The 70,262-nt window shown below is 53.1% G+C and overlaps 1 protein-coding gene across 1 annotated transcript; it reads right to left on the bottom strand.

Annotated features, from left to right (window-relative positions):
• Nucleotides 1-37,959: 37,959 nt before the first annotated feature.
• On the bottom strand, nt 37,960-69,232 carry CYTH4 (cytohesin 4). Its single transcript, XM_043440820.1, has 13 exons — nt 69,087-69,232; nt 59,776-59,858; nt 57,807-57,871; nt 56,464-56,530; nt 54,886-55,004; nt 52,847-52,927; nt 51,140-51,252; nt 48,949-49,097; nt 43,793-43,904; nt 42,320-42,396; nt 41,784-41,855; nt 41,106-41,260; nt 37,960-39,894 (listed from the first exon to the last, which is right to left on the bottom strand). The coding sequence occupies exons 1-13, from the start codon at nt 69,103-69,105 to the stop codon at nt 39,822-39,824; spliced, it is 1,185 nt and encodes a 394-aa protein (XP_043296755.1). The 5' UTR covers nt 69,106-69,232; the 3' UTR covers nt 37,960-39,821.
• Nucleotides 69,233-70,262: the final 1,030 nt, after the last annotated feature.

The following is a 70,262-nucleotide window of genomic DNA, read 5'->3' as shown; positions in this document are numbered from 1 at the left end:
TGCCTTCTCCATGTGTATTGTGGGAAATAAATTCTTAGAAAAGGCACTAATGTGCCTGCCCTTAAAATTGCTACTTTATCACATCTGCTGTTGACTGGGGCAGAGGCGGTGTGAAATATAGAGAGCCATTCCAGAAGGTTCTTGGTTGCATCTATTAAAACTTTGCTCTAATGGAGCAATTCTGCCTCTAGGAAGTGGAAATCCTTGGGGCCAGATATGTTCCAGATTTTAAAAAAGTAATTTAGTGCTTATGCCACATTCCTCATCACTCTCCCACAGGGTCTGGAGGTGTCCCACACTGGGGTCTTCAGTTCCACTTCTGATTTCAGCCTTGTGCACACAGGTCCCACCTCAAGTGTGGCTGGGAAGTTCCGGAGAGTGGAAGTTCCTTGGGGCAACCTTTGGCTAGGGCCCAGGAGCAGGTGGGTAAGTGCCTAGTAGACTCCATCTTTCAGGCGAATACTCCAGGCTACCCATGAAGTCCCAGAGGACTGACCGCCCCTCTGCAGCTACCTCGGCAATGACCCTTGTTTTGGCTTCTCCCTGTCCCTATCTTTCTCTCCCCAGTCCCTAGTTCCTGCTTCCTGGCATCACCTTCCAAATAAACCACCAGCACCCAAGTCTTGTCTCTGGCTCTGCTTTTGGGAGCCCAGCCCAGAATAATCCCTTAATGAAACACTTTTTAATATTTCTTCAGGAAGCTGTATACATATTCACAGTAAGTGAGATACACAAAGATGAAATAGCCTCACATTGATTTGGGTCAGGTTTGCTGCCATCTAGATAAAGAGAAGGTCTTCTGAGCACCAGAATTTTATGGCTGCGGATAAGGGCCCGGTCTGTACTTGCCTGGGACACAGAGGTGCACCCTCTCAGGCTTGGTTAAGTCAGTGTGAGTGGGGAATGTCTTGGTGCCATGGATGCTCCCAGAAGTGCCCCAAGACACAACAGTGACCAGGACTTTGAGGGCCTGCCCTCAAGGAGCGGACATCTAAGCAGGAGGAGACAATCGACAAATACAGGTAGGTAAACAAGGTAATTTGACCTCTGGTACCACTGGGGAAGGAGATCCCAGGGTGATTATAGGTGATGGGGTGCTCAGGGGAGGCCCATCTCTGGAGATTTCTGAGCAGGGAGGGGACAAGGAGAAGGAGCCCCGGACACACAATTTGTCTAAGGGGAAGAGCAGATTTAATTTCCTGAGACAGGGTGGGGTTTGCCCTGTTTGAGGAAGAGCAAGGATGCCAAATGGGTAGGCACAAGATCCTGCCAGCAGGGCGAAGGGAAGAGCCCTAGTGAAAGCTTTCTAGCTTCCAATAGCAGAGGGAGGTACTGAGGGGCTTCGAGCAGGGAGCACCATGATCTGATTTGGAAGAGCCCTCTGCATGTTGCTCAGGGAGCGGATGGGGGTTAGTGGCAACAGTGCAGACTCAGAATCAGCAGAGTGGTATCTGCTGCCCAGCGGCACCCATGCCCCTCTTGTCTTAACAATAACAGCACCTGTCCTGGGCCCTCTGGCTTCTAGCAACTGCTTCAGGGAACACAAGCCCCCCTGCCGCCACCATCACCACCACCATGGGTGCTCTTGATTGGCCTAAGGATGACACATCCTCTGTCAGTGATAGGTCAAGAGTATGCATGTGGCCAACCCCACCCAATGAAACATCAAGGAAAGCAGCCAGGACTCTGCTGCGGAGTCTACCGACACAGCCAGCTTGGCGGTGATGTCTGCTACACCACTGAGATGGGGGTGAGCACAACGAGGGAAGAGGCTGCTTCCTGCACCCTGGAACCCAAAGCTCACTCCAGGCTTCCTGTTGTGCAGAAATGGGGATATGCTCGTGGTCGACGTGAGATTGAGCAGGGGTTTCTGTTACTTGCAGCAGGAAACCTTTGATGGACAAGCAAAATGCCTATCAGAAGGGAAGTCTTAGCAAATCAGGGCACGTCGGTATTGTGGAACATGGCAGAGCCATTGTAAAGAAGAGTGGGATCCTTGTGTCTAGGAAGGGAACCAGCCACAGGAGATAATTCTGGTTCTCAACCAGGAATTATTTTCTCCCCAGGTAGGTTGCCAGATTGAGTAAATAAAAATACAGAATAAATACGAATCTCAAATAAGCAACGGATAATTTTTTAAAGTAAAAAAAGTCCCAGGGAGTACATTATCAACTGAATATCCTGTATTTTATCTGGTGACCCTTTGGCAATGTCTGGAGACCTTTCTGGTTATCGTGACTGACAGGAGGGCACTAGTAAGTAGAGGCCAAGGATGCTTGCAGACATCCCACAATGCACAGGGTGGCCCTCCCAACAAAGCATGTTCCAGCCTAAAATGTCAATAGTGAGGATCCCTGTTATAAAATGAGAAACAACTCAGTAAGCTACAGTGGAATCCCACTGTTGTTAAAATTTGAACTAAGCTACATGATTGCATAGAAAATTTATGGAGGTCACACTCCATGGGCTTCCCTGAGAGCTCAGTTGGTAAAGAATCCGCCTGCAATGCAGGAGACCCCTGGTTTGATTCCTGGGTCAGGAAGATCCCCTAGAGAAGGGATAGGCTACCCATTTCTCCAGTATTTTTGAGCTTCCCTTGTAGCTCAGTTGGTAAAGAATCCACATGCAAAGCAAGAGACCTAGGTTCGATCCCTCTGTTGGGGAGATCTCCTGGAGAAGGGAAAGGCTACCCACTCCAGTATTCTGGCTTGGAGAATTCCATGGACTGTATAGTCCACAGGGTCTCAAAGAGTTGGAGATGACTAAGCAACTTTCACTTTCTTTCACACTCCAAAGTCATGTGGGATAGGGCATGAATATACTCCTTACTCTAAATCCTTCTGCAGTGTTTTATTTTTTAAAAGTTAATAAATTTGAAGTTTATATATATATATATATATATATATGTACCCACAAAGTACACAGATGAAAATGATGGATTTTTCACAAAGTGAGCACACCCATGACACAGGGACCCCAGACGAAGACAAAATGACCAGCATTCCTTGAGGCTGCTTCTGTCACCTTCTAGTCCTCACTGCCCTACAAGGATAATGACTCTCCTGGATGCTAACCTGTTTTGAACTTCATATAAATGGAATCACGCAGTATGTACATATGCATTTAGGGCTTCCCAGGTGGCGCTAGTGATAAAGAATCCATCTATCAATGCAGGAGATGCAAGAGACTCAGGTTCAATCCCTGGGTCCGGAAGATCCCCTAGAGGAGGAAATGGCAACCCACTCAGGTATTCTTGCCTGGAAGGTTCCGTGGACAGAGGAGCCTGGTGGGCTACAGTCCATGGGGTTGCAAAGAAACAGACACGACTAACACGAGTGTAACAGTAGTTTGTTCCTCTTCTTCTGAAATAGGCTACCGTTTATTCCTTCCACTGTTGACAGACACTTGGGTGGCCTCTAGTCTGGCACTGTGATGAACGAAGCTGGTATGAACATTCATTTACCCTTCTTCTGGTGGCGTCTGTACTCCCTCTTGGTGGGTGTGTACCTGGGTCTGGATCATTCCACCGGGGGCTTCCCCAGTGGCTCAGTGGTAAAGAAACTGCCTGCAATGCAGGAGATGCAGGAGACTCTGGTTTGATCCCTGTGTCAGGAAGATCCCCTGGAGGAGGAAATGGCAACCCACTCCAATATTCTTGCCTGAGAAATCCCATGGACAGAGGTGGGCTATACAGTCCATGGGGTTGAAAAAGCGTCTGACATTACTGAGCACACACACACCCATGCTCAGTTTTACTAGATATGAGCAAAGAGCTGCCAAAATGCTTGCACCGATTTACACATTCCCCAATTATACACGAAGGTTCTGAATGTGCCATCCATATCCTTACCAACCCTTGATACAGTCTATTAATTTCATTTCAGTCCCTCTCGTGGGTGTGCGAATTGTTAATCACTGCGAGTTTAAGTTGCATTTCCCTGAGTAAATAAAGTTGAGTGCTTTTTAAGTATCTTTATTGACCTTCTGGATATCCTCTGTTCTGAAATGCCTACTCAAGTCATTTGTCCATTGTTCTGTTAGGTTATCTCCTTTTCTCCCGCTGATTTGTAATGGAGTCTTATTGGTAAGTATCTTTTCCCAAGGAGTGTCTTGTCTTTTCTTTCACAGTGCTGCATCCTTTTCTGGACAACACCCAGGCTCAGGTCATAGAAGGGAGACTGCTGTAAACTGGCTCAAGGCTGAGAAGGTAATGGACACTCTTTGCATTATATAATACAGTACAGGATAAAGAACACCCTTAGCCAGAGGTTGATCTTTGCAGTGTAAAAGGTCTGGTTGCTTTTTAAAGAAGTGCTGCTATTGGACTGGACCCATGAGGGCTCTGCTCTTCCCCGCTCTCCTTGAGGACCTGATTGCCTGCACCTCCTCCCCTGCCCCATTCCCCGCCAGAGCAGTTGCAGGACTGGATAAAGCTGAGAAGGACGGGAAAGCCCATGTGGAAGGCTGGAGGCAAGAGGAGGCAGGATTTTGGTGAGACGGAATGAAAAAGAACAGAGGTATGGGAATGGAGTGGAAGGTGAGGAATGTGAAGAGGGGGAGGGTCCTGGGAAAGCACTTCCTGCTGCCATAGGTGGAACAAGTTCAGTGGACCTCACCCAGTGGACCTCCCTCTGTTCTCCAGAGCCACTTCTCTCCTGCTGCCACTGTGCCTGTGCCACCAGCATCTCTTGCCTGCATCTCTGCAACATCCCTTGCCAACATCCCTTTAACTGGCCTCCTAGCTTCTATTCTTCCCACCCCACCCTCAACAACCCATTCTGTGCCAGCCACCAGAATATGTAGATCTTTTACAGGAACAATAGAACACATTTCTCTTGTGCTTAAAAGCTCTATTGGGTGTTTGTTGCGCTTAGAATGCATTGCCAGCAACTTCCAGGATCTACCAGGCAAGATGCAATCCAGCGGGGACAGTGTCTCTGACCCCTTCTGCTCCAACCTCACTGGCTGCTGGTCCTCAGACAACCACAAGTTCTAGCCTCAGGGCATCTGTATTTTCAGTCCCTCCATCCAGAATGATGCGCCCCAAACCCTGTCATATCGGCTTCTTGTCATTCCAGCCCCATCTCCGTGTCACCTCCCCCGAGGTGTCTTCCCAGAGTCCTCGAATCTGGCCTTGTCCCTAAGCATTATCCTGTCCCTCTGTTTTCTTTCTTTCCTAATGCTGGCCTCTCTGAAATGATCTACCGTAGCACTTCCCCGTTTGTAGACTGTGAGACAAGAGGACTTGTCTGTCAGGTCCCTTGCTGTGCCCAGAGTCCCAGCATGCTCCTGGCACGCAGTAGGAACTTGACACTGACTCCCCCCCAAAGATTCCTGGAGTCTGGACTGATGGGAGAGCCCCTGGGATCCTGTGTGTCCTCCACCAGCTGACGGAATGTGCATTGTGTGGAGAAGAGTCTTCTTGTTGGGGATTCTTGTTACCTGGGTAGCTAAAAAATAATTTTAAAAGTAATAGCAGTTATAAAAGAAAACTATTGATCTGGGTGAACCATCAGTGTCCTTAGCCCTGGCCAACTTCTGACACTTACAGGGTTTGAGGAACTGGAACAGAGCTAGACCCTTGAGCCAAGGGTTGGCTTTGGATGGGAGTAGGTGGGGGCCAGGGAGAGTGAGTCTTCTGTTCCACTCAGAGGCACTCTCTTGGACTGTCTGGGAGGAGGCGGAGGTGGGACTTCGGTTCCCTAAATGCCTGCTGGCCCTGGGTGACTGCCAGCTCAGAGTTGGGAAGCCCAAGGAATCCAGGAGGAGCAAAAACACTGTACTCAGGGGCCAGGCAGGAGCAAAGACGAGTGAGGTGACCCCAGAGACAGAAGGAGTGAGAGGGTTTGTGAGGATCAGGAACTCTGTGCCCAGTCCCAGACCATTCACGTGCTGTGTGCTCAGTCGCTCAGTCAGCTAAGTCGACCATGGGGTCAACTCTTTGTGACCCCACGGACTGTATCCCGCCAGGCTCCTCTGTCCATGGAGATTGTCCAGGCAAGAATATTGGAGTGAGTTGCTGTGCGCTTTTCCAGGGGATCTTCCCAACCCAGGATTCGAACCCAGGGTCTCCCGCATTGCAGGCGGATTCTTTACCATCTGAATCACCAGGGAAGCTCAAACCATTCATAAGAAAAACAAAAGCATAAAATGAGGTCAGCCATGAGAGCAGGTATGGAGCCTGTTGCTTCGGAGGAAAAACCGAAAGACCTGGAAGCCACATAGCCTGAGCCGGAAGGGCTCTGAGGCGGAACATCATTTTACAGATGGGCAAACTGAGGCCCAGAGAGGGGGACTGGCCAGGATGGGGTCTCTGGACTGTCAGCCCAGGACTCTTTCCTCCAAGCTGTGAATTCCACTGGCAGCCAGAGATGGGGGAGGGGATGGCCGAGCAAGGGGAGGGGGTGGTTTGCTCCCATTTGGGGAAGTGAGAGGAGCCAGTCATCTGGGAGGAGGGGGAGCAGCAGAGGGGGAGAGGCGAGGGTCGGGGGAGGGCAGGGCTGGGGGCATTGCGATTCCAGACAGCTCCCGACACCCAATTTTCCAGCTGGGTGCCCTGGTCTGCTCTCGGAGCATCCTGCCAGAGCCAGTCTAATTGACAGGAAGAGAAGAGGCTGCTGAGGGTTGGGGGTGGGAGAGGATGGTGCGTGGAGGGGGGGGTGGGGGCTGGGGAAGAGAGGGACAGAGTCAGGGGAGAGAGAGAGGGGAGGTGGGAAAGAAGAAAAGGGGGTGTGGAGGTGAGTGGGAGACGGGGGCGGGGAGACATGTAGGAAGGAGGGGGCAGAGGAAGCAGCTGACCCCTCAGGACAGGCAGGTGGACATAGACACTGGTGACTGCCAGGGAGGAGAGTTTGGCAGGATGGTGCAGCTGGAGGGGAGGCAAGAAATGCCACCTCCTGGTTTAAGGGAGGAGGAAACAGGCCCAGAGAGGAGAAGTGACTGACCTGGGGTCACATGGCCACTGGAGCGGGAGCGCAGAAGGCAGGATGAGAAGAGTCCTGGTTTCTTGGTTTCCTGCCTCTCAGGCTACAGGAGGGAGAGAGAATCGTAAGGGGAGGGAAGGGGGCTTCTGGGGCCGTTGGAGGTGAGAGGGGACTGTCTCGGGGGTCAAGTGGCCCCTGGCTCATGGGAAATTTGCTGGGCACTGGCGCCTACCCCCTGCATAGAGCAGGATGATTGGCATTTCTGACTCTGTGGGCTGATGACTGGGGTGGGCGCCAGAGCTGCGCCCTCTGTCCCCCACGATGCTGATTGGGGTAATTAGAGCTAATGACAGGACTTCAGGCTCTGTTACCACACATGCTCAGCCCTGCTGGGGTGCCATCCGAGGAAAGGAAGGCAGATGGGCCCAGAGAGAGACCTGAGGTGGGGAGCGGGAGGGCAACAAGGAGGGGAGGAGCGGCGCAGTAGGGGACCTGGGTCTGCTTCAAAATGCTCCTCAGTGTGGGCAGAGCTGGGGGCTCTCTTTCAGCTCCTTGAATCCCGGGACCCACAGGGGCTTCTTCCTACAGAGGGAGGAGTGGGTGCCGGGGGAGTCAGGGTGTGGGTCTAAGATGGAGTAGAGGCTGGAGCTGGGGGGAGGGGGGAAGCCCTCCACACACTGCCCCCCACCCCGACCCCGCATGCTTCTCAGGAACCTCCAAACATCCTTGAGCAGAAATAGGCCGGTCCGTCAAACTGGGGCAGGTGCAGGGAATCTGGGCCAGCGGCCTGGCTGGTCCCTAGGGCCACGCCTTGTGCGCTGACACCTCTCTGCTGCCCGCACCGCTGGGGGAGTCCAGGGCAGGACTCCCTGTCCATCCACTGGTCAGGGCCTGCGCCTCACAAACCACAGCTCCTGGCTCCACCCACCACGAGGCCCAAAGAGACCAAGTAACTCATCTCTGATCCCACAAGCTCGGAGTGGTGAGGCTGGGGGCCTGTACCCAGACATTCTTAATGGTCAGGGCTTGGCCTTTTCAAGGCCATCACACAGCTGTGGGGGAGCCAGAGACCCAGGGCTGCCCGCCAGAGTCACCCACCCAGCCCAGGCCAATGCCTAGCACACAGGCACACAGTAGGTGCTCAACAGACATCTGGGCGACTTCTCTGGCAGCGAAGTGGATAAGAATCCGCCTGCCAGTTCAGGGGACACAGGTTGGATCCCTGGTCCAGCAAGATTCCACATGCCGTGGAACAGCTAAGCCCGTGCATCACAACTGCTGAGTCTGCGCACTAGAGCCCAGCATCTGCAACTAATGAAGTCTGTGCACCTAGAGCCCGTGCTCTGCAACAAGAGAAGCCACTGCAACAAGAAGCCTGTGCACCACGACATAGAGTAGTCCCAGCCTGCTGCAACTAGAGAAAGCCTAGCAGCATCAAAGACCCGGTGCAACTAAAAATAAGAAAAAAACAGATACTTAGGGACATACTAATGGTGTAAAGCCCTCAGCATGTAGGAAATGCACCACAAAAGGGAGATAAGCCAGTGGGTAAGTATATAACAGGTGTGGACACCGTGAGTCCCAGGAACAGGGCAGATCACCCCCAATCACTTCACATCCCACTAAGTGGCTGGGATCCTCCCCTTCCCCAGCGTGGCCTCACCTCCTGAAGGGTCTGACTTTGCATCCCCTCCCTGTCCCCGTCCCAGGCACCCTTGGCTGATGCGTGAACCTGGGAGCCTGAGGCAGAGGGAGGGCTTAGGGAAGGTCCCTGAGTGTCGCTCCCTGTGGCAACCTGTCCTTAATGAGAGATGCCCAGACCATGGGCGGAGACTCTCCAGGAAGGCTCCTGCCTCTTCAGTCAGGGCCCTTGTGCTCATCTGTGCCCCGCTCTTGTTTCCTGAAGCCCTCATCCCCTTCCACCCTCAAAGCAGGGCCCTATGTCTATCACCCCCAGGACCCCCCTCTCTCTGCACAGTGCCCCAGGAGCTGTCCACCTCAAGGGATAGCCCCTGCTTCACACGTGTGAGTGTGTACGAGTTTGTGTGTGTGGGGGGGGTGATCTGGGAAACCTCTATAGATCCTCTGAACCTGTCAGCAGCCAGAGAAGGAGAGGGTTTAGAGTCCCACGGAAGAGACCCAGGACCCAAGGTGGCAGAGACCCTGATGGCCAGCATTCAGCCTAAGAGAGGGTCCTCAACCTTCATAGGAGCTGGGAGGGAGCCAGTAGGAGTGAGCCCCCCAGGCCTGGAGGGGTGCTAGTACAGGCCCAATGGCCCTAGGCAAGGATATTCTGAAGGGAGTTTGAATATCAGAGGAGTTGGACTAGATGAAATTTAGGGTTTCTCCTGGTCCCAGGTTTAAGGAATTTGGGAGTCCCTGGCCTTAGAGTATCAGATATTACACCTTTCCAGGTACAATGCATCTTCAGAGAGAAACCTTTGAAATCTTCCAGATGCAAAAGAATGGGATGATAATGCAGGTTGGAGGCCCAGTGACGTGTGTGTGTGTGTGTATGTGTGTGTGTGTGTGTGTGTGTGGCCACCTACCAGCTGAGCAACTTTGAGTGAACCCCTCAGCCTCTCTGAGCTCCGTGTTCATCACAACTTGGAGGCCACAGTCCCAGACACAGAAACTGCCTGATCGGTCAGGGGCTGCTGGGGGAGGTGTGATATCCAGAGCATGTGTGATGTCGAGAGCACGTGTGCTTCAGTGCCAGGAGGAGAGGGTTTTTATGCCCATGGATATGGCTGTGATCTTTGTTCAGTCAGATGATAGGGAGCCCATGAATGTTAATGAATGAGGTGGTGATGTCCAATTTTGCATACCTGCAGCTTCAGATCTGGAATGGACCTCCGGGAAGAGGTAAGGAAGCCAGTCCATCCCAGAAATAACAACAGTGAGGTTGGTCCCAGAGCAGGATGCTCTGAAGTGCTGCGGGATGGAGGTGGTCCAACCACGGGCCCTCCCTGCCCTGCTGAGGGGTTTGCAGGGAGGTGGCTGGGGGTCCCTGTGGGTGGGTGCAAGCAGTTCACTAGGCGTGGATTGTGTGTATGTGTGCATGTGCAAGCATGTTTGTGTGTTGTGTGTGTGTGTGTGGTTTGTATGTGTGCTGATGTGCACATGTGCGTGTCCAGTACCCATGCCCTCCCGTGCACACCTGTTTTCTGCTGTCTCAGAGAGCTGGGCACACAGGCCCCACTGTCGCTGGCCAAGTGAGGGGAATTCTTTATTTCCATGGCCTTCCACAGTGATTAAGGGTTGGAACTTCTCCTTAACCATCTTTTCTTCAAAATGAAAAACCCAATTGCATCTCCAAGCAGCCTGGAAATCGATTTGTCTCAAAATGAACTTTTGGAGAAGTGATTCCAAAGAGAAATAAGAGGAGGAAGGTGGGGAGGCCACAGCGTGGGGTCAGAGCCATCGCCAGGGCCTCCGCAGGCAGGGGGTGGTGCGGGGGCTTTGGCCCCAGGTTATCTGGGTTCTCTCCCTGCCCGTGAGACCTCAGGCAAGTTGCTCTGCCTCTGGGAGCCTGAGTTCCTTGTGTGTAAAATGGATGCCTGAATGCCAAGGGCACACAGTAGGTACTCAGAAAACCCTGAGGCACACACCCGTCCCCCATGAAAGGCGGTCCCTGGACGTGGCTGTGGCTCTCCGAGACGCAAAGGCCCCAGGACACTCTGGACCCTGGGCTGGGTTGCTTGGTCCTCCCCAGCCTCAGCCAGGACAACCTCAGCTCCTCCAGCCCCTCCGTTCCGACCCTTTGCAAGTGGCCTGGTTGGAAGGGTCCACCTCATGCTCAGGTCTGAGGTCTTCTGGGGGTGGAAATGGGTTTCAACAACAAACCCAGAAATAACCGTGGCTGCCCTGTTTTCATTTCACCCTCATATAAATTCTGGTCCATATTATCATTCTGTTTTAATGACAAAGAAACTGTGGCTTGTGGAGTTTTGTGAGAGGGTAGTGGAGAGGATTCAGGTGAGAACAGTGAGAACAGGTGAGAAGTGCTTAGCACTGCATCTAGGCTCAGTATGAGGGTCAAAGGCGTGGGGGGCGGGGGGCGCTCGTACCATGGACAGTCACAGAAGAGTCCAGGGGTGACACCTCATGGGGACAGGTGTGTGCCTCAGGGTTTGCTGAGTACCTCTGTGTGCCGTTGGCATTTATGAATCCATTTTACACACAAGGAACTCAGACTTGGAGAGAAGGAGCAACTTGCCTGAGGTCTCATAGACAGGGAGAGAACCCAGATCATCCCAGGTCTAAAGCCTGTACACCACCCAGGGTCACCATGGAGAGCACAGGGAGGGCTTCCTGGGGGAGGTGGCTTATAAGGATGCTGGGGAGGGAAGAGCAGAGAGGGTGTTCCTGGCAGAGGACACTTCACGGTGACAGGCAAAGAGGGTGGGGAAAGTGGGGATGACTAGGAAGAGGCTCACAGTCTGGAGGGGGCACAGGCAGGGAACAGGCCCACTGAACCCCTGTGGATGATGGTGGGGGGCGTTAGTGCTGAGGTGGAGGAGGTCCAGGGCCCTGGGGAGATGCACCTGGGCCAGGTCCTGATGGGAGAGTGGTGCTCAGTGGGCAGAGAAGGGAAACCTGGGAGGGTGGGCGTCTGGCGGAGCACATGGAGGTGGGGGCGGAGTGGTGATGACGGCTTGCTGATTGAACATTTACTCGGTACTAGGTGTCCAATAACCTGATGAGGTGGGTACCATGACTGCCCGCTTTACAGGTGAGGAAACTGAGGCCCAGAGAAGTTAAGGCAGAGCTAAGAAGTGGCCAAGCTGGGCACTGCACACAAATTTGCCCCTCACTGCCCGCTGTTGTGCTGCTGGAGAGAGTGGCAGGGTAGGGAGGGCAGGGTGCCCACTGGCCGAGGGGACCAGTGTGGGCAGGGAGAGGAGAAAGAGACCAGTGTGTGAGGACCCGTGAAGGCCATGCTAAGGAGTCTGGGCTTCCCCTAGAGGCTGGGTGCATGCGAGTCTTCAGGAAAGGAGCCGGGGTGGCAAGATGGCCAGGGCCACTGTCACATTATCCCCTCCCCTGTCACCAGCAGAGGCAGTGCAGGGCGGACCAGGAGACAAAGGCAGCCTGGTAGGTGGCCGCAGAGGTGGGCTCTGAGGCAGAATTTTCTAGTGTGTGACCAGGCCGTGTCTCTCCCAGTGCGCTGTCTGCCTGGCCCCTGAGAGTGGTGAGCGCCAGGGGCTTCTGTGGGGGACTTAGAGCTCCCCGGTGTGTGTGCGTGTGTGTGCACCGCTGGTGGTGGCAAAGGTAGGTGTGGGCACGGTACAGGGGGCCCAGGGCAGGATGAGTCTGTCTCTCAGAGTCGGGAGAGGGTGGTGGGCCTGAGGCAGGAGACAGATGGACCCCAGCTTGTGCAGAGCTCGTCCCCTGTGGACAGATTCTCCAAAATAGCAGAAGGGAGGAGAAGCTGAACCTTGCCCTGATAAGAGATGAAAGACCACATTTTCCTCACTCTTGAAGTCAATGAGACCTTTCCAGCTACACATGTGCAGAAAGGCTCCTTGGAGGTCAAAAGGGAAGGGGCGTCACCTCATAGCAAGTGGTGCCAATCTACCCAAAAACCTCTTCAGTAGAATCCATCTTGGCTAAGAGATGTCCACACACCCATGGGAGGACCCTGAGATGTACTGATACAGACTCAGAGAGGCCAAGCAAGATGACTGGCCAAAGGAAACAAGAAATGCCCCATGTAAACAATTCAAACCACCACGAGGGCGTGTGACTCTCTCTCTGAGCCCACCCAGGTGTCTATGCACATGTACCCGTTCTCCTCCTAATAAACACTTGACTTGCTTCACTACTTTCCATCTCTATGTGAAAATTCATTTCTACACAGGCCAAGGCCTAATGGCTAGGATTGAGCATGCTCAGTGTCATGGCCTGACTTCAGTCTCTGGTGGGAACCTAAATCCTGCTTCAGGCCAAGATCACTAAGGTCAGGCCCTGAGGGCTGGGCAGCAGGGGGCGGCTTTTAACACTTCAGCTTAGGAGCCCAGTGTGGCTCTCAGAGCCTCCAGGTTCTGTTGGTCTACCAGATAGGTGGGCGACCAGCGCTCAGCCTCTCCACCCTTTAGACCCCTCCCCACTACTATGCCCACCCCTCTGTTTGGGGGAGCCTGGGGATCAGAGGCCTGAGGCGGGGGGACTAGAGGAGAATGGGATGGCTAGGGGGCAGAGGGTCGGGGACATCTGGAAGGGTCTTGAGAGGGCTGAGGGGCTGGAAAGGTCTGAGGATGGGGATCTAGAAAGGGTGGGGGGCTGCAGAGCTGGAGGGGTCTTGGAGTTTGGGAAGGGGCTAGGGGCTGGCTGGAGGAGACTGGGAACTGACAGAGTCAGGGGCCTGGAGGGGTCTGGGGACTTGTAAGGGGGATGGTGAGAGCAGAAGGCTGGAGATGGGAGGCTGAGTGGGTGGGGACCACAGAGATTTCTGAGCCTAGATCCTAAGTGCCAGCTAGGCTGCTCTCCACCGCGCTTCCACCCTCCCTGCCTGGCAGCTGGGGTTTTGATCATCTTCACAGCGCTGAGCGGCGGGAGCACTGGGAGGGGGCAAGGCGGGTGAGCAGCCAGGAGGGCAACCCGCCAAGGTGGAGGTGGAGGAGGCAGGAGGCACACACAGCGGGGGCCGAGAGAGAGACAGACAGGCTTCTCAGACTGCGGGCAGCCTGGGGGGAGGAGGCGGGCACCTCTCTGTGCCAGGCCCACACCGCAGGCCAAGAAATGGGCTGGTGTGGTGCCCAGTTTCCCTGGGGGAACTGAGGCTTGGAGAAGATGGCTGGTCTGGCAACCCTCCGGTTGGAGCTGGGATCTCAGAGCCCAGGGTTTCATGGGAGGAGGGAGCGTGATTGGAGGGGGCGGGTATGTGTGGTCCAGACCTTTGGGTTGCGGACACCATGGCCTCCCCACTGGGGATCCCTGGATGGAGGAAGGAGGCTGGCCCGAGGGCAGGAGCCCTTAGTCCTAGTCTCCCCTGCCAGGGCCTCACTGTGTGCTCTTGGCAGGTCCCTGCCCCTCTGCGGGACTCGATTTCCACATCTGTGAAATGGAGGAGGCCTTGGACCAGACTGTCTGCCATGTTTCTTTCAGCTTTTGTGACATGAACCCCATGAGATCCATCTTGCCAGCATTAATGGGGCGCTGAGTGGGCACAGCTAGGCTCTCTAACCAAGACTGTCCCTTAGCTGCTGTGGGACCTTGGGCAATTCTCTCAAGCTTTCCATTTCTCAGTTTCCCCTTGCTCCAACGGAGGAGGGACTTAAAACGGACCAGGATGGGGCTCGCTTTTGCTTTCCTTCCCCTCCCCCCACACCTCTCACTCCAGCTCTTAAAGCCCCTGCAGGGGCTCAAGGCTGGCTCTGATGAAAGGTTCATTTTCCTTTCATTGTGCAGGTGACAAGTTCTGCCGCCAATAATCATTTGTGAAAAATCAACAGTGAAGCCCAGAGGCTCCCAGGCCCCCAGAGAAATGTCAATGGATTTTCAGAGGAGCAGGGTGGAAAAAAATCAGGGGCGACTGTGGGATGGAGGAGTAGGGGGCTGGCCACAGTGAACAGTGTGCTGAGCGCAGGTCTCATCGCCACCGGAAGCCTTTACACTGGCTGGTCCCTTCCAGCTGGAATGGCCGAAATAAACCAGGGTGACATGGTGGGTGTGCTCTGAGGATGGGGAGGGGGAAGGCAGGCCTGACTGGAAGGGAGGGTAGAACCAGGGAAGTGATGGTGGGTGATCAAGACAGAAAGGAGGTGGGCTCCTGTTCTGAAGGGCCTGAAAACCCAGAGAAGAAAAGCTCATTTGGAGGACAGTGAGGGGCCATAGATGGTTTTGGAGCAGGGGAGAGAAACAGGTGTGAAGAAAGCTGTATTTCACCTGACTGCTCTGCACCTTTTCAGATTTGGGACCTTCCTGGGAAGGCCTCTGAGGACCCAGGTCCAAATCCTCTGGGGATGGGGAGTTCATGGAGCAAGTGGGTTGGGGAAGGGAGGTTGGGGGGAGGCACCCACTCAACGCATATCAGACTGGATTATCTCGGGGATCCCCAAAGGGTGACACAAGTGGTAAGTGACCCAGCCTGACTCTGAGCGGAGGTCTGAGGGAAATAGAGCCCAAGCAGGAAGAGGATCACAGCAGAGGTCTGTCTAGGGGCAAGTCCCATAAATGTTCTCACTTGTGCCTCTTTCTTGTTCTGCTGGAGGAGCTCTCCATCACTGGTCTATTTTATAGATGACGAAGCCGAGGTTCAGAATTGCTCTCCTGATAGCTCAATTGGTAAAGAATCTGCCTGCAATTCAGGGGACCCTGGTTCGATTCCTGGGTTGAGAAGATCCCCTGGAGAAGAGAAAGGCTACCCACTCCAGTATTCTGGCCTGGAGAAATCCACGGGGCCACAAAGAGTCGGACACGACTGATCGACTTTCACTTTCACTTTCAGAGGTCGAGAAAGAAAGCAATATTTCAGTATTTCCAGTTTTTCTGAACCAGTCCTTGGCACATAGTATGTGCTTAAAGTATGGATGAGAGGCAGGATTTGAAACTTCTCCTCTGGACTCCAGAATCACTGCTCTTCTGATGGCACCAAAGAGCTTTCTCTGAGCTGGCAATGTTGTCAGCTAGCATGAAAACCCCAGAAACAGAACCAGCTGGGAAACGTTCAACCATCTTGGAAACATGGCCCAGAGAGGGAGAGTGACTTGCTTGAGGCTGCACAGTAGCAGAGGAGGGACCAAGATTCAGGTCTTCGGACTCCTCTGCTCCCTGACTCTGAGCTGGGCGGGAAAGGCGGGCACTGCCCTGCTGCGATGACAGCTCCCTGGCTCTGTGGCTGGATGGGTGGGCCCGGGAGGAGCAGCGAGGGAGGGTGAGTGCCACGGTAACCAGCCAAGGGATGGGTAGCGGGTTACAAAGTCGACAGTAGTGGTGGGGGAGGCACTGAGCCCCTGTCAGCTCCTGGGCCCCCAGGTCAGAGCCCTCAGAAGCAGGCTTGGCCAACTCAAGCCTGCCATTTCCATTTATGTGGCTGCTCCCAGGGATGCCTGTGAGAACAGTGGACTGCTCTCCTCACGACACTTCTTGCTTGATCTTTCCCCCATCTCCCCATTTCTTTCTGTCCCTTCCTCCTCCCTCTCTTCCTCTCTCCTTCTCTCTATCCATCTGCCCTTGTCTCTCTCAGATTTCAGCTTCAGAGGGATGTGCTTTTCCCAGCCCCAGCCCAAGCTCAGGTGTTTTTCATCTGTATGACCTTTGTGGAAGCAGGCCCATCTGTCAATGACCTTGCCTGGGCCTCACTTTTCTCATCTGTACAATGGGGTTAATACCCCTGGTGCCGGCCTCTCCAGGCTCACCGTTCCTACAGAAGCCCCTTGAGCATTCAGCAGGTGCTCGCTCTGCAGTAGCCGCCAGACGGTGATGGGATCTGTGGTAGAATTCACTGGACTCCAAGCACCTCGCCGCCTACCCGCCACCTGACTCTGACACCCGCCTCTCTCCGTCTCTCCACCATAGCGGGGGAGGCTGGACAAGTGCCCTACTCCTGCTGTTTCTCCCCTGGAGCCTCCCAGGAGGTTAATAGCAGTTTCTCACGGGGCTGTTTGGCTTTTTTCAGAGCCTCCTTTGCCTATTTCTACACTGTGAGGATATTCCCAGGGTGGGCTGCAGTGGAAGGGAAGGAGGGGAGACTCTGGAGGTATTTGCTGACTAAGGCAGGCACTTTGGGATGGGAGGGGGGCCTGGTCTGGGCAGGATATATATCAGGCAGTGCCTGTTTCAGAAAAGCATAGGCTCTGGAGTCAGGTTGCAGTTTCCACCAACCCTAGCCCAGGTTGTTGGACTGTGGGAGGGTCTCTGAGTCTGCTGAGGCCTCAGTCTTCTCTCCTGGAAAATGGGCCTGATGACCCATGCCCTGCCTCCTTGGGAAAGGGATAGGGTTTTGCCGAGTTGCAAATGGAGGTGCAGACAACAAGGACTTGGCTGGTAGAGCACCCAGGATCTCCCTGGCTCATCCCTGGGTCCCCAGGCTCCTGCTCTCCACCCGCCCTGGGCTCAGGGCCTGCCTGCCTCAGGCCTGAGGAAGAAGGCAGAGGAGAGGTCCCGGCAGCTCTTCCACTGCCCTGGGCTCAACGCAGCCCCTCACAACTCAGATCCCACGCCCTTTCCCAGCAGGGGCCCAGCCAGCCCTTCGGGATAAGGGCTGATCGCTTTCTTTGTTTTGTATTTTTTAAAAAATGTGATAGAAAGATGTAACATAAAACTTAACCGTCTTTAATCATAATACTTAATAAATTGTTAAATTAAAAAAAAAAAAACTTAGCCGTCTTAACCTTGTTAAAATGCACAGTTCCATGGTACTGAGCACATTCACAATGCTACACAGCCATCACCAGCATCCATCCTCAAAACTTCCTCACTTTCCAAACAGAAATTCTACCCATTAGACATACCTCCCCATTTGTCTCTCCTCCAGGCCCTGGTAACCACCATCTACTTTCTTTCTGTATGAATCCACCTATTTGAGATACTTCATGTAAGTGGAATTAGGCAATATTTATCCTTTGGGGTCTGGCTTATTTCACTTAACGTAATCAGATGGCCTCTTTTAACAAAAGAGAAAACCGAAGCACAGGGAGACCATGGGCCTTCCGAGGCTGGGCTCTATCCCGTGCCCTCTCTGCCACCTCTTTTCTTTTCCCTTACAGCCCTGGCAGTGGCCCAGTTCACCTGGCATGCCCCCATTTCACCTGGCATGCCCCCATTTCACGGAGGAAGAGACACTATGAGGTCTGAGGCCCCGAGGGGCTAAGAATCCCTGGGTTGAGTGACTCCAAGTACAGTGTTCACACAGTTCGGGAAGCCACCCAGCTCTCCTCAGGAGGGGCCAGGGGCTGGATCACTCCCAGGGCTTGATGGGGATCATGCCGTGTCTCTTTCAGGTCTCAACGGCTCTTTTCCCTGAGACTGACCCGCTGATCAGACCCTGTGGGTTGCCTTGGGCTGTGCTGACATCACCCCTCCCTGGGGCTCTCAGCGTAAAGAAGGGGACAAGCTAGCAGAGCAACATGGCCTGAGGGGCCGCTCTAAGCAGAGAAGAGAGTGATCAGGGCTCTGGGCTCTGGGTGACCCACGCTGCCTGACGCAGTCCCCCATGCCTCCCTCTCAGGCCTCCCACGTTCAGTATGTATGTGCTTGGAAAGGGTCAGGGTGGCTGGAGAGTTTTTAAGAACTGGCAAACCCATTTACTGTGCTCTTAATGTGAGCTTGGGGACATCAGCCAAGTCAGGCATCTGATGAGAAAAAGAGGAGGTGGAAAGATTTTCCTCAGGTCCCACTCACTTTCTTAGTGTAGTCTAACACTTAAAGCATTTGGTGATCTGGCCTGGCCCCTGTGTCTATCTGCAAATCCTACTCGACACTGACCCTTTCATAGATTCATTCATTCATTCATTCAGCAGTTACTGACTGAGGATGGCTATGCCCAGGAGCAGTAACAGACACTGGGGCCATGGCCACAGCTGTGAGAAGGCAAACATGCCTTCACACTAGGCATTCCTGAGCCTGTGGTCCAGGGGCTAAACCCAACATTTAGGAAACAATCAGATGATGTGTAACCACAGGCAGCACCCAGGGCTTTGAAGGAGAAGATGGGGCCTTGTGAGGGAAAAAGAAGCAAGACTGGGAGGTGGAGGGGGCTTCCTTAAGCAAATGCTAAGCAGAGGGATGGATGGACCAGTAAGGCAAAGAGCTTCAGGAAGACTGTCCTAGGCAGAGGGGACAGCATGTGAAAGGGCCCAGAGGCACCTGGTGAGAGACTGGGGAACCTACATGAGGTGCTGGAGCAGCAACCACAGAGAGAGAGCGTGCGGGCAATGGGGTTGAGGTCTAGACACACAGGACCCATCATAGGGGCCTGCTTACACAGGATGACTAGAAGAATTAGAGCATGACAAGAAGAGATTCCCCTAGGCCAGGGGGGACACAGGAGGGGTAGAATTACTGCAGTTTAAGGGCTTGTATGGATGTGAAAGTTGCACCATAAAGAAGGCTGAGCATCCAAGAATTGACACTTTCCAATTGTGGTGTTGGAGAAGACTCTTGAGAGTCCCATGGACTGAAAGGAGATCAAATCAGTCAATCCTAAAGGAAATCAACCCTGAATATTCATTTGGAAGGACTGATGCTGAAGCTCCAATACTTTGGCCACCTGATGATAAGTCAACTCATTGGAAAAGACCTTGATGTTGAAAAAGATTGAGGGCAGGAGAAGGGGGGCGACAGAGGGTAAGATGATTGGACGGCATCACTGATTCAATGTACATGAATTTGAGCAAACTCCAGGAGACAACGAAGGACAGGGAAGCCTGGTGTGCTGCAGTCCATGGAGTTGCAAAGAGTCAGACATGACTTAGCAACAATGACGACAAGGACCTTAGGATGAGGCTGAGCATTTCCAGCAGAGCTGCAGCCTTGGAGGAGACACAGCCATGCCCAAGGCAGACAAGGAGGCAGAAAGACCCAGACTTCTTCCTTCCTCCCATACTCCAGGCTCCCAGCCATTGGCCAAATCCAACTGGAAGCCAACTGCGATGGGAGCCCAGGAAACACAGTTTATGTGATCTTGAACAAGCCTCTTAACCTCTCTGAGCCTCAGTCTCTTCATCTATGAAAGGGGTAAGACCTGCATTGCAGGAGGTGGCCTGGAGAGAGTAAGGCTGGAGACAGGGAGACTAGGGAGGAAGGTCTTTCTAGGGATCCCCAGCCATCCCCATCCTGCCTTCCTGGGGCTGTGAGGGTGATTCCTTTTCCCTTGCCCCCAGCACCTGGGAGGTGCTGCTGCTGGGATTCTGGGAAGGTTCCCAGTTCCTGGACCAGCCTCACCCTGCTGTGGGTTGAGGCCACACTGGCACACCTCAGACTGGGCCCACCTGCTGATTACTTATTGCCATTTCTGGGTACAGTCTTGCCTGCATTGCCAAGAGGAGAGCTGGAGAAGGCTGGGGAGGGGAGGGGAGGAGAAGCCTAGGAGAAGAGGGAGTGCGAGGGGCCCCAGGCTCCGCAGTGTGCTGCCCAAGGGTCCCCACTGATGCCGCGACCGGCTGGTGGGATGGGCCTCTATCTCGCCCCCTGGCTCGACTGTGAAACGTCCCTGGCGCTTAGCTGAGATAAGCTGGGGTGTGCGGCAAGGTGCGGAAAGGCTTGGGGGGAGAAGAAGTGGAGGGGAGGGAGACGACAAGAGGCCAGGAGAAGGTGGGGGAGAAAAGAACAGAAATTGAAAGCAGGAGAGGGCTAGCGAGCCGGCAGTGACAACCAAAATAGAGACGGTTCATTGAAATTTCCGTGTGTCTGTCTGCTTCACACATACACACATCTCACAACACCCCCGGGTACCAGTATTATTTCTGAAGTTCAATTTTGTAAATGTTTGCCTTTTATTTAACCTAGTCATTGGAATTGCTAATGCATTTATATATCAAAATTTAAAAGACGCATGTGTGCAATGTCTCTGTGTTTCCGTCCCTTCCCTCAGAAGGCCAGGCTCCTGCCCCTGGAGGCAGACAGCCAGCTCCGCCCGCGACTTCGCTTTCCTCCCAGGGTGTCCGCCCAGAGATATGCAAACATGTACACTTTCCCCTTTTTAACCCATTAAAGGATGGCATTTCATCACTGGGGTCTTCCGATTTTTTTTCCCCACTTAAATCTATAACGGAGGATACTACTAAAGCTCAGAGGGGTTAAGACACTCATCTAGGGTCACACAGCAGGACGCAGAAGTGGGCCGAGACTGCGGTAAACCAGCCGGGTGGGGATGGGGGCGGGGAGAGGACTTGTTTCCGGCAAGAGAGTCTGGAGGAGGAGGGGAGCGCTCCAGGAAGGGGGAGGCTGACGGAGGCGAGCCGGGGCGGGAGAGGGAGCGGCGGCGGCGCTGCGGCCCGAGAGGTTTGGTTTCCTGCCGCTTCCGCTCTGGCGGGTGCGGGCGCCTTCCTGCATGTCCTCCCACGCCCCTTCCAAACCCTCTAATAAGTGCGGGTCAGGTCCTCGCCTCCTCCCCTCATCCCTAGGCTCTCGATCAGGTCTGGAGATGGGGCGGAGAGCAACTTCGTTCCCGCTCGCGACCTCGGGCGAACCACCTGTAAAATGGGTGTTTTGAGGGGGTGGGTGGGTGGCTGCCGGAACGAGTGAAAGGGGATGGGGAAAGTGGACGTTCCAGGGCTTCTCTCTGTGTTGGCATTGCCCCCCAGTTTGAAGGAACCCCCTCCTCTTCCCGCAGTGCACTTGCCCTCTTCCGGCCCCCTCCCCGGCTTGTTGGAGGGGCGGTCCCCGAGGATAGGGGACCCTGCTCCACCTCCCACCCCGCGCTCCCCTCCCAGCTGTTCTCCCGCCCTGGGTGCCGGGAGCGCCTGGGCGGGGCCGCAGCGGGCATCCTCCGCGTAGCTGAGCTTGAACGAAGGCCCGCGTGGCGCCCGGCTAATGAGCTCTGGGGCCCGGGGTGCGCGCCGTCCGGCCCGGTCTTCCTTGCGCCGCCTGAAGCGCTGACGCCACTGACTGGCACGGGGTTCGAATCCCGACAGGACCGATCCTCCCTTCTTGCTCTGCTGTAAAGGACCCCTCTCTGAGTCTCACTTTGCTGCTCTCTAAGGGCTGGCGGGGGCAGGGAGAGGCTGGAGAATAAGAGAACACCTCTTAGGATGGTGGGAAGGATAGACAACTCCATGCCATGCAGATGGTTTCGCTCAGTGCCTGGACTCAGGGAATGCTCAATACATGTCTGCCAGGTTGATGACCAGGATTGGTGGTGATGACCATGACGGTGGTGATGGTGACTCCAGCTGGCCCGACTGGAGGAGCCTGGAGCCAAAATGGACTTTGGAGAGACCTCATGTGAATCCCCAGCCCCCTCTACATTTAGGGATGGATGAGTGACTTGCTCAGGATCACAGCCAACACTGGGGAACAGATATGGTTCCAAGTGGAAATTCGAGGGTTCTCAGCCCTGGACCCCTCCTCAACCCTTCCTCTCCCTGGCATTGGTGCCACACCTGAGCCCCGTTCACTCTGTCTTTGCCACTTTATTTGAAGTGTTTAAACTGGAAGAGTTATTAGGTCACCTGGTCTAATCCTCTAGTTTGCTGTGTGACGATGAGCTAGACACTCCTCCTCTCTGAGCCCACATTTACATCTGTCAACTGATCGGGCTGGACTACCCTCAGTTGGCAGTACTCACATCCTCCAGCAGCATATTAGCATCTTTTGAAGAAATTTTTAAAAAAATGTCAGCTCCTGGACCCCTTTCCAGACCTGGTGTGCCAGTACCTCAGGATCCATGTGAGAGAATTTGCAGCAAGCTGAGTCCTGGTCCTGAGGAGGCACAGACCAAAGAGCCTTCTAGCTCTTGATTCAGCCCCTCCCCAGTCTCTCCAGGACAGATGAAGACCCTGAGACCCAGAGAAGGGAGGTCTTCTGCCCTCCTCCCAGTCTCTTCTTCTACTGGGCCCCCTGTCCAGCCTTCATTCCATTCTCTTGGGCTGAGCTGAAGCCTCTGAGGGGGAGTGAGAGCAGAGGGAGCAGCCACCACCCTGCCTGTGGCTGACCCTCCTTTGCCCCTGTCATCTGGTTCTGACCTCAGCGCTGGGGGCCCTGCCTTATTTTTTTGAACCCACAATTGTAGGAATCTCTTGGGTGGTACCTGGGTGATGCTAGTGGTAAAGAACACACCTGCTGATGGAAGAGACATAAGAGGTACAGGTTTGATCCTTGCATCAGGAAGACCCTCTAGAGGAGGGCATGGCAACCCATCCCAGTATTCTTGCCTGGAGAATCCCATGAACAGAGGAGCCTGGTAGGGTATAGTCCATGGGGTCACAAAAAGTCAGATCTGACTGAGGTGATTTAGCATGCACTCATGCTTGGGTGGTACCTGGGAAGGACAGATGTGGCTCTGGTGGGGGAAGGGGAAGACAGGCATATAGGAAGTAGGTTCATCTGTCTGTGGCCTTGAGGAGCCTGTGTTCTGGTCCTGGCTCCTCTTAGGAGGGATGGTTTGAGAGAGGAACTGATTGAAATGTACTTTTCGTTTCGGGAAATTAAAGTCCTCAGTTTGAGAGCATGGTGGCAATTAGTGTTTAATCATGGGAGGGTAGAGCGTGGGGAAACGTTCCCAGCACATGGATGGGTGGGCTGACAATCAGCCGTGCTTCCTCCTGGGGAGCCTGAGGCTCATTCCTCACCTTCCCCAGGACAGATTAAAGGTGTAATTTGATGAATCAATTCGTTTTCTGGAGGAGGAAAGAGGGAAGCAGAAATATGATAACTTGAATCAAGTTTCTGCATCCTGTCCTACAGGAGTCTTTAGGAAGGGGAGCAGGGAAAAGAGGCAGATCCAAAAGGTGGGGTCCTGGTGTCTTCTTTCAGCTATTTGCACTGATGTATAGACCTTTGAAGTCTCACAGACCTGAGTTCAAATCCTGGTTCAGGACTGTGTCAGCTGTGTGACCCTGAAAAGTGACCCACTTTACCTCTCTTTGCCTCCGTTTCCTCTTCTTCATGAGGGTGACAGCCCAGCAGGGTGGCTGGGCTAACATTTGTAAATATGCCCCTTGCAGTGTCTGCACATAGTAGGTGCTCAGGAAAGGGGATAAGAGACAACCTTGGGTTTGAAGTCCAATGGGCGAGGATGGAGAAGGAAGCTGGTGTCAGGTTGGGTGGGGCTGAGACAGCTGACCCTTGTGGCTGGGCTTGTGATGGTGGGCCAGATGGCTCTCTGGGCAGCACCTTTTGGGTTCTGGAAGACAAGCACGGTAATGGGAAACTTCTAGGCAGAGGGCAAAAACTCCAAACAGTGGGTAGCAGGAGCAACCTGTGTGGTGCTACTCCCAGAAGTCTTTCCCACCACCCTAAAACAGGTTGGATCCCCCAGTGCATCTCAGCATCCCCTTGACTTCGCTTCTGTAGCCCTGTGAGTCATGGTGGGTACCTAGTGAGCCAAGCATACCGTGGGTCCTCAATCAGTGTTGAAAACTGGGGAGAGCTGGGCAGCAGCTGCACGGATCAGGAGAGCCTGGGCTGCAGAAGAGAGGGCTCAGGTCTCAACTGGGCAGACCTAGGTTTGAATCCTGCCTCTTTCTGATTGCATTTGCACTGCCTTTTCTAAATCTCCTCTGTAACTTACATTTTCCTGGGCTGGTTATTAATAATGACAGCAGTTGCCTCCTGCCTCCTCCTAGTGAGGGTGTCCTGGAGGAGACCTAGGTCAGCTCCAAGGGATGGTTTTGGGCACTGAGAGTGGCAATGGGGATGGAGAGAGGGTTTTCTCTCCACTCACTGAGTACAAGCCACATGCCAGGCTCTGTGCTGAGGCCTCTACACACTTCATTTGACTCCACCACTCCCCTGTAAGACAGGGATAGTTATTCCTACTTTCTCAACAGAGGAACTGAGGCTCAGAGAGGTTACGTGGCTTGCTTAGGCTCACCAACAAGGAGTCAGTTGTCAAACGTGGGCCTTTCTGGCTCAGAGTCTGGGCTCTGTCCCATCTGGCTGGCACCATGGGAAAGGTGGGTGATCGGGACTGGAGGCCACAGCCGAGTGTGGGTGGGTGAGCCCGTAGATCTTGGCTAATGATCCCTGGTGGGCCTGGTGCTAGTGGGCACTGGTAGTATCAGGCACAGATTTAGTGGGAAGGCAGGTGCGGCCTGTAGTGGGGCCAAGAGTTTCTCTGTTTTCTGCTTTCCTACTCCCATACTGGCCAGGAAGGAGAGGGTTGAAGGTAGGGTCTTAAGGAGGGCATATATACCCAGTTTCACCACTGTCTCTCTAGTTGGGCTCAGCTTTCCTGTCTGCCCAGGGTGCTAATGATGCCCACCTCTCAAGCCTCTTCTGAGCACTGAGAGCAGTAACATATGGGAACCAAGCGTGTGAAAATCAAGAGGTCAGATGGAGTGGTCATTCTGTCACTCCCCCCTCCCCCCAAGAAAATGCACTTTCTTTGGAGATCCCAGGGTCTTGAGGATGCTGGCAGGTGTCCCCAGACTGTGCCAGAGCCCAGGTAGTCCTAGGTAAGGGACCTGCACAGCCTGGCCTGAGTGGGTGAGAGGGTGGGTGGTTCTAGCTCAGCCAGTGAAGTGTCTGCTTCTGATTGGAGCACTGGTTGCTATGGCGACCGATTGATTGCCCGAGCTGCAGAAACTCAAGGGGAATGAGCAATGGGCCTTTCTCCCAAGCTGGACACCCACTGGGAACAGAAGGGAGACACCCACTGGGAACAGAAGGGCACCTAGGCTCAGTCCAGGATCTGCTGCTGGTCACATGCTGTGTGTGGGTGTGTGTGTCCTGAGCTATCAATGGGCTGGGAGAAGGTACTTATGAAGCAGCTACTATACAAAAATGAAGCTGCTGGACAAATAACATATGATATCACTTATATGTAGAGTCTAAAGAAAAGATACAAATGAACTTATTTTCAAAACAGACTCACAGACTTAGAAAACAAGCTTATGGTCAAAGGGGAAATGTGGAGGGTAGGGATAAACTAGGAGTTTGGGATTAACATATACATACTGCTATATCTAAAATAGATAATCAACAAGGACCTACTGTATAGCACAGAGAACTCTACTCAATATTCTGTAATAAGTATATGGGAAAAGAATCTGAAAAAGAATGGATATATACATATCAGGGCTTCCCAGGCAGCACAATGGTAAAGAATCCACCTGCCAATGCAGGAGACAGGGGTTTGATCCCTGGGTTGGGAAGATCCACTGGAGGAGGAAATGGCAACCTGCTCCATTATTCTTTACTGAAAAATTCCATGGACAAAGGAGCCTGGAGGGCTACAGTCCATGGGGTCACAAAGAATCAGACATGACTGAGCAACTGAGCACATATGCATAACTGGATCACTTTGCTATACACTGGAAGCTAACACAACATTGTAAATCAACTATGCTTCCAATACAAAATACAAATTAAATTAGAAAATGAAGCTGCTGGGACTTGAACCTGGCCAGGTGGAATCTCAAACTGTTTGTGAGGACTAAAGCACATTTATGGGGGACCAACATGCACTTTGGATCACCACAATGTAACCCCAGTAGCATCAAGTCCCGAGGGTTAGGGAGAGAAAGGCATTGTTGAGGGAGATCACGGCTGCACTGTCTGAGGGCCTGAAGAGTCAAGGTGCGTGGACAGGGGATGGTGAGTTGAGACTGGAAGGCATGTAGTGTTTGGAGTGGAGGAGATAAAGGCGCCCCTGGGGCAGGGGATTGGGGGAGCACTGACTTAAGCAGAAGTGGGGAGGTGGGATGAGCAGGGCAGGTGGCAGGAAGCGGACCAGCCTTCTGCGATGCGGGCTTGCACCAGCTGAGAGGAATGGCAGGGGTCTCTGTGGTTTGTTAGCCCCCAAGTCTGTGCTGGTCCCACCCTGCCCGCAATTTCAGCCCCACCCACTCCCTCTGCCTCCTCTCTGAGTCTGGAGGTAAGCTGATCTCTATTCAGCTTCCTCTGTGTGTGTGTGTAGTGGGGGGTTAGGTGAGTCCCTGGCCCTCTCTGGCTGTACTGGCCCCACCTGGCAAGGGAGGAAGTTGGCACAAGTGGGGCTGTCCCCAGGACTCAAGTGCTGGTGGCTTCCTCCTGTTCCCTCCCTGCTCACACTCCCCTCTCAGGTTCCTTTTTCCCTCCAACTCTTTCTCAGACTGCTTTCTTCTCACTCCTGACCTGGGAGGACCCCTGACTCTCTCACAGTCTGCCCCATGCGTGTGGTGTGATTTTTGTTTGGATCCCTGTTCCAGCCTCTTCTCTCCAGTGAGCCCAACCCCTGCTCCAGCCATTCTGGTTCCTGTCCCAGGCCTGCCTCATCCCAGCCCCGTCCCGTGCTTCTGGCAGCCCCTGCCCTGCCTGGCCCTGCTCTGCTCTGCCCTCTGTTTGCAGCCTCTGCCCCACCTTCATCCAGAACTCCTTCCCCACTGGCTGCCCCTCTCCTGCCCCTGCCTGTCCCTGCCTTGTCTTCATCCTTGAGCCTTGAGTTCCCAGATGGGCTTGCTTAGGCCTTGGCCTCATTGTCATTCCGTCCACGGCAGCATCAGTCGCTGGCTGCAGGCGCTGTCGGGGGTGAAGGAGAGAGGGGAAGAGAGAGGTTGGGTCTGCAGACTGTGGGGAGCTCTAGGTCTGCTCCCCCAGCCTTTTCTCGGGCAGAAAAGCTCCCACCAGGCCTGGAAGAGCTGCTGTTTATTGAACACCTACTGTGTGCCAGAATCTTTAAACCACAACATGTCTAACCTTCCAGCAACCCTACATGGCAAGTGTTATTCTCCATTTTATTGCAAGAGGTGAAGCGATGTCCTCATAGTAAATGGCAAGATTCACCCTGGACCCAAGGCCTCCTGCTCACTGTCTTTTGCTGTGGGATCTGGTCAATGTGACGGTAGTTGGCTTCCCTACTTCAGGTGCCTCTGCGTCCCAGAAGCCTGGGCTCCCATAGGCACAAATCGGGGTGAGTCAAGAGGATGTACAGGGAGCAGGAAATGCACGGGCAAATGCTTGGAGACTGGGGCTGTTTAGGGAAGACAGACCTGGGGGATCCAGTTCTGTTCCTGCCCGCTTCCCCCACCCCCTTTCCCGTCCCTCACTGAGGTGTGTGGTCAGAGTCACTGCTTATAAGGCTTGAAGACTAGGCTGGGTGCCTGGCCTTTATAGAGGAGAACTGGGGAGCCACTGAAAGTTGTTGAGCAAGGGAAGGGCAAGATCCCATATGTCTTAATTCCTTCCTGCCTGCCTTGTTGCATTTACTAAAAATTTTACTAAGAACTTTCTCTGGCCCATGCCTTTGCTAGGACTGATGATACAGAAATGCCAGTCGTAGTCTCAGACCTCAGGGGACTCGAGGGCTCACGAGGAGCTTGCATATTCATGCATTCATGTTCATGCATATTCATAATGGCACTGAAATCCCACTGGTGCCCGAATAGTTTTGTAAACTGAGGCCATGGAGGTGGGTGAAAGATCTGAAAAGTTTCCAGGAGGAGTTTGGGACTGAACTAAGTCTTGGGGAGGGGTCGAGTAGAGGATGCCAGGCCCATTGGACTGAAGGTAAGGAAGAAGAATCCAGGTGAGAGTGAATAGCATGAATAACTACCTGGAGGCTAGATCCAGCCTTTGGGGTTCTGGGAAGTACTAGCAGTTTAGAGGCTTGGTAAGACTGAACAAGGCCGGTAACTCAGTACCTTGTGTGTTGCCCTGGGAGCATGGCTTGAATAGAGGGAACAGTGAGGAGCCAGGGGGAGGCGTGACACCGGAGAGAGCGTGAAGGGGTGGGGGGACCTGGCAGGAGATGATGGAGGTCAGAACAGAGGGGATGGAAAAAAGGGAAAGAAAGACTGCCCATCCATTTATCTAGACTGTGTTTGCTGAGCATCTACTGCGAGCCAGGGACTGTGCTGGGAGCTGAGAGGAAGCCAGTCAGGCTTGATCACTGATTGGATGAGGGCTGGGGGCTCAGTTGGTATGAATGGAAAGAGGGCAGGCAGGGTTAGGCAGTGGGTGGTGAACATTTTGAGTTCAAGGTGCATTGATCTGGTAGCTCAGCAAGTAAAGAATCCTCCTGCAATGCAGGAGATCCTGGTTCAATTCCTGAGTCAGGAGATCCTCTGGAGAAGGGATAGGCTACCCACTCCAGAATTCTTGGGCTTCCCTGGTGGCTCAGCTGGTAAAGAATCTGCCTGCAATGCGAGAGATCTGGGTTCGATCCCTAGGTTGGGAAGATTCCTGGAGGAGGGAAAGTCTACCCGCTCCAGTATTCTGGTCTGGAGAATTCCATGGACTGTATAGTTCATGGGGTTGCAAACAGTCGGACATAATTGAGCAACTTTCACTTCATCCAAGTAGCTGAGATTTGGGATGGGAGGAGCTAGAAGGAAATGAAAGATACTGGGTTGGCCAGAAAGTTCATTCAGGTTTTTCATGTTGTGGAAGACTTTGAACGTACAAACTTTTTGGCTAAACCAGTATTTCTGAGGTGGGCCTAGAAAGGAGCTAATTGCCTGATGCTTTGCATTTAATGATGTCTTTTCATTTAATCCTCATTTAATGTTGTTCTCATTTGTTCAGACAAGGAAACTGAGGCTCAGAGACTTCATCACTTGTCCCATTAGTAGAAGGATGGGCAAACTTTTCCTGGAAAGGGTGAGGTTGTAAATATTTTTAACTTGGAGGGTAATGTCTCTCCATCAGAACAATTCAACTGTGCCATGGTAGTGGAAAGCAGTGATTTCAGTGGCCAATGTTAATGGGGATAGCTGTGTTCTAATAACACTGTATATATGAACACTGAAATTTGGATTTCATATAATTTTCACGTGTCAGGAAATCTTATTCTTCTTTTGATTTTTTAAAATATTAAAATATGTAAATATCATGCTTGGTTCCTGGCAGCTTGGTGGACAGGATTTGGCTGGCGGGTTGCAGTTTGCTTACCTCTGCTTGGCATGTGGTAGAGCTGAGGTTCGAATTCAGTTCGGCAAGCCCGTGGACTTCCAGACCAGATCAGCTCCAGGTACCTTGCAGGACTGCGACATTCCTTTTGTGGGCTCTGTGCAGTCTGTCTCCAAGGTCTGCTCATCTTGGGAAGCGCGTGCACCCTGCTCTGAAGGAGGCCGCAGGGTAGGTCTCGAGCTCTGGATCTGCCAGCCCCGAACCGGGTCCTTGCTCAGCCACTCATCAAAGGGAAGACCTGAAATCTCTCCAGGCCTCAGTCTCCCCATCTGTAAAGTGGGTCTTAGCAGAGAACCCCAGAGAAGGCAATAGCACCCCACTCCAGTACTTTTGCCTGGAAAATCCCATGGACGGGGGAGCCTGGTGGGCTGCTGTCTATGGGGTCGCACAGAGTCGGACACGACTGAAGTGACTTAGCAACAGCAGCAGAGAACCCACTCTCAGAGGCTCTGTGAGGCCGCAGTGAAGATTTGCCTCCGCCCTTGGCTCCCCAGTTTCCCCGCTCTGCTCCTGTCCCTGGGGCTGGTCTACACTAGCTCGAGGTCCTCTCTGCTGTCCCCCACCCCCACCCCCTTTAATGGAGAGAGTGACGACCCTGGTGTATCGCAGTTGCCTCCCACGCCCACGGTTTCTTGCAAGCTTTTAAAAATGAGGCTCCCTCCTGGGCGGGTCGGCGTGGGGTGTGGTCGGGAGGGGGGCGCCCGGCGGCCGGAGCTTTCCTGGTGGGCGGCGGCTGCGGCTCCCGGCCTTTTCGGAAGATCTGCGGCTGATTATTATGGAAATCAGGCCCCAGCAGCGCGCCTGGTGGCGGTGGCGCGGGAGCGGGAGGCGCGCGAGGCTCATCTGCGTGCTGCTGGGCCCGAGACCCGCTCAGCCGCCCGGGGGAGATAGGGGTGGGCGCGCAGCCGCCTCTGCGCTCCCCGCACCGGCCTGGCCTATCCGAGCCCCGGAGCCCGGGGGGCGCCGGCAGGGCTGACGGGCTGAGGGTCTGGGGTCGCGCTTGGAAGCCTGGGCGCGCGATTGCCTTGAGGCACTGAGGTTCACTTCTGCGGAGACCTGGGGACTTGGGGCTCGCAGTGTTGGGTATTTTCAGTCCACACAGAGGAAAGGCTGTGGGGCTCATGTCCCCGCCCATGTGCTAAGCGCTCCATGGCTGGTGACCTATTTGAAATTTAACATCAATTTCAGGTATTATCATTCCCATTTTAAAGGTGAGAAAATAGAGACTCAGGCGAAGCTTACAGGGCAAACACTTGAGAGATCTGAACCCGAAGCTGTTTAAGGCCTTTGGCCAGTTTACAGTTTTACAGTGGCCCCATCCAAACCTGAACTGTCCAGTGCCTCTCTAAGGGGGGCAGACAGGCAACATGGCTATGTCTGGGGCAGAGCTGAGGGTGCGCGGTGATGGGTGTTGCTGAGAGGCCCTGGATTTCTGAACAGGCCCAGAGGCATAAACCAGAGGGTTTGAGTTGGGCCAGGAGGGCACTCTCTTCTCACTCCCCACCCCACCCCCAACTGTCAGTGTGCACCAAATTATATCATTCAAAATCCAGTTCCTTTATATTTTTCACATTCAGGGTAAGGGAGACAATTTCAGCTTAAAAGTGAGAGAGGAAATAAAAAAGGAAAAGTCAAATGGATTTGGCCACTCTGTAAAATGACCAGAAAAATGACCTCAGTAGAAAGGCAAGCAGCAACCTTGGAGAATTTTTTGTAGCAAACAAGCCCAGCCATGGGGTCTGTCTGTTATCTTTGCTCTATAATGAGCTAGGGCAGACCATGAGGAAAGACAGAGAAAGCTGAGGGTAAGTGGGCAAAGGACAGGAGCTGACAATTCACATTCAAAAGGAAATACAAATGCTACATCACCGCATGGAAAAAAATTCATCCCCATTCAAGACATAAAAGGCACAAAAACTTTAATAACTGAAATTCTATTCAAATTAACAAATATTTTAAAACATGAAGTTATTCAATCTATTGCTGAAAACTATAACCGTCTTTAACAGAGCTCTTGTGACATGAATTTGCTTTTTTTTTTGGCCTTGTGGAGTGGCATGCAGGATCTTTGTTCCCCAACCAGGGATCAAACCCCTGCCTCCTGCATTGGGAGCTTGTAGTCTTGACCACTGGCACTGGGAAGTCCCTGATATGCTTTTAAAAGCTCTCCAAATGTTGCTTATGCTCATCCTCACAATGGCTCCAATTCACAGATGAGGAAACTGAGCTGAGAGAGATGAGTTACACAATTTTCCCAATCCACAGATGGTGTGTAGTTGAATAGCATCACCTGTCAGATTACAAGGCAGGGACACTGAACCACTAGTGCAATGGTTCTCAAAGTGTGGTCTTAGAGCCCCATCACCTATCACCTGGGAACTTGCTAGAAATACAAGTTCTTGGGCCCACCTCAGAACTACTAAATCAGAAACCCTCGGGGTGGGGCCCAGCAGTCTGTTTTAACAAGCCCTCCTTAACAAGAAGGGGATTCTGCTGCAAAGATTGGAGAATGACTGCCCAGGGCTCCAGGTGAGTGTTCAGGAGTGGACCTTGGTTCTGCTGTAGAAGGCAAGTCATGTTGTCCCAAACTCTTTTGAAATATGGAGGGACAGTGAGCATTCTGAGCCTGAAAATTGGCCAGTAATTGCACTTCTGAGAAGCTATATGAATAAGATTTTATTCACGAAGCTATTAAGACAGTGGATTTATAAACGTGTAAAACTGGAAACAATCTAAGTCTCCAACAATAGGGGATTAGGGAGAAAAACCATGACTCATCTACTAGATGGACTGTTGTGCAGTCATTGAGAAATGAGTTTGTAAAGAATATGTAACACCGTACAGGAAGGGTGAACAGCTTGTCCTGGTTTGCCCTGGACTTTTTCAGTTATGGCTCTGAGAGTCTTGCATTCCAGGAAAGCCCTTGGTCCTGACAAATGAGGACAATTGGTCATCCTAATTATAATGGGCATTAGTGCTGCCATTCAAGTATTTCTGTCCTCCTTTCTTGGTAGGCTGGTGGTAGAGGGTAGCTCACTGGCTCCTTGAAGTTAGGTGGCTATGTGATTTGCTTTGGCCATTGAAATGTAGGCAGAAGTGATATCATGTCCAGACAGTACTCTGGATGGACTGTGTTAGGATGGCACCGCCCCAGTCTGGGCCTCTGAGTGACTGTGATAAACAGAGGCCCCTGTCCAACCCCCACTAAGCATACAGTGTGAGCAAGGCATAAACTCTTATGTGTGAAGGTGCTGAGATTTAGGGGTTATTTGTTATTACAGCATAACCTAGCCTGAGCTGACCGATACAACTGGGGAAATATTGCTTCTGTCATGTTAAGGACTTTTACAAACTTGTCTATGCAGTAGAAGCATTGCAGAGATGTGACACATAAAGTGTATAAGTGTGTTGGAAATAATCTGAAATGTTTATGATATCAGGTTGAAGAATTCTTGGTCTAAGCTTTTTTCTTCTTGATCATTGCATTTTCCAATTTTCTCCAATGAGCATGTTTTATTCCTTTTTCATAGGAGACATTTTATTCAAAACATAATTTCCTTGGGTCAAAGCTGGGTCCTTTCTGGGCTCTGGTTTATTAAATGAAGATCTTTTGGAGGAGGCAGGAAGAGAAGAAAGTTAAGCGTTAGTTTCAAAGGATCAAGGGGACTGTAAAGGTCACAGAGTTAATCCTCTACTTCTGCTGGAAGCTCCCTGCAGTTTCCTGGATCCTTCCGGCCTCAATAGCTCAACGAAAACAAGCCGATCAGATGCTGCTTCCTGGCCATGTTACTCTGGGCAAGTCACACACTCACTGAGCTTCCGCATTCTCATCTGTTAAATGGAAATAATCCTGTCTACCCTGTGAGCTATCAGATCAGATGAGATGAAGGATACTCAATAAATACTGGTACTTTCTGCTTCTGTCTTCCTCATAGAGCCCCCATGGCGGGTGACCCCTTAGCACATGCCCTTTGACCTCTGTGAGCCTCAGTTTCCTCATGAGGAAGAAGGATGGTTTTATAGGCCAAGGCATTTGTGAATGAAGCTGGAGACTCTCTGTGTAGCAGTAGAGAGATGGGGAGAAGGGGCTTGTGGGCCTTGGAGTCCAGCAGCAGAATCAAATCTTATACCCTTCCTTGAGCCTGAAAGAACCAGATCATGGAGCCAACTCTCCCAAAGCCACAACTGTGAATATTAAAGATTGAGACAGAAGTAGGTACTGAGTCCCCTTAGTGGGTCCTGGGGCTAGGGGGCCTGTGTTCTGAAACTTCTGGGAGTCTTGAAGGAGCCCTAAAGGCTGGAGTAGTCAGGGACAACTTTCTGCAGGAGGGGGGTCTTCAGCTGGACTGGGAAGGATGGGATGGGCAGCCTCTGGCACCTGTGGCAGTTCTGTCCAGAGTCCCCATTGTCAGTCTTGCAAGAAAGACCCCACTCTCATACAACAGTGGCTGCAAATTTCTGCAGAGGGTGTCTGGTATACAAATGCAGCCTTGCTACATTCATGATCCTTCCATATGACACCGCTTTGGGGCAGGACTTGGGAAGACTCATAAGGGGGAAGTGTTCCTTGGAATTAGGTGGTGGTAGAGCCCCATCTGCTCTAGATAAAACAGCTGCTTTTGCTTGTCCATGATTAAGCAACCCTGGGTCACGTCCCTTCCAGCCCATGGGTCCACCTAGCATGTCCCCACCTCCTTGCTGGTCCCTAGTAGATATGTTCAGTATCCAGAGTGATCATATGTCTTGGGGGCCTGGGACAGTCCTCGTTTGCTCCTGTTGTCCCAGCATCCCCTCTCATTTGGCATCCTAGCACTCTCAGAAGGGGCCCATTTTAGTTGGTAATTTGATGACTAAAATCTGCATAGGTCTCAGGTCAGATGGTCTTGGTTCCATGTGGTCCCTTAGTCATTTCCCCCAGCATCCCATGCCCCCCCCCCCCTCATGTACCTCCTTAATCTGTCCCTACCAGCAGCCAGAGGGACCATCTGGAAACAACCTCTAGCTCCCCTGTCTCCTGCCGTGACCCCTTCCCCAGCCCCTGGTGCTAACTGCTTCTTGGCCAGTCTCATCCCCGCTTCTCTTTGGCTTCCTAGTGCTGGTGTTCCAGGCCCCTCCATGCTGGATGAACAGTTCACTGCACCTGGTTTGCCCCATCCATGCTCACTGCTGGGCAGAGGATCCACGCCTTTCCCTCAGCAGTCCCTGCAGTGCCCCCTCAACTGCCTCTCTTTTTCCCTGAGAGCCCCTCTTCCTTTGGTCCTCCCAGGTCCCCTTTCCACCCCCTTACTGCAGCCCCCCAGCCCTTTGCCCCACGAGGAGATCAATTCTCCCTCTTTTGTCTGCCCTGCCTCCAGCCTCTGACTCTGATTCATTCTTGTTTCTCTCAGAGCCCAGCACCAGCCAGGAACCCGGCACCGGAAGAGCGAGTTCTCTGGAAATGAGGCCCTGTGGAATCTGGCTTGTCTCCTGGAGGGAAGTTGGTAGATTTTAGGCAGAGGCGGCTGTGTTCACAGCTGTCTGAAAGAAGCCAAATTGGGTAGGAATGATACTGTCAGACAGGGAGACAGAGGAAGGGCCCTGACTTGGTGGGGATCTGTCCTCCCTGGTGGATGCAGGACCAGAGAGGGTCAGTCACTTGTCTAAGATCACGCAGCAATTTGGGGCCAGGCCAGGACTTCGACCCAGATATGTCTCACTCTGAAGCTTCATTCTTCAGCCATTCTGGAGAAGTCTGGCTGGTAAGGGGGCAGGCAGGGGATGCTGGCTGGAGGAGTGAGGCCTCTGCTGCCCCCTGAGGACCCTGCTCTCAGGGCACTCTGGGTGGTCCTTCCATTACAAAGGACAGGCTCCAGGCTGGCAGAGCCTGGGTGGGAGGAGGCCTGACTTTGATTCCTTGATACTCACACTTTGTGGACCCCTGGGGAATGCCTGAGTCATCGCTGAGCTGGCAAACATATTTAGCTCCTTTCATAGTCTCTAATAAATCAATTTCTCCAGGTCTCTCACACCTGCCACTCGACTCCTGGCTGTCCGCCCCCTCCCCATTTCCTGGCCCCAGGCATCTGGGCGCAGGGCCCCAGAAACAGCTCTATGCTTCCAGGCACTGGGCAGGGGTCCTTCTTACCCACTCCTACTCCACCTCAGGCCATCCTGTGCCAAGCTTGTTCTCTCTCTTTCTGTGACGGCCTCATTCAGCAGCCATGTTACTGGATCCCCAGTCAGAGTTTCATGACAAAGGGCAAAATAGCCTTGGAGACACAAGGGACTACAGCCTGGGGCACACAGCTCAGCCCCCACTCAACCTTTCACCTTCTTGCTTTGGGGTCTTGTTCTGGGACACTCAAGGGAGTCCCAGAAATACGTTGCCTTATCAAGCATCCTTGTTTTGGCTCCTCCTGGCTAGAAGAGCCAGGCCTCCAGCTATTTTATCTTTCATGGGCATCTCTGCCAAGAAGCTTTCCCAGATCTACCAGTCCCTCAACCCCTGCATGAATCTTTCCTCCTCCAATGGTCTAGCCTGTTTTGTATCTTCATCAAAGCATGTATATAGTTTGCCTTGAAGTGATAATAATAATAATGGCACTTAACCCTGAGTAGGTACTCAGCACTGTTCTAAGTATTTCTATTATTTTCATTTTATAGATGGGAAATCTGAGGCTCAGAATGCCTAGGAAACTTGCTTAAGACACAGGGTAGAGTTGGGCTTTGAACCCATGACCTCCGGATGGCCTCACTACTGCCCCCTGTGGCCTATTACAGTAAGGGGCTTTTGTGGCACCTTCTCACTTGCCACCCAACCCCTCCGCCCCACACACCAGTCTAAATTCATCTCAGGGCAGGGGCCACGTGGTACTCGTGTCTGAGACTTATAAGGAAGTCCCCGTTAAACTTTTATGTCCAGAAACTCACCTGTCTGAACCCCTCAGGAAGGAAGATCACATCTTCCTAGAGAGGAAGTAAGTAGTAGAGAGGGCAAGCTACTAGTTCAGGGTCACACAACCAGAAAGCCAGAGAGACAGGGTATCCCGACTCCTAGACTGAGAAGGGGTGACCGTGCCCCACGTGAAGGGAGTGGGCGGCCGATGAGCATCTGTGCCCTCAGGTGCTTGGGGCTGCTGGAGTCCACAGGTCCTAGTTGACCGGGTGCATCCTCCAGGAGGCCGACGTCAAGGCTCTACTCTGGGCCGAGGCCTCATCCCTCCACGGGGCAGCCAGTTCAGCTCCCCTCTGGCTGCGTCGTGGAACCTCTCATCCACGAGTGGTGGGAGCCCCCTGCTGCCCAGAGCGAGGAGTGTCAGAAGGACGGGAAGGTGGGCAGAAGCCACCGGAGCTGGGGAGTCCTGGGCCAGCAGGGCAGAGCTGGACCAGATTGCGATGTGGCCCCGCCCACCTCCCTAGCCACGCCCCCACTTGGCCACTTCACTGTTCCCACAGTTCCCTGCGCCTCTAGATATTTGCGCTAGTTAATGCTGAGGCCCAGAGAGTCTTTTCAGTTGACTTCAGTCAAAGAATTATCGTGCATCCTGTGTGCCAGGCACTGAACAGTGACAGTCTGGCCTGTGAGGAGCTCGCAGTCAGGATGTGTGCGATGGGGAGGGGCAGACTTGACGTGAGCTCCCTGCAGTATCAGGTGCGTGTCTTTTCTCCTACCTGGCTGCCAAAACTCAAGTCCGGCTCCTTCGAGAAGCCCCCAGGATTGCCTCTCTGCCCAGCTCAGCCCTCCACCAGCCCGTGTGCTCCACTCTATGTAACAGCATGAGTTGAAATGGGCTGTCTTTCCCCACTAGACTCGAGTTCCTCTGGAGGGCAAGGGCTTTGCCTTGCTCATCTTTGGATCCTTGGTTCTGTGTGTGGAGCCTGGCACATAGTAGGTGCTTCAAAAACCTGGGCAGAATGAAAGTTGATCAATTCAACGCCTTAAGGTCTTCAAGGAGTGACTCAATGGTGGCATTTCAGACAAGGGGCTGGATTAAGGTGTGGGGACCATCTCAGTGCCCTACACACCTGAAGGGGCTGCCTAGAACTCAGGACCGCCAGAATGTCAGTCCCATGCAAGCATGGCTTTTGTCTTGTTCTACCAGTGCTTGAAACAAGGCACTTAATAAAGAGTGTGGAAAATATGAATGAAGGGTAACAAATTCAAGACCCTCTGTAACTCCCCAAGTGATCACTGTATCCAATCTGTACTTGTATCCCTTATCGGACAGGGAACTCACTACTTATCTCCTGAGCAGCATCCTTTCTCTCTTCAGACAGCATAGGCTATTGGGAAGTTCTTTTGCTTTCCCCTGGCCTTGGCAGAACCACTGCACTCTTGCCCCTGCTCAGAGGGACCCTTGCTTCAAATTTAGCCCCCGGAGATTTCTGTCTAGGTGGCAGCCCCCAGTGGCCAGAGGATGAGGGTCCAGGGTCTGCTGAGTGTCCACTCTTCTCCATCTGACCCTCCTGCTCTCCAGCTGGGAAAGGGATGAGAGTGAAGGGTCCACATTGGCCTCAAGGGTGGCAGATGTGGTCACGGAGAGGACAGAGCCCCACCCACGAGTTGACTCATGAGCTTTATTCTCTATTCTGAGTGATTCCGAGAACAGCCACTCATGCCCAGAAAATCCCTCATTCCACCCTCTCAGTGACAGGGGAGGAACCCGAGGACCAGAGAGGGGAAGAGAGTGGACTAAGATTGCACAACCAGTGGCAGGAGAGGACCTCAGAGCCCATGATCCCTGGCTGCCCCTTCAGGGGCCAAAAAAGGCAGCAGATGTGGCACTCAGCTCCCATGCTGCCATGGGGCCTGTGGAAGACCTCAAACGTCCTGTAAATCTTCTTCCTGTCACACCCAAACAGATCCTCCTCAGTGCAGTATCATTACGAGGTGCTTGCACACCTCCAGAGACAGTGGCTTTACCACTTGTAAGGCAGCTACTCTGTCCTGACCCCACAGAAAGTGTGTACGTGTGTGTGTTGTGAGGTGGGGGAAGAGAAGTTGCCTCCCCTCCCTGGGGGAATTCACCTTGTCCGGCTCACCTACGCAGGCTGACAGTCGAGCAGAGGTAACCCCATCTCCTGTTTTCCTGCCAGGGAACTTCCCTCTAGGGACTCCCCCAGGGCCTGAGTGGCAGGGTAAGTCGTGCTACTGAGAGGAAACCTGTCTGTGGAATGCTCCTCCAGGCTGGGGCCTCCCTGGAGACGGAACTGCCTGCCTGTGAGTAGTGAAGCCAGCTTCACTCTTGATGGTGTTGTGCCAGAGAGTCTCAGAATGCTAGGACCCTGCTGGGACAGCTGCTCATCACCTCAGGAGCCCTGGGCAGTGGCCCAGCAGGGAGACTGTGGCGGAGACTCTGCTACAAGGGTGTACATCACTCATGGCATGGTTGCTGCCTCCAGGCAGCCCTCCTGGTAACCACAGATCACAAAGCTCTCTTCTTGGCTTCTTGGTTGTACCACCATTTCTGCTTGAGTATGTCTGTTTGAGATGCTCTCTGCCATTTGCTTGAGGAGTCCCACCCGTTCCTTCTCTGAAATGAACATCCTTGAGGATGGGCCCACTCTGCTCTCCGCCTCTCAGCAGTCTTCAGTCCAGAGCCCCTTCCGGCTCAGTAAACAGGTGTAGACACCTCCAGCCAGAAGCTCCTTGGGAGACCCAGCACATTCCTGTTCTTCCACGGACAGGAAGCAGTCTGAGCGGGGCCATTGCTGGCAGGTTGAGGGGTGGAGTGCACAGAACCAGAAGCCAGAAGGATAGGCACATTCCTATCCAAGCACCACAGTTTTCCAGGAACCAGAGAAGGAGTGTGACTTGGCCGAGGGCACACAGCAAGTTGAGACGGAGCTAGGACTGAGACTGTGATGTCCAGGCTCCTAGTCCAGTGCTCTTGGGTCTCCCAGAGGTCATGTCCATGGATCTGAGATGTGTCTCCTGTGTCCCTTGGGCAGGGAGGGCCAAGCTCCCATTGAGGAATGGGAGGGGCAGGCTGAGAACCCCCTGAGCAGAAGGAGGAGGCGTCGCCATGGTAGAGGGTAGGAAGCACTCAGGCCCCTCCTGCTTTGAAGGCTGATGGCATTTCAGAGGGCAAGGAGACTTCTAACAAAAGAGGAAACTGAGGCCCAGAGAGACGGCAGGGTGCCAGGCTGTGGCCACTTTCCTTACCCCTTCCTGTAGTGGACTTGGGGCAGGGGTGGGGCCTTTCCTGTATGCCCAGGGCCAGAAGCCTCATGATCGGGCTCTGAGATGGTGGTTCCCACCCACCCCGGCTCTTGAGCCCTGCCTCCCCCACCCTTGCCCCCCGCTGTCAGGTCAGAGTGAAGGGGGTTGAGGGAGAATGTCTGCAGGCCCTGAGGTGGGAGTGGGTCTCCAGGTACCACAGGTCATGGGGTTCGCAGGACACCGGGCACCACCTCCAAGGAAGCTCACTGCTTGCTGGCGATCTTCTTCTTCCGAGCAGAGACCAGGTCGTAGAAGGGGACACGAGTGATGCTGGCTCTGGAGTGCGGGTAGGGAAAAGGTTTCAGGGCTGGATGGGCTGGCAAAGGGGTCTCATCTCCCAGGGCTTGCAATAAGGGTGTGCTTCTCCCAGGGCAGGGTTGGCCTGCCCCACTGCAGGGGAAAAGCCTGATGACCCCACCAAGGACCGAGCCAGGGTATGCCACAGACAGTCCTGAGAGCCTCCAGAATTCTGCCCCCATGTATCTTTGGACACCTCCCCAGGCCCCGTCAGACTCGGAAGGAGGTGACAAGAGCCCAGGTGGAACCAGCAGACCTGCTTGCCAGTCCTAGCTCTGCCCCTCTCTGGCTGTGTGGCCCTGGGCAGGTCCTTTCCCTCTCTGGACCTCAGTCCTCATCTGTAAAATGAAGGTGAGAGTAGTTTTGGCCTGGCAGGCTCACAGGGCTGCTGCAAGGTCAGAGGGAAAAGACCCTACAAGTCTCTGGGACATACATGGTCCCCGGCCCGTTGACCACTTCCATGTCTTCCTCTGTCGAACAGGACTCACCCCCACTGGTATCTCCCCATGGACTCAGAGTCAAGGTGTTATCCTGCCCCTCCTCCTGTCCCTCCACTGCCCATCACACCTGTCACACTCCAGCCCCTGCACGGTGGTCTTTCTCCCCTGGCCACACCTGTCTGTGGCTCTCCAGCACACTCAGGAGAAACCTGAGCTCTCTGACATGGCCACCAAGGCCTCGCCATCCACTGCAGCCTCATTTCCCACTGCTCAGCCCCCAGGCTGCCTGGTCCCCACATAGCCCTACCCCCTGCACTGCCCGGCATTGCCCAGTCCCACAATGCCCAGCACCAGCTATCCAGGAAGATGTCCAGGCATCCCTATGCCCAACCTGCCCTTTTGTTTGGCCTGCACTGCTCCTTCCACCTAGAAAGTCCTCCTCCCGACCCTACACCAGGTCTTTTCAGGACCACTTAGGATCCTGATGCTAACAGGCGCTGGGCAAAGAGCTTTATTTATAACATCTCCCATGATCCTCCACCATCCCCATGAATTCAGTGCCTTGCTCCTCTGTGTTCTGGGCCAGAGAGGATGCTCACGGAACATGGTGGAAGGGATTTGCATGCCAGAAACAGGAGGGAAGTTCTGGAGTTAGCCCTCTTTACAGACAAGGAAACAGGACCCTGAGAGGAGCTGGGGCTTCTGGAAGGTGACCAGAGACCCCTCCCCACCAGCCCAGCCACCCGTTACCGAATAGCTTCAATCCATTGGTCCCGCTCCTCGGCGCTGGAGGCTGAGATCCGGTAAGACTCGTGCTTGCCCTCCACCACTTTTCCGTCGCCATCGGTCTTGCAGGCCTTTATCTTCTGGCCCCGGCAGCTGGGGTTGCAGAGCTCCAGGCAGAACTGTGGGCAAGTGGCCAGGTGAGGGCAGGGCAGGGGTGGGAGGAAAGGGCAGCTCTGTGGGCTCTCGGGGAGGCTCGGAGAGGCCTAGACACTTGGGCAAGACCAGCATCTAGAAGAGCAGCAGATACACCTGACTGCCAGGCCTTCCTGTGAGAGAAGAACGGGCAGGGGCTGCGGCTCCTCATGTTGAAAACTTACTATGTGCCTGACTTGACCTAAATCCATGATCCCTCTTAAAATCCCCAGTTGACAGATGGGAAAATGGAGGTTCAGAAAGGAGCAGAGACTTAAAGGTCCCAGAGCCAGTATCAGGGGCCAGGCTCTGAGAGACAGTGTGGCCAGGCCCTCCTGAGGCCTCCTGACACCAGGATCCCCGTCCCTAAGAGGGAGGCTGAGGCAAGCCTGAGCTGCTGGAAGGTGTCACAGGCATGGCCTCGCCTCCTGGAGAGCCCAGCCCAGCCTGCGCTCTGTTTTGGAAATTCCTACAGCTGCTCTGGCCTGAGGCCACCTCGCTGACACCTACTGGCTTCTTGGGGTCGTCCACCTTCTGCACTGAGAGATTCTCAAGGGGTATGATTCCCCGAGGCTCCTTGTCCTGCAGGAGAATAAGAAGGAAGATCAGGATCAGCAAAGGGAGTCTGGAGTCAAGGGCAGGGAGTGAACTTGGAAGTTTTGTTGTTGTTTAGTCACTAAGTCGCTTTTAACTCTTTGTGACCCTATGGACTATAGCCTGCCAGCCTCCTCTGTCTGAACTCGGCGGCACCCCAGACCCCAAAGAGCAGTGTGCCCATCTTCCCCAGACTCTGACCAGCCCTGGAGAGGGCAGGGGAGCAGCGTGGGAAGAGCCCTGGCTGGGAGTTAGGAGTCCGGACTTTAAGCCCGAGCTCTGCCTTGCACCTTGGCCCAGCCCCATCCCCTCTTTGTAGCTGTTTCCCCCATTGTTAAGATGGGTGTGGAGGAGGACCGAATGATCTCAAAGAGGCCCCAGCTCTACAGTGGACTGCTTAGTGAGAATCTGGAAAGGGTTTGAGGGGAGGGACAGGGTAGCATGAGGCTCACAGTGGTGAACTCGAAGTAGTAAAGGCAGCTGTCCGTCAGGATGAACCAGCGTCGCTTCCAGGTCTTCACGCGGCCGCCTGCAAGAGCCAGCGATGGAGCCAGTGAGCCCTCCTCTACCTTGGGCTCCAGCACTTCTCTCCACGGAAGAGCAGGGCCTCCGATGCCCACCTCTGGGCCCCCACCCTGGCCCCCTAACCCCTAGCTTGCCACACCTCCCCCTCATCTGTCTCTCCCCCACTTAAAACCTGAGGGGTTCCATCACCTCCAGGCTGCCCCAGAGCTCCTCCCTAGTCCGGCCCCAGGGGCAGGATGGCCATTCCTGCACCTTCCTCCTGCCCCCACCGCTCTGTTCATCCCTTGGCCCGCTCCCTGCCTGGTGTTGTGCTAAGCCTTTCATCTTTCACCTGCCAGGCAATGTTCTAGAGGATTCAAGAAACATTCACTTATTAATCCCTATGACTGCCTATGAGGAGTGGACCATTATTAACCCCGTTTTACAGATGAGGAGACCGCAGGGCAGAGAGGGTATGTCATCTGCTCAAGGTCTGGCAGCAGAGATGGGAATTGAACCCCAGTGTCTGAGCCCCAGAGCCCAAGTGCATGGTCATTTCCCCACATGTTTAATCCTCCCAAGGATGACTGTTACCATTCCACAGCTATGGCAACTGAGGCCAAGGATGGATGGAGGAGCTGGGATCTGTGACTTAGAGCCGCCCTGGGGCTGAAAACTGTCAGCTGGGCAAGAAAAGGAGGTTGCAGTCTGCAGGTGGATGGACTGGGAGGTGGGCCTGGAGAGATGGAGGGTCTGGATGGGCCCTCAGGCCAGGGCCCTGCTCCCACATACGGCGTCTGTCCTCCCTTGACTTGGAAAGCCTCTGTGCCTGGCTGGCTGCCCCTGCCCAGAGGTGCCCAGCCTGTGTGGGGGTGGCAGGCTCAGACAGCCAGGTCCTGCAGTTCCGCTGCTAGAACTTGCAGCAGCTGCTGCCGTGGCACCCACCACAGCTCCCCTCTGCAGGCCCAAGGCCCTCCCTGCCCCGTCCTGTTGAGGAGAGGTTCCCCAAGCCACATCCTCTCACACTCCCTCCCCCCATCTTTCAGGGACACCCAACCATCTGCCCACCAAATTCTGCCACTGGCTGGCTATGTGGCCTTGGGCTGGGCCCTTAACCTCACTGGGCCTGGGCTTCTTCAGAATCACTTCAGGAAGAAAAATCTGCGGTTGAAGGGCTTATCTATGAATCTGTCAGCTTTCCGTCTCCCTTCCTGCTCATTGTTCCCTCCCCCACTGTCCCCTCATCCCCAGGACAGACGGAGGGAGGGTTGGGGCAAGGAGACTGCTGCCCTGGGGCTCAGGAGGTGCTCAACTCCACCACCCGAGGCTTCAAGTCAAATGGGTGCGTGTGTCAGCCTTGTTGCATGAGTGTGTAGGCACATCAGTGCATGTGCCCCAGAGTGCAGGAGTGTGTGTCTTACCCAGTTTGAGCAGCCAGCCCTCGCGGTCCGGTTTGAAGAAGGTGTGGGTGAGGTCATTGCCATCGTCCTCGGGGATGGAGAAGGGCTCGCTCTTGATGCTGTCGAAGAGGTTCTGCCCCAAGAGAAGGGAGGGAAAGATCCACTGTGACCTTTATCCAGGGCCTGGGTCTGGCCTGTGTGGCCTCGGGCAGGTCAGTGACTCTATGTGCCTCAAGTTGGGAAGCTGATCTTGGCTCTTACAGGCCCCTCTCCTAGGAAGAGACCAGAGATCTCTTCTGGGGCATGGGAATTTCCCAGAAAGCAGATTTCAGTTCTCCGTGAAGGACTTTCTAGTTGTTAGAGCTGCTGAAATATGGAAGAAGCAACTTTGTAGGACAATGGGTTCCCTGTCACCAGAGGTATGCAAGCCAGGGCTGAGAATTCCCTGTGGGAGAGCTGTAGATGTTGGCAATGATCATCCCTCTGTGTTTTGAACCCCCTGCTGTGGGACACTGCCTTCCATGGACAACCTGCCCAGATTTCCAACTGTTTGGGAAAAACATTCTAAATTGTCTAATTCTGCTGATTAAAACCAGGCACAATGGTGGGTCACCATCATCGACATAATGAAATCATTTCCTTCTGTTGTGTTTGTGTGTGCTGCTGTTCAGATGGTTTCCTTGAAATGTTAAATGAAAAATTTCACAAGTACTGTTCGATTCCCCAAAGTTTTAGAAATGGTGTTTGCTGGTTTTTAAACATCTTTTCTGCTCCAGGAGCTTAGGGATGGTGGTAGGGTAAGAGAGTAGGGGAGGAGGGTGCTGGCCTGTAGCAGGTTTTCCTGGGTTTGATGGGGAGGACTCAGCTGGCTGCGGTGGGTTGAGTGGGGAAGGGCAGGGACCACTTTCCGTTTTCAGAGCCCCCACATTCCTAGAGCAGCCAGGAAGCCCTGCTGCCCCTCCCGCTCTGGCCCAGCCTGGCCCTGAGGTTTCCCTAGTAGCCCCCGCTGGTTGAAGGAGTTCTTTTCTCTAAGACCTGTTCTCTGTCAGCAAAGCTGGCAGCCCATACAAATATTCTGAAGGCCCAAGGGGGCAAGCAGGGGGACAGACAAGGCCTCATCCTTCACGACACCCACGGCGAGCCCCTGGTAGCTTCTGCGGGCCTCCTACAGCCTACACATTCTGCCCCCACAAGGAAAGAAGCTCTGTTCACCCACATTTCCTGTACCTTGTAAAACCAGGCTCCCCTCACCCCCTGTAAGAAAACACCCTTGCACCTGCCACCACCAAATCAGGCTGTCTTCTCTTGGCTGGGTAGACATGATCAGAAAGACAACAGCCACTCACCAGTGGTTGTGCTGGCCTTGCATCCACCCTTCCCCACCTACTCTGTTCTCCTCTGGAGAATCACCCCCTTACATTCTGTCCAGGTTGCTCAGGGGTTTGACACTGCCCACCCAGCACTCCCTCGAGGCTCCAGGAGACAGGGAATGACTCCCATCTGGCTAATTAGAGCATTTCTTCCTACTGGTCACAGTGACTGATTCAGAGAGGGACTTGTGACCCACACCAGCCAATAAGCCTTCATTCTGGGACTCTAAACTGTTAAGCAAGATGGAAGCCTGGAGTTGCCCAGGTCCTCTCTGGGGAACCTGGGGGAAAGCCTGTTTAAGAGGGAAGCCAATTTGGAAGAGGAGAATGCTCAGAAATGGAGAGACCAGATTGAGCCCTGACCTCAATGAAGCACCTGGGTCTAGCCGAACCTGAAGCTGACCATCAGTCCCCCATCTTTTCATTGACATGAGTTGAGAATTCCTCCAGCCAAGGAAGAAACTGGAAGCTGGGAAACAAGTCAACATCTGCACTCCCAAATCTTCCTTTCTGGTCTCTGCAGCGGGGAGGGCTCAGGTAGACGTGGGTTTGAACCTGGACTCCTCACAGACTTAGCCCCCCTGGCCAGCTACTTCTATTGGACCTCAGTTTCCTTTGCTGTAAGCTGGGGGTGGGGTGGGGTGGGAATGGTACCTGATGCCTGTGGTTGTCAGGAGAACTTAAGGAGCCCGATACACAGTCATTTCTGATGAAGATGCTTGGACAAGAACCCAGGAGGTCTGGCCCTACCTACAGCAGAAGATGCCCTCAACTGACTGTTTCCTTTGCTGGACCTTGATTTCTCCACCTGTGACACCACAGGGTGGATAAGCTCTCCTTCTTCCCCTCTCTTTCTTTTCCTTCTCCACCCCAGGTCCCTCTCTGGGCAGCCGTGTCATGGTGAGTGGAGCCAGGCACTTGAAGTGCTTTGTCTGCTTCTCAGGAGAACAATGTAAGGTCAGTGTCATCAGCCCACTTTGCAGATGGAGAAACCGAGGCTCACACTCAAGGACACGCAGCCATAAAGGCGAAGCTGAGATTTGATCTCCTGTCCTCTGAGTCCACAGCTTGTGCCTTTGCCCTGAGTCTCTTAGGCACTCTGCCCTGTCCCCATCAGGATGGCTAGGGCAAGACTCGCTCACCTGCCTGAGCCCCCGCTCCCATCAGGCACCTCTCCAAAGTCTTTCCCACCTGCGTACCCTCATGGTCACAGAGTGACCTCTCTTGAGGTGATGTGTCTGTGTCAATTTAATTTCATAAATCAGGTCACTTAAAAATGTTATATGTCCTGGAGAATCCTTCCACAAAGCCACAAACTGATACTTAAAGATACTTAAAGCTGAGTCCTTGCTTTACACATGGGGAAGCTGAAGCCCCAAAAGAAAGCAAGAAGACCCCCCCAGTCCACAGCAGCTTTCTGTAAAAACCTTGAAGAGCAAGGACTAGGCCAGTGTGGTTCTCTTTGTGCCCTGAAAGCTTCTGGATTCATTAGCCCGCCGAGAGACATAGGTGTTGTGCTAAATACCTTACATGTCTACACTAATCCCATAAGCTGGGAGCTCAGAGAGGTCAAGCCTCTTACCTAAAGTCACACAACTAGAAAATGGAGGAGCTAGCACTTGGATGTGGCTGTGACTCCAACGCTCTGTTCTTTTCCCTGCCTCTCGGCTGCCAAGGAGGATAATAAACCCTTTCCAGACCTCCCAGGCAGAGTTTGAAGCTAAATTGAGATAATAGACCCAAAAGCCCTATGAGAAGAAAGTTACAAGCTCTATACAAATGCAGCACATTGTTATTAACAAAAGACTTGAATTGGGAAAAATACCTAAGGAGGGAGCTGCTGAAGGAGGCTCTCCCGGGACAGAAGCAATAAAGTGGCACCTGGGAGATCCAACAGGACTGGTGCTGGCAGGCTGTTAACTCATTACCTGCCAGACCAGCTGTGCCCAGCTTCCTGCTCCAAATACCACAATGAGATGAATTTTCAAAGGCCTTTCACATTTCAGGCAGTTTACTAAGGGCTGGGGATTTTAAATAATTATTAATGATTCTTAATAGCGACCTAAGCTACCATTAGAGCTTGTGCTATGTACCTGGCATGGGCTATGCCCTTTACGTTTTTAAAAATTACTACTCACAGCAGCTCTGTGACGCAGGCGTCGTTATTCCCGTTCTCCTGGTTGAGGAAGTGGTGGCCCCGAGAGGGTGAGTCATTGCTCAAGGTCATCCAGGAGGCGAACAACGGGGAGATGGGACTTGACCTGAGCTCTAATCTACTCTCAAGCCCTCATTTCATATCATAAAGTGAAGAAAGTGAAAGTGAAGTCACTCAGTCGTGTCTGACTCTTTGCAACCCCGTGGACTGTAGCCTACCAGGCTCCTCTGTCCACGGGATTCTCCAGGCAAGAATGCTGGAGTGGGTTGCCATTTCCTTCTCCAATTTCATATCATGCCCCCCTCCAAAATAAATTTTCTCTGGGGATCGAGGAGGGTGAAGGGCTAAGGGCATAGCTGTTTTCAAACCCTGAAGAGCACCAGAGTCATTCCAGATCCAGGCTCTCCTCCACCCCCACCAGACTTCTGCTGCAGAACACACACAGGGTGCTAAGCTGCCAGGGTGGGGTTCACATTGTCTCCTCCCCTCCTGCCAGACTCTGACCCAGAGGGAACTGAAACTCTATAGAGCTCTGGGCACCTCTAATCCTAGAAATGAATTGTCAGTTCATTTTTGCTAAGCCAGGCTTTGAATCTCACTCCTGTCTTTCTAAGATAGTTCCCAGCTCCACTTTGCCCATAGGAAGCAGGTAAACTCTGGAGGCTGTAGTTCAAAGCCCTGGGCACTCTGGCCCCACCTTGGTGCCCCTCACTGTCTGTCTGTACCCAGATGGCTACCTCGGATGCCCCTCCCTTTCCCTACCAAGTCAAGTGCTGACCACTTCCTCTTTCTGGAATGTCCTTCCCCTGCTTCTCCTCTGGGCAAACTCCCACTCAACCTTCAAGGCCAGTTCAAAAGTCACCTCCTCTGTGAAGTCTTCCAGGATGGCACTCTTTCCCTGCCCCTGGGAGAGTGATAGTATTGTCTGCTGGGTCTCCATAGCTAGGTTCCTACGGTCAGCATAGCTTGAATCAGGCAGGGCTGGAATTCACATGTGTTTTATCTTCCCACCAGACCCTGAACTTGGGTTGCTTCATCCCTGGATGCCCCATGCCAGGCCAGAGCCTGGTGCAGTGTGGCAGGCATGGGGGCTGTTTAGGATGGGATAGGAAGCCTGGGTTCTGCTCGACTCTGGAGCTGATGTGTAGCCTATGGAAGACCCGTTACTTCCTCTCTGGAAGAGGGAGGGGTTTGAGCAGAGACTGGGAATTTTCTGCTCTGACCCACTGAGAGTCTAAGACTCTGGGATTCCAAGAAACAGACTAGGTGGTGTGAGGCATCCTTTCGAGGAAGGTGTGAATGATGGGTGCCTAGAGCTCCCCAAAGGCTGAGGTCTGGGCGGACCTCCTGGGTGTTCAGTTTTGGACCTCCTTCTTAAGATGGGACCGCTTGCGAAAGCCTGTTTCAGGACCAACCTCTTTTGTGATGGTCCATCCCCTGGACAGAGGAGCCTGGCTGGCAACAGTCCATAGTGTCGAAAAAGAGTCAGACACAGCTGAAGCAACTTAGCACATCTCAAGACAGTTCTTGACCTGGGAGGGCCCCCTCCTGGAAAGGCCTCTCTTAGATGAGCCCCTCTTGGGTCATCCGCCCAAAGACAGGCTCCTCCTGGATGCCTGGAGACCAGCTGGCCGGGGCCACGCCCCTCTTACCCGCAGCTGCTCCTCAGGCAAGTCACTGCCGTCGTTGATGCCACGGTTCATGGACACAAAGCGCTCGAAGGGCGGCCTGTCCCGGACGTTGGGGTTGTGGAGGCTGGTGTTGAGCATGATGATGGAGAAGGACAGGACGTAGCAGGTGTCTGCGGGACGTGACAGCGGTCAGAGTCCTGGCCCTAACCCCTCCGGGATGGAGAGTTGGCTGTCTCAATGCCCTGAAGGTCCACCCTGTCCTCCCGGCTTGGCATTCAAGTCCTAGCCTCACCTCCCACTCTTCCGGAGCTCCCTGCTGCAAACAAGCTTCAGCTGTCAGTTGCCCGGGCCCCTGTGTGCCTCCCACCCGGCACTTCTTCTCCTGCTGGGCCCCCTGCCTGGCACGACCTCCTCTTCCCTTTTCTATCCATTTAAACCCTCCTGCTCTTTAGTCTCCTGCTCCAGCCCTCCTCCCCGCCGAGCCCTTCCTGCCCCCCTGCCCACTCTGTTCTCTGCCTCCTTGGAACTCAGAGGATGCTTATTGTTTGCTACCCTGTTCAGGGCTGGGTCACGTGCTGCTTGGTAATCTTGCTAGCATTGTGGGGCTCCCAGAGCCGAGCTCCTGTTCTATTATTCAGACTTTCACGTGCTTGTGCTCAGGAGCCAGGCTGGGCTGAGCGTTTGGGAGGGAGATGATCGCTACTCTGTGATGTTTTAAATCCCTGAGTCCAGAGCCAGCGAAGTTCAGCTGTGACCCCAGCTCTCCGGTTGACCTTGAAAAGCGCTTGAGTTCCCAGAGCTTCAGCTTCCCCATCTGCAATATGAGGTGTGTTAAGTTGCTTTAGTTGTGTCTGACTCTTTGTGACCCCCATGGACTCTAGGCCGCCAGACTCCTCTGTCTATGGGATTCTCCAGGCAAGAATACTGGAATGGGTTGCCATGCCCTCCTCCAGGGGATCTTCCCGACCCAGGGATCGAACCTCCATCTCTTATGTCTAACCTGCATTGGTAGGCGGGTTCTTTACCACTAGTGCCACATGGGAAGCCCCTGAAATATTTTAGAAGGTTTAACTTTGAAAGAGCTTCATGTTCATTAACGATTTTACCTCTGATAACAGTGGCTTTAATGTTGCTGGTGCTTGCCCTGTGCTAAGCTCTTTACATCCCCTGACAACACTAATGAGGCCAGCACTATTACTGCCCCCACCCATTTTACAGATTAGGAAACTGAGGCACAGGGAGAGTAAGTTACATGTCCCAGGTCACAAGATTAAGTAGTTCAACAGTGATTCAAATCTGGTGCTTTAAAATTCCTTCCTTCCTACAAATATTTATTGAGTAACTAATAAATGCTACAGAATGGGGATTCACTGGTGAAAAAATCTGTATAGTCCCCACACTTGTGGGTTGTTTAAAATTGTGGGGCTGATAGATAATAGGCAAGCAAATCCCTAATTTATGTATAACCACAAGGTGGGCAAATGCTCTGTAGGACTTGTCCATAGACACACTGCTAAGAAGCCCCCTTCATTTCTCTGAGTCTTTATGTGCAAGGATGAGACTACTGCTGACCTCACAGAGTAGAGGTAAGGATTACATGACTTGCATAGGTAAAGCACTTAACATCTGGGGAGTGCTTAGTACTTGGACTTGGTTATTGCCATGGTACCTTCAGATCCAGAGAAGAGACCAGGACAAGCCTGCCATCATTTCTCTCCCACCCTGTTGGAAAGTGTGGAGGACTGATTTTTGCTGATATCTATCTTATCCACCCTGGCCCTGTGCATCCTGCCCAGTCTGTTTCTGCTTCCATGCCTTTGCTCAAACTAGAACCCCAGTCCCAAAGACCCTTTCTCCCCTTGACCTCCTGAAGAACTCCTATTCATCCTTCAAAACCCCATTTAGACATCAGGTCCTCTGGGAAGCCAGCCTGGACATGCTGAATCCCCCACCCCCACCCTCAGATGAGACACTGATACCTTAGCACCCCACACCATTATTTCCTGCCTTCTCTCCCAAGGATCATGCCCTTGGGAGATGTGTGTGCAGGCAGCTCTGCCTGACACACACCCAGCAGAGGGTCTGGCATGGATATGGTGGTCAGTGAGGGCTGATGACAGGATCTGGGCTCCCAGGGTCTGGGTGCTTGGGAGAGACCTGGTGCCTCAGGAGGTAGGTTCGCACCTGGCAGGGTCCCCTCCCACATAGGCACCTGTGGACTGGAAGACGCCGGGGTTGCAGAGGCAGTATCGGGAGGCGAAGGTCTCCATCATGCGGTCGATCTTCTGGGCCTCACCTGGCAGCCGGAAGCTCCACAGGAATTGTCTGGGGTCAGGGAACAGAGCCATGGGCAGTGGAGGTGGAGGGCTCTCAGAGGGGGTAAGAGGGCCCCCCATCCTTCCCCTTCAATAAACTGCTCTGCCTCTCTCATGCTTAGTCTCTTTACCCTGTAAATGGGAGACTCTGCACCTGACATCTAGACTCATGGGAAGGGTTGGTGGAATCTGTGCTGTGAGCACCAAGTCTGCAGGAGGGATCCAAGAAATGCCTTTTCTTCTAGAATACAGGAGCTTAGTGGACACTCTTCTCTGCCCATCTGTGGCCTAGCACCATTTGTGGTCCAGTCCACCCCAGCCCATGAGGGGACCAATGCGGATTCTCAGGTTCTAAGGCCTCTCTCCACCTGGCCACTGGGCCCTGGGATCTGTGGGACCCTGGAGAGGTTGTCTTTCCTTGGCTGAGCTTCCTTTTCTTGGAACTGAATGATATCCACAGCTTCCAACTGAATTCGCCAAGGTCAAGGGCCATGCCTGCTCCTCTCACATCTCCCGCTGAGCCTTGAACACTGGGACTGTGTTTACTGGGCCAGTGCCTGCTCAGTAAAGGCTTGTTAAATGAGCGAGAGAATGAAAAAAATTAATAAATGAACGAATGAATTTTGGAGACTCTCAACCTACCCCTCTCCTTTAAAAAGCATGAGAGTTGGAGGGAAGGTCACATTGTTTAGATAGTGGTGGCTTTTTCCTTCTCTGCCTTGCAAACTCCTAATCATCTGTCCAAACCCAGATCAAATGCCCCTACTCAGGAGATGATTTTCCTGACATCATCTGCAGCAGCAAGACTTACTAAACCCTTACTGTGGATCAATTCTAAGCACTTTCTTACTTAGTCCTCACCACCCTATGAGGTTGGTATTGTTATTATGTTATTAACCCCATTTTACAGATAAAGAAACTGAGGCACAGAGAGGGTTTTTTTTTTTTTTTTTTTGGTGACTTTCCCCAGGGGTGAGTAGCAGATATAGGGTATGAACTGTGCAGTCTAGCTCCAGAGTATGTGCTCCTTACCCATATATATTAATGCCTCCCATCACTGTAAAAATGAGTAGCAAAAATAATATCCTAATTAGAAAATGATAAGTAATAATAAATGTAGTATGCACCAAGCTGTATTAATAAAATAAATAAAATAAGCACTAATTCAAAAAGCAGTGGGAACAGCAGTCATAATAATAGTACTAGTGATTAAAATGATTAAATATTATTATAATAATGATATAATAATTAGCAGTAGTAGTAGTAACAAGCCAGGTGCTGATACAGGCAGTCCATGCCTGTTATCTCATCTAACCTCAGCTCTCTTTGGGGATACTGTCATCAATTACTTCTATTTATTTATTAAAAACAACTTTTTGGCCATACCGCACAGCTTGCAGAATCTTAGTTCCCTGACCAGGGATTGAACTCAAGCCCTCAGCAGTGAAAGAACTGAGCCTGAACCACTGGATCCCCAGGGAATTCCCTCTTTAATTAATTTTGCACCTGATGCTTTGTTTGTGCTGTTAGCCATGTGGATAATGGTGCCCCCAACACCCCTCTGACCCCTTGGGAATCAGGCCCCTGCCCCCTGGACCACTCACCTGAGGGCCTGGACGAGGTTGAGGTTAGCAAACTCATGGCAATCTACAAAGGCCTGGAGGACCTGCAGGTTGATGGGGTCCCTGGAGAGGAGACAGAAGGGAGGGTGGGACACATTTGAGCATTTGTACCCCCTTCTAGAGGGGTTGAGGTGGGGGAGGCTGAGGAGGGGAGAGACATCCTCCTTCTGAGTCCAGCCACCCTCTGGTCTGTTGACATGTCTGACCCTGCATCACCGTCCTCCCACCGCGATCTGCATCCCATGTCCTCCCACTCACAGCAGACCCCCCACCCTCCTGGCTCACCAGCACTGACCTCAGTCAGGAGGGGGCTCTGGCTTCGGAGTGGCCCGTGCTGAGTCACTTTCTGTCTGGGTGACCCCTCACAAACCACCCGACCTCCCCAAGCCCCGGTATTCTCATCTGTAAAATGGAGAGAACCATGTCCACACCCACTTCCTCTGTCTTCTCAGATCTGAAGTCAGAAAGCCCTGCCCTTCTTGCCAGCTGCATTCCTGGCTTGCTTAGGAGAAGGAGAGTGTTATCTGAGGTGCCTGAGAGAGGGGGTGCTGGCTTGCTGGCCCAGCTCCACACCTGTCCTCTACAGTCTATGCCCTCCCCCAGCAGCCAGAGGGGTGCCCTCAGAGTACCCCTCGGCCCAGTACCGTCTCAGGGATCCCCACCTGTCACTGACTACTTCCTCCCACCCTCCATCCCTCTGCTCCTGTCTCACTGGCTTGCTGTTCCTTCAGCGGGCTTCTGCCCCAGGGCCTTTCATGTGCTGTTCCCTCTGCCTGAAATGCTCTCCCCCAGAGCCACACTGCTCACCTTCTCTAAATTTCAGTCAAAGGTCACCTTCTCTGGGAGACCCTTTGTGTCCACACTATTTAAAGTCACAGTCTTTGAAGCGCGGGTCTCAGAACGTTCTCATCTCCCTTTCTTGCTTTGTTTGTATTCCAAAGAACTTTTAATTTATTTGACATATTTTGGTACCTGTCTTCCCCATTAGAATGTACCTTCCCTGATGGCAGAAATTTTTTTCTTTTTAATTGAAGTATAGTTGATTTACAACTGTGTTATTTTCAGGTGTATAGCAAAATGATTTGTATATATATACATATACATATAGGGACTTCCCTGGTGGCTCAGATGGTAAAGGGTCTGCCTACAAAGTGAGAGACCTGGGTTTGCTCCCTGGGTCGGGAAGATCCTCTGGAGAAGGAAATGGCAATCCACTCCAGTACTCTTGCCTGGAAAATCCCGTGGATGGAGGAGCCTGGTAGTCTACAATCCATGGGGTCGCAAAAAGTCAGACACAACTGAGCGACTCAACTTTCACTTTCACTTTTCACACACATATATATATATATATATTTATTTTCAATTCTTTTCCATTGTAGTTTACTACAAGATATTGAATATAGTTCTCTGTGCTACACAGTAATTCTTTGTTGTTAATCTGCTATGTATGGTATTGTGCATCTGTTAATCCCATACTCCCAGTTTATCCCCACTCCCCCGCCCCCGGAGCTTTGTCTTGTTCACTGGTATAAATCCAGGACTTAGAACACTGCCCGGTGCACCTAGTAAACCTAGTAAAGATAGTGCTAAGTTGTGTCCGACTCTTGCAATCCCATGAACCGTAGCCTGCCAGGCTCCTCTGTCCATGGGATTCTCCAGGCAAGAATACTGGAGTGGGTTGCCATTTTCTTCTCCAGGGGAACTTCCTGACCCAGGAATTGAACCCAGGTCTCCCACATTGCAGGCAGATGCTTTACTGACTGAGCTATGCAGGAAGCACAGTAGATATTAAAAATATCTACTTGTTTTCTAATGAATGAAGGAAGGAATGAAGGCAGACATGCTTTGGTTCAAAGTCTGGAAGGAGAGTGATCATTTAACCTGCTCAAGCCTCAGGAGTTACTACTTTCCTAACATGCTTCATTCCTTAGTTACCTGCACACACAACCCACCCCTCACACGTACCTGTGTACACCTGCACATCCTCATTCCCTGCCTTCCTAAGGCCCCACCCTCCTTACCTCTCCCCCAAGTAGGTGCCGATGGCTGTCTTGTTGAGTCCCTCGCCCTTGTACAAGAACTGGGCGATGTCCTGGACGTCGGGGCTCAGCAGCTTGTGCTCAATGAGATACTGGATGCCCTGGAGGTGGTACACAGAGCCTGTGAGCAGCCCCCACCCAGCAGCTGGCCTGGGAAGGGAGAGAGGGAGCGCCCGTGGCCAGAGCCCTGGGGCCTGGAATTCTAGCATTGGCACAGCTTGTTCTGGGAACTTGTGACCCTCCTTAATTGAAGCTGCCTTTGTAAGGTGATGAGCTCCCCATCAGCAGAGGTGTGCAAACAGACATGTGTTCCTGCCATGAACCAGGTTCATGCCAGCTGCTCCCCCAGACCCCTCTCAGTCTGCCACTCTCTGATCATATGCTTTGATGATTCGATGAATTTATAATTTTAAGATTGAATGATTCAGCTTAATGTTTGTATTATTTAAAAACAGTGTTTCATTTTTTTCTCACGAGTAATCTATGGCCATTGTATAAAAATTAGGGAAAAACCCAGCTCAATCAAAAGGAGAGGAAATTGCTACGGCTCGGAGGTAGACACCCCGGCAGTGCCTTTCCTGCCCTTGCTGTGTGAAAATGGGCGTATGCCTTGCCCCGCTTTTCGGATTTGACAATATCAAAACATCTCACCTCACAACCCAGGCACTCAAAGTCTGTCATTCTAATTTTAGGAGTTGGAGGGGTTGGGCTCTGGTTTTCTGTGATGAGGCCTTTGCATCCCTGTTCCTTTTGGAGAAGAGGCTGCTTGGAAGAGTGGGGATAGACTGTGGAAGGCTCTTTGTGACAGGCAGATGGCCCAGGGGACCCCTCAGAGGCCCCTCCCTGAGGGGCACTCAGGCAGGAATGTGAGTGTGTGTTTGTGTGGTCTGTGTGGTCCATGTGGATGGGAGCAGGGGTCCATTTCTGTGTCTGGGAACACAGGAGATCTGTGATGCCGAAGAGGCAGCCTTCTAAACCAGAGCAGTAAATTTCCAGGGACCCTGTGGCTGCCCTGACCCCACTTCAGCGTGTCAGCTGTGGCTTCCTCCTGTCTCAGTTCCTGCAGGAAAGGAGCCCAGCTGCCACCTAGCTGGGCGAGGGGTGGGGGCTGCGGTTGCTCTGAGGCCAGTGGGGGTGGGGGTTAGACCATAACTGAGATCTGAGCATTCAGGGCTCTATGCCAGCCTCTCAGGACAGGCTGCCTAAGCTGAGCAACTAAAAGACACTTCCAGAGACTGAGCCCCAGAGTCCAAAGGCCCGACCACTCACAGAGTAGGAGACAGGGGCCCAGAGTCATGGCACCCCAAGTTCAAAGACATCCAGAGCCCCCATCATCCTCCTGGCTCCCACCTCAGGCCCCGGGGCTACTTGGCTGTGGGGTGGCGGAGCTCCCAGCCCTGATGGCGTGGGGCACTGGACAAGATGCTGAGCCCGCGGGGCCTCAGTTTCCTCCTCTGGAAAGTAGGTAATTGTGTCGGTTGAGGGGAAGAAGGAGACACTGTGGCGATGCCCAGCATGCAGCTCCCTTGACCCCCCAACCCGAGCCCCCGCACTGCCTACCTTCATGGGGTCCATGTTGAATTTCTTGCGCCCAATGCACAGCTCTTTCTCCCTCTGGGCCATGCGGCTGTAGATGGAAAGACATCAGCCTGGACGCCCCTGGACCCCAGGGCACCCCTCCAATCCCCAAGGATGCCTTCCTTGGCTAGAGCCAGTATTCCTTAAGGACCTCCAAGTGGGGTCAGAGTCACCTGGGAGAATGTGAGAAATGCAGGGTCTGGCCCCCTTCCTGAGCCAGGAAACCCAATTTCCAAAGGGCTCAGTGCCAGCATTTTAACCAGTTCTGAAGCTGTAACCTCGGGAGCCAGAGATGCTCCCAGGGGAGAGGATTTAGAAGGGCTTGGAGTGGAAGCAATGTAACAAGGAGGCTGGTGGGTGGGGTGGGGAGTGGGGAGGAGAGCATAAGTTCTGGAGCCAGACTCCTGATACAAATCCCACTCAGGGGGAGTCACTTCATCTCTCTGGGACTCAGTTTCCTCTTCTGTAAAATGGGGGGTGACTCCACCACTGGCATCCCAAGCATTGCTGAGAGGTTGAAGCATTGAAAACAACGGGTGGTAGGAGCTGTGTAAATATTATGTTATTGTCATTGTTGGGGGCTGGAGCAGGGAATCTAGAGACATGGGGGCTGTGCACATGTGTGTGTGTGTGTGTGTGCATCTGTGTGCGTGTGTGTGTCCTGCTTGGAAGGTCGAGATCAGAGGCATCAGAGAAATGAGGCTGGCAGGGGCAGGGTGGGGATCTTCTGAGACACCAAACATAGGAGTCAGTGCCCTGAGGCCCTAGGGGTTATGTATGGACCAACCTTCTCATTGCACAAGTGGGGAACTGAAGCCCAGAGAAGGGAGAGGACCAACCGCAGGTTACAGAGACAGGGGGCATCTTCCCACAGAAGGGGCGGAGTGGATGACACCCGTGGGTGGGGTGGGGTGGACCAGCTTTGGCCTGACCATAGGCGTGGCTTCTGTTCCCATAAGGCCTTTGGCTTCCTAGTCCTCATCCTTGGGGCTGAGTTTTCCTCCTCCCTGACCCTCCCCAGGATGCTCCTGGCCAGTGATTGGTCAGGGGCGGGGTCAGGTGGGCTGGGAGAGACTTGGGGTGGAGGAGGCAGGAGAACGGGGATTGATACTGAAGAGAGGGGGCAGTCTGGAAGCAAGGACCAGACCAGATCGGAGGCTGGACTGTCAGAACTGCCGCGTTCCTATTTCACCCCGGAGCCTCCCCTCTGGGGGTCTGATCCCTGATTTCACCAGGGCCTGGGCTCATTCACGCTCACTCATGACATGTGACATCTTCGAGAAACCACCGTGGCAGCTTCCCTAGGTCCCTGGCCGGCCCCTCACCTCTCCTCTGCTGTCTCGAAGCAGTCGATTTGGGCAAACACATCTGCGATCTCATCCTTCAGCTTCTGTGAAGTGGCAGGGGCATTATGAAGAGGGAGAGTCAGGGGGTGGAGGCCAGGACAGAATGGGCTTCCCAGCCCTCTCCATCATACCCCCCCAACACAACCACTCCCACCCTGGGCATGACTCCCAGACCTCTGTCTTGAGCTGTCACTAAGGATCCCTCCACAGGAAGATCCCTTTTCCAGATGTCTCTTATCTTCAAAATCCAAAGCCAAGCTTACTGCCTCTGTTTATATCTAATTCTCCCGGGGCTCCTGTCTCAGGGTGAGGGAGTCCCCAGTCCGCACTCTATTTCCAGTCTTCCCATCTTTTGCCTCTGCTGCTCTAAAGTGTCCTGCCCTGAGTCAAACCTTCCCCACAAGCCCTCCTCCACCCAGCTGCCATTTTTCTGAAGCACAGCTTGGTGTCTGCCCTTCTTCTGCTCAAATTCTGTCAATGGCTCCCTACTACCTCTGTGTCAGGAAGGACAAATTCCTGCCTTGTGGTCAGGGCCCAACCCCTCTCTGGTTTCCCTCCCTCCATCCATTTACCCCGCCCTAGACTCTGTGGCCACTACAAGCCAGATTCTCTGGATGCACCATGGTATAAGACAGTCTAGGTTCTCTTCTCGGGGACTTTGCAGTTCCAGCAGAATTTACATAAGAGGACACTGAGGCCCAGAGTGGTGAGATCATGTGTCCAACATATCTCCAGGAGACCCCCTACCTCTGCCAACAACCACCACTGGGTAGATGGGGAGATGTGGCAGCTTGTCCAGCATCCCTCTGCAGGGCAGCAACATGAGCATCTGGCAAGAGCCCCTGAAGGCACCCCAGCCCTCCCTCTCCTCCCCCAAGACCTTGGAAGGGGAGGTGGTTCCTAGGGGTTTGTCCTGGGACCTAGGGGCAGCGTGGAACCTAGAGCTTCTAAGCCCAGTCAGCTCCTGTCCATGTGATCTTGGCCCAGTCACTGAGTGAATTCTCCACAAATAAAATGGGGGGTGGGTCCATGCAAAATTATTAATTGAACACCTACTATGCTCTGACCATTGGGCTGGGGATGCAGGGGTGGGAAACAGACCCAGGCTCCCCTTACATGGAGTTCATGGTCCAGTGGGGTTGGGATCTTGGGACAATTGAAATGACCACACAGAACATGGTCAGAGCAGTGGTCTAGAAAGAGCCTGTCAGGTGGTAGGTACTTGCTGAGGGAATGATCCCGTGCCTTTGTCTTTCTCTGGAATTCTAGGTATATGCGTGGTGGGGTGGAGGGTGGGGTTCCAGCAACTACAGCCAGGGTGGACAGGGCAGCCCCTAAGAGGAGAGACATTTGAGCCAAGAATGAACTAGGAGAAGGAGGAGCTCTAAGGAGGGCTTGGAGAGTCTCAGGCAGAGGGAACTGTGAGTGCAAAGGCCCAGGGGCAGGACTGAGATGGGTGGCTCATTCCAGGAACAGAAGCAGGGCCTGTCTCAGAAAGTTTCTGGGAATCAGATGAACTGATGTCTGAGAGCTGATGAGGTGGCAAAGTGCTAGGCAGATATTGGCATTATCTTGACTAAATGGTCTACATGTTAGGAGGGTGGAAGCTGAGGCCCAGGGTGGGGATGAGACCAGGTGGAGGCCATGCAGGTGGGGCTCTGCACATAGTAGGTGCTTAATCGATTGCTCCCTTTCTCTGCCCTGCTCTCTTGGCTCTCCCTGGGCCCTGGAAGCTGAGCCAGGAGTGGGGAGTTCCCTTGCGAATTCTGTCCTTCCCACTCCTAAGGGCCAAGGCCAAAGCTCTGAGTGGGCTGGAATCTAGACCTGCTCTTGGTCCTGGCTGGGTCAGGAGCAAGTAAGAGTGTTTGCTCATGTGTGGGTGTGGTTCAAGGGCATGAATACACGTGTGGACAAAAGCGTGTGTATTGTAAGCTGAGCGTGAGCACACCTGGATGTCCTCCAGAAGCTGCTTCCGGTGCCATTTGATCTGCTGCAGCTCCTCCGCCTCCCCGCTGCTCAGCTCCCCTGGGTCTGGAGAGAGAAGAACTGGTGGTCCCCTGGCTCGTTTCCAGCCCTCCCCTCCATCCCTCAGCTCCATCCCGAGCCACCCAGCTGTCTCTCCTTTCCCCAGGGCTCTTTTCCCTCCAGACAACCATGACTTGCTTGCCCTCTTCACTCAGGCCTTGGCTGAGATGCCACCTCCTCCACGAGGCCTTCCCTGACTGCTCTGTCTAAAGCAGTTCTTGCCCCACCCTCACCTTCCACCAAGCTTTACGTTTCTTTTGCCCCTCTGGGTACAGACTCGCTCAGACTCGTTCAGCCATCTGTTTACTTGCATCGTTTGTGTTCTACTCATTCCACTCAACCCCATGACAACAGGCGCTTCAATAATTTTGCTCATTGCCATATCCTCAGCATCTAGCATGGGGCTTCCTAGGTGGTGCTAGTGGCAAAGAATCCACTTGCCATTGCAGGAGACACGGGTTCAATCCTCGATCCGGGAAGATCTCACATGCCACGGAACAGCTAGGGGTGTGTGACACAATTATTGAGCCTGTACCCTAGAGCCGGTGCTCCGCAACAAGAGAAGTCACCGCAATGAGGAGCCTGAGCATCACAGCTAGTGAAAAGCCTGCACAACAAAGCTCAGGAGGGCCAAAGAATAAACACATTAAAAAAAGAGAAAAGAATCCACTGGCCAAAGCAGGAGGCCCAAGAGATGAGGTCGGGAAGATCCCTTGGAGGAGGAAATGACACCCCACTCCAGTCCTGCCTGGAACATGCCACAGGCAGATGAATCTGGTGGGCTATAGTCCACAGGGCCACAAAACATTGGACACGACTGAGCACACACACACAGCACCTAGAAAGAGCCTGACACAGCAAGTCCTCAGTGCCATACTTGCCAGAGGCATTCATCTTTCGCTGTAACTTTATTTCTTCATCGGATCATGTATCTCTCATCTATTCGTATATTTGTGTGACCAGGAGGTGGCAATCATTTTCCCTGATATCCCATTGGCCAGCTGTTGTCACATGGCCACAGCTACCTTCAAGAGAGGCTAGGTAATGAGCCTTCAGTAGGGTGGTCCTGATATCGTTACTATAAAGATGAGGAAACTGGATTTGGGGGGACATTTCACTCAAGCTCAGAGAGGTGAGGTGGGCTGGCCAGGGCTCCAAAGGGGCAAGTTGCAGCCAAGGTGGGACTTGGGTTGGGATGGCTACAGTTCACCTGGAAATGAATGAAAGGAGATGCAGGTGCGCCAGTGTCCCGTGCAAGGTGCTATGACCATTTCCCTACCTGGGACAGCTGACCCACCTCTATTCACCCTGCTGTGCTTTCTGTCCCGTAACACTCTCCTGGTCAAAATCTCCGTGGAATCTTGATTCCTTAGAGGAGAAAGTCCTCGTCCTGGTCCTGGGGCCTCCACAGTCTCCCAGGCCTCTCTAGCCAGCCTTGTTCCCCACCATTCTCAACAAAAGCCCGCCAGTGCAGCCTGCCCCCAGATGGTCTAACGGTTTACTTCCCCACTTTGGCCTCTATAGCTCCTCCACCCTAGGATGCCTCTTCTTGTCTGTTCATCCAAATCCTCTTGACTCTCAAGGCTTCACTTCGGGAAGTGCCTGATCACATTTCTTAAAGGTTTTGCAAGTACAGACATGATCCCTTCCAAATAAAAGCAGAGAGAATATCAAGGGGTCCCTTTCCTGACGTCCCCCTTCTGTCGACTGAGCAGCTATCTTGGACTTTGAGATGTCAGCTGGGTATCGAGATGGCAGGGCATCGGGCTAGAAGGAATCTGGGCATCGGGCTAGAAGGAATCTGGGCTCCAGGCATCCATATGGAGAAAAGTCATCATGTGCACCTCCACCAGCTCCCCCTTGGACTTTTCAATGAAAGAGATAAGTTTTGAGGATGTCTCAGTCACTGTTATTCTGAGCCTTTTTGTTACATCAGCCAAACATGAAATAACTAATACAGTGTCCTTATCTCTGAAACATGAACCATAACCTAGAGGGTGGTTGTCAGGATTAAAAATGCTGACTTTTGCCAAACACTCTGTGAGTATGTGACATACGGTAAGGGTACAACACACATATAATGGATGCCACGTTGGGCCTCCCAGTTCTCCCTCGCAGGACCAAGGCACCCACTGCCTCAGTGGCTGGGTGTGGGTGTGTGTAACCTGCTGAGGACTCACAGCTGAGTCCCTCCTCAGAATTTACCTCAGCCCCAATGGAGCTGCCCCACCCACGGATACACTGCTCCCATCGGGCAGTCACTATATAAAAAGTCAAGGCCTCTTGCCTGGTTTGTGGACCAAGCCAGTTTTTAGACCCAAGCCCTGTTGACTGAAGGAGAGGCCAAGCCCCGATAAGGAAGGCTTCTGCAACATTGCAGCAAGTATATATGGTAATGATCCCCTCATCAAGCAGCCAAGATGGGTCTGTCTGACCCACCAAGTGATAAAGTCAAGTGAGCCCAACAGCAATCCTTAGAGACAGAAGGATCCAGGAAGCCCCAGGGACAGATGACCCAGACCCCCATGCCATCCACTGCTGTTATACTCGGTCCCTCAGCTCATACTATGTCTTCATGGATGGGTCCTTTGTGACCTTATGACAAAGGAGAAAAATGCTGCACTTAGTTCTGGGATGGATGGCTCAGGGTTTGGTTACAAGTAAAACTGAATAGTTAATGAACTACAACCCTGCTCAAGGTGTTCCAGAAGGACAATGGTGAGAAGTCCTTCCAGTAGGCAGAGCTTTGGGCAAGGCATTTATTTCACGTGGAAAGAGAAGCAGTGTGAAGTGAGAATATACATGTATTCATGAGTAGAAGAAGGTGCCTTGACTGGTCAGAAAGAAGGAAGACTGAGAACAAAAAGGCCTGGGGAAGAGGCAAGTGGGTGGCCCTATGGCAGTGGGCAGAGTGTGAAGATTTTTGTAAACACACTGATGTTCCCCAGGAAACCGCCACCACAGGAGAGTCACTAAATCACCAGGCAGAGAGGATGACTCAACCAGTTGACATCAGCCAGTCTCTGCCTGGCTAGCCCAGTGCTGGTACCATAGTACATGGATGAAGCAGCCATGTGGCCTCTTTGGAGGCTCTGTGTGGACCCACTCACCCAGGGTCCCCAAGCTACTGCCACTATTCCATATCAGACCTACCAGCAGCAGAGATCCACTGTTTTTCGACAAGACCAGCCAGCAACTTGGCAGCAAATCTTTTACACTGGATCCCCCATTCTGCTTATGGTGGCTTTTCCTGCCCACAGAGCATGGACCAACACTGCTACCCAAGGCTCAATCTGCTGACCCAGAACACTGTGAAACATCCCACTGGACCAAGGAGCCCTCTTTACACTGAAGGAGATGTGGGAGGAGCATGCAGCCTAAGGACCCAATGGTCCTCTCACACATTTCACCACTGGAAGATGCTGGCCTGATGGAGTGATAGAGCAGCCTGTTGAAGATGCAGCTGAGCTGTCAGGAGGTGTTAAACCACTCAGATGGGGCACCATCCTTGAAGATGTACTACACGCCCTAAATCAACGACCATTAGATGGTGCTTTGACCCCAAGAGGTAATCTACTGGGATTCAGGAACCAGGAGTGGTACCGTCCTTCTAGTGACCCACTTGGGGGTCTTCCTCTCTCTCCCTGCATCTATGAGGTCTAGAGATCCTGGTTTCCAAGTGGGCGTGGGGTGGAGGTGAGGGGAGGCAGCATTTACACAAGTGGCAAAGCAAGCATCTCATTAACCTCTAAATGGATCTTTCTCAGTTTAAGACACGGAGACCCGGAGAGGTGAAGTGACTTGTTCTGGGTCACACAGCCAGGAAGTGGCGGTGCTGGCATCAGAACCCTAGTTTTCCCACACCTAAGCCTCCATCCCAGGAAAGGTATATTCTGCATGCCTTTGGAGACATGCAGGGATGGACAGAGTGAGGGGCCATCTTCATGGAGACTGGGGCAGGGCCATAGTCACTGCAGGGGAGGCCGTGCTAGAGACTGCGACCTGGAACTCCTCTGTCAGGAGTGGAGGGAGGCTGAGCTCCACAGTGGAAAAACCCAATCACTTCTAGTTGACTTTGGGGTGAAAGATCAAACTTTTGTGTTTTGTTTGTTTGCTTTTCATTGTTTTCCTGTTGGCAGGGGCTTGTGTCCTGAAGGCCCGTTTCTCATCCAGGGTACACCTGCTGATGGAAGCCAAGTAAATTCCTGACTGGCTGCTTGTCAGGTAGAAGCCAGGTAGGAATTCCATGCTTCTGTGGATGCTCCCCAAGGTAGATGGTCAAGGATGAGCCATTGGGATCCCGTGGCTGGGTCTCATGCTGACTTCTCCTCTCTTCCTATGGGGTCTCATTAATACCCCCTCTCCTCCTGGGCCAAGGAATCACACCCATACCCTCAGCTCCAACTCCTTGCCCTAAGCTTCAGACCCTTCCACCCCTCTTGTGTCTTGACCATCAGCTCATTTGTCACTGCAACTAAAGCAGAACTCCTAGAATGTCCCCTCAATCTGGCCTTCTTCCAAGTTCTCAAGCTGTGGGAATGGCCCCTCAGATACCCTGGCCAAACCCCAGGAAGCACCTTGACACACACCTCACTCTCACCCTCCTGTCTCCTTCATCACCAAGCCCTGTTTATCTTCCTTCTGTTTCCATAACCTCCACCCTCACCCAGACCCTGGGCTACTCTCTCCAGATAACTTGGAGCCTCCTGAAGCCTCCCTGCCTCCACTCTGCCCCTCCCATCCAGTCTCCCGTGACATCCCATTGTCCAGTGGCTAAGATGCCACACTCCCAATGCAGGGGGCCCAGGTTTGATCCCTGGTCAGGGAACTAGATTCCACATGCTGCAACTAAGAGTTCACATGCTGCAGCTAAACATCCCTCATGAAGCAACTAATACCTGGCATAGCCAAATAAATCAATATTAAAAAGAAGACCCCAAGTCTTACCTGGCCGACGCTCATCTCACACTGCACCCACCCCTGCCCTTGGCCTGAGGGCCTCCTGGCTGCTCTTTCCCTCCACTGGCCTTTGCACATTCTGTTCCTTGGGTCAGGAATGCCCTTCCTTCTCCTCCCTGCCTAGCAGCTCCTACTCATTCTTTCCAACTCCTCTGGGGCCCTCCTGTGCTCCATCTGTGCACCACCAACCCCCTCTATCCCCGCAGCAAATCTGGGATCTTGCTCCACAAACAAGCCAAGCTGCTGGCAAAGGAAAGACATGCTGGTTGAGCACCTACTGTATTGCAGACCCTGGGCACTCCAGGCTCTTACCATCCACTATCTTGTTTGATCCTGACCCCCACTCTGGAGTCGGGTATTTCTAAATCTCATTCTATAGATGAGGCACCGGGGGCTCAGAGAGGTTAAGTGACCTGCCCAAGGGGACACAGCTGGAAGGTGGCAGAGTTGTGGCTCACACCCCTGCCCATCTGGTGCTCTGAGGCCACAGCTTTGATACCCATCTTGACACCCATCTTCTGCAGCCAGGCATCTCTGTGCAGATCGTCAAAACCCCCTCAAGACACTAAGTGTGGGTCTTCTGACCCAGAACTGCTGACCACCAAGGAGGATGAAGACAAGGTGCAGGGTGATGTCCACAGTCTGAGCCCCCTTCTCTTTTTGGGTAAAAAAATAAAACGAGGCCAACATCACAGAGCTGGGGAAAGTGCTATTTTTTTCCACCTGGGAGAGTGGAATGACACGGGGTAGTGAGAGGTTATTTATTTAAAAATTTTTTCTTTTAAGGCTCAATTTTATTTTAATGATTTAAACTTTTTGGCCACATGGCATGCGAGATCTCAGTTCCCCGACCAGGGATCGAACCCATGCTCCCTGCTTTGGAAGTATAGAGTCTTAACTACTGGACCGCCAGGAAGACCTGCCTTTTTATTCATGTAGCCCCTTTAATGGTTTGGCGGGTGTGTTCCTGAACCTTCTCAGGCCACTGTCCCCTTCTGTCAGGTCCTGACCCCAACAGCTGGCGGCTGGCCAAGTACATCTAACCCCCCTCCAACCCCGAAACAGTGCTGACCTCCCCGAACCTGCTGCTCTCCTCACGTGGTGGACAGGGGCCTTCTGACCCTTCACCTATTTGCTTAAAAGTGGGGATTTCTCCCCATTTCAGAGCTGAGAACACTGAGGTTCAGAGAGGGTTACGAGGGCACAGCCTGAGAGGGGTCACTGCTGATTCCAATTCAGGTGATGATGAAGTTTCAGGCACTGGTGTGGCTCGTGGGAGATGGATTTTTAATAATAATAAAAATAGTGATGATAATGATAAAAACACAAGAATATTAAAATATTAGTAACAACTGCCGCTGCCAAGAGATCTGTTCACTCCTCACTGGGCTGTAAATCCACACCTCCGGGAGGCCGCCCTCACCAACGACTCCCCCTCACCAGGCTGGGCTGTCCCCCCAGCCCCTGCCCCGCCTCTCGTGTCCCAGGCCCAGGCTGGCTGAGTGTGCCCAGGTGCCGCCCCAGCCAGCTCCCCAGCTCCTCTCTACTTCCCCTTTGTCCTTCCTCTTTCCCAGCATATTTTTAGAAATCTGCTCATAGCCCCACTTCCAGGACAGCTGGACCCGCTTCCCCTTTCTAGGGCAGGAGGGGGTGCGATCCAGGGGCCTTGAAGGCAGAGGCTCCTCAGAATCCAGCAAGGGGATCTAGGGTGGGGGGCGGCCAGCAGAGCTACACTCGCCCCAGTCCCCGAGGCCCTGTGGGCCCATCGCATCGTGTGGCTTCCTCCCCCAGCCCAGCTGCCTCTATTTTTAACCTGCAGCCTTGCTGCACCAGCCCCACGGCTGCCTTTGGTCACACCGGGGCTTTGTTGCCCGGACAGCTCAGCATTTCAGCAGACCCGGGGGAGGGGACCTGCGGGTATCAGACACCCACAGCTGGAGGTGGGGAAGCAGCCCCTTCACCACCATCCCGTCCATTGTACGAGTGGGGAAACTGAAACCCACAGAAGGAAGAGGCCCATCGTGACCGCTGGCAGGTTGGTGCAGAGGGGGGATCTGAACCAGGTCGCCTCCCTAGGTGAGGCTGGGATGACGGTGCCCACTTAGAGATGACAAACCTGAGCTCAGAGAGGGAAGGTCACCAGGCTGCGAAGGAGCTCCAATACAGACCCAGTCTGGGTAGCAGAGAAATGACCTTCCTTCCCTTCATTTCCTCCAGGAAGACCTCCCAGATCTCCCTTGCCCTGGGTGGAAAGTGTCTCCCTCCCAGGCTGCAGGTCTGTGCCCCTCTGCACATCTGCCCTGGGTCACCGTCCTGCAGGATTTTTCTTCCCCTCCCCCACATCCCAGACCAGCAGCTCCCTCAGGGCTGGGCTTGTGGCCTGGTCATTGCTGTCTCCAGCATCGCACAGCCCAGGACCTGCATACCCAAGGACTGCTTATTGTATGAGTGAATGAATAGATGAACTGATCAGTGGAATCCTCAGATCTCCCAAGAGACTGCCTGCAGTGACTCCGCAGGATCCCTGTCCTCCCAGGACCAGCCTGAAGCAGAGACTCACCTCTGGGCCTTCCCTGGGAGGCCCCGCCCCTCCCGCCCCTCCCCCACAGCCCAGGCTAAACTGGGGCTCTCGCTCCTCTCAGATCTTGTCCCTATTCTGCCACTTACTGGCTGCCTGACTTTGGGCAATTCCATCCTGTCCTCCAGTTCACCTCTGTGAGCTTCAGTCTCCTGAGGACAACCTTCTTGCATGGTGGGGACAAACCATCCCAAAAATTTTTGTATCTGAAGATCCCAAGAATAATGGTGCAAAGACAGGTAGTTGGGGGGTGGGAATTACTTCACTGTCTCCTGTCACCCTCGAATCTGCTGAGTGACCTTGAGCCTGGCACTGTTCCTCCTGGGGCTCCTCTTGCTCCCCTGATTGCCACTAAGAAGTTTTCACTGAGGACATGCAGTCCGAGAGCCACCTGGTCCCAAAAGCCCCCAGGAGAAGCACAGGGGTTGTGGTGAGAGTGCTGAACAGGCAGCCGGGAGGTGTGGAGTCTTCCTGCCTCAGCAAGACTGTATCCCTCCTTTTGTTCCATTTGTAAATGAGGGCTTCCCAGGTGGCTCAGGGGTAAAGAACCCGCCTGCCAATGCAGGAGACTCAGGAGACATGGGTTCGATCCCTGGGTCGGGAAGATCCCCTGGAGGAGGAAGTGGCAGCCCACTCCAGTATTCTTGCCTGGGAAAATCCCATGGACAGAGAGGAGCCTGGCGGGCTACGGTCCATGGGGTCACAAGAGTCAGACACGACCTAGCAACTGAGCACACAGGTAAATGAGGGCTGTTGAAACAGATCAGTGGTTCTCTAACTGTGTTCCCCAGAACCCTTGGGGCAAGGGGAGGCCCAGGGGGCGGGGTCAGAATGCTCTGTCTTAGGTTTTGTTTGAAGAAAGGGTTCTGTTGCTAACAGGGTTCATGTCATCTGGACCTGGGGAACTGGACAGCTCCAGGCAGCCTATGTCTTCTGGAGTTCAGGCCATGCTGGAACATTCTGAGATGCAGGGCACAGAGGCTTAGTCCCAGCCCTTTCTGAGTCACAGAAACACAGCACAACACAGCCTGGTTCGGCTCTCATACCAGCTGCTCAGCCTCCTTGCCTGCCTACCAGGCAGACTCTCAGCCACGGCCCCTGCTGCTCATCCCCTGCCGCTCCCTCCACTGGCAAAGCTGATGTCCTCAGCCTCCCCAAAGGCCACCATCACCCGCCAGAGGCCAAACGGGCTGCAGGGTTATTATGTCACCCAGACAGTTATCATCCTCGCCAACATCATCATCCCCAACACAAACCACCTTTCTCAGTCCCACCTCAGGGCCTTTGCACTGATGACTCCTTTGCCTGGAATGTTCTTTCCCCAGAAACCCACATGGATCACTCCCTTCTCTGCTACAAGTCTCTGCTTGGCCACCCTCTCCCCTCTTCCTTATCTCACTTTACTCTTCTTCATCCTGCTTGTCAGCGCCTGATAGCACATTCATATATGTCTGTCTCCCTCTCTGGAGTGTAAGCTCATGAGGGCAGGGGCCATGCCTGCTTGGTTTGCTGGGCTCCCGGTACCCGCAGCACAGCTTGGCGCCTAGGCTGAGCTCATAAACGTCTGTCGCCTGCTTCTTCGGGTCCCACCTGTGTTATACCTATTTATACATGCTGCTTCCTGTGAGGCAGGCACTATCACCCCCATCCTACAGAATAGGAAAGTGAGGCCCAGACAGGTCGGCCCAGGTGCTTACCTGGGTGGCACAGGTCCATTCTGCAGCCCCCGGGGGAGGGTGGCCTGCGCTCCCGCAGCCCGCTGACCCCGCTGCCACTCGGGCTGCTCGGGCAGGGATGTGTCACCGCAGACACACCAGTCCCCTTCCCGTTCGCTCCGCCCAGCGCAGCGTGGGGAGGAAGTCCTGCGCGCTGGGCTCTGGTGCGCAGGCTCTGGACGTAGCGGCACTTCCTAAAACCTGCAGAGCTTGAGTGGTGGGGATTCTTTGCATTTCGAGTGCAGGCAAGGGAGGAATGGAGGCAAAGGAGGCAGAGGGATGAGAGGGTGGGTAAAAAGAGGAAGACAGTGACACCGAGAAACGCACACACAGACGAAGATGGTTACTAGAGGACAGAACCTCCCTGCCTATAAACTTAGGGGCCTTTCAGGGGATTTCCCTCGTGGTCCAGTGGCTAAGATTCTACAGTCCCAATGCCGGGGGCCCCGGTTCAATCCCTGGCCAGGGAACTAGATCCCACATGCTGCAACTAAAGATTCTGCATGCCGCAATGAAGAACAAAGATCCTGTGAGCAGCAGCTAAGACCTAGCACAGCCAAATACATACATAATTTTTTTTTAAAGGGATCATCCAACTTAGACAGTCCAAGCTGAGCCCCATCAATTCCACCCCCTAAATTCTCTTTCACCAACTCTCCCTGGAGCAAAGAAAAATTAATTCAATGCTAAGTAGGGCTTTGCTTCCCCTCAATGAAATACCTAGTTTTTTCTCATCTAGTTATCCACTGGCCAGTATGTTTAGTTTCCCTTTTCCCCCAGGCTGCTAGGAAGCTCTATCAAATCCAAAGCTCTTTTACAGCTGCTCTGTTGTCGCACACAGACTTTGAGGCCAGACTCAGCAGTGAGACTCAGCCTTGCCATTTAGGACCCGTGTGAACTTGAGTGAGTCATTTATCTGCCATGAACCTCGGTTTACTTAACTATAAAAGGGGTATAATAATCTCTCCTCAAGCTTATGAAAAAGATGGAGGGAGAGAATATGTGTGAGGTGCTTGGCTATTCAGTAAACATTATCTTCTTTCTCCTTTTGGTTTCAGTTTTCTTTGGGGGTTAAAATGCATAATTTTATTGCTTGTGCCTTTTTGGGCAGGCTGATTCAATCCTTTATCAGAAAAAAGTATGGTGTAAATAAAGATC

This window comes from Cervus canadensis, chromosome 21 (assembly GCF_019320065.1).
Source record: "Cervus canadensis isolate Bull #8, Minnesota chromosome 21, ASM1932006v1, whole genome shotgun sequence".
Taxonomy (NCBI): Eukaryota; Metazoa; Chordata; class Mammalia; order Artiodactyla; family Cervidae; genus Cervus; species Cervus canadensis.
This window is presented reverse-complemented; position numbering and strand designations above follow the sequence as displayed.

Excerpts from the sequence above, each read along its gene's own strand:
- CYTH4 (XM_043440820.1), bottom strand. Across the intron at positions 43,905-48,948 it reads TGCCTGAGGAGCAGCTGCGG|AACCTCTTCGACAGCATCAA; the intron begins GTAAGAGGGGCG and ends CTCTTGGGGCAG. Across the intron at positions 39,895-41,105 it reads CAATGGATTGAAGCTATTCG|AGCCAGCATCACTCGTGTCC; the intron begins GTAACGGGTGGC and ends CCCGCACTCCAG.